Genomic DNA, 70,029 nt, shown 5'->3' with positions numbered 1-70,029 from the left:
CTGCTCCCCACTTTCTGCCCTGCTCCCTTCCTGCAAAGCCTGGGAACTGAGCTCGGCTCTCAGCACTGTGGGCACGGGGCTGCTGGTGATGCCCCCTGGGCTCCTGGGCCCGGCCTGGGGGCCAGCTGTGACGGGCCCTGTGCTGCTGAGCTCTGCCGGGAGCTCAGGCCTCACACGTGCCTCACCCGCGGTTCCTGCGGGCGGGCCGGTGCTGCCGGGCCCTCCGCTCCGGCCGGCCGCGGTGCTTCGCGCTCAGTCGAGCGGTTGGCCCTGTCCAGTCTCCTTTGGTCGTAGGACGGTGGCTTCTCTTTCTGCTGGCTGTTTGTTGGCCAGAGGCCACCCTCCATCCTGGTGTGTGTTTGTCCTAACGTGGCTGCTTTGCCCCGGTCCACGGAGACGGGACTGTGGTCCCACGTGAGGTCATGGGCACCTTCGCTCGTGATGTGTTCCCTTGTTCAGAAGCGAGTCACGGGTCCTGCCCACACTCACGGGGGTCACACACAGGGTGGGCCCCAGGATGTGGGTGGCCCGGGACCGCCCCATGTCTGTCTGCCATGTTAACAAGCAGGGGTCTGAGCCCCGGGTGCCAATGCGCACGCTTCCCAGGGAAGGCGAGTCTAGGCTCCCCTCGCTGGGTTCGCCGAACTGGCCTGGACCTGGCTCCCTCGCCCCGGTGTGGCCCCTCCTCCCTGCCCGGACAAGCCCCCAGCGCCTTCGCCCTTCCCCCTCGCCCCCACCCCCGACCGCCTGGCAGAGGTAGACGGGTCTGCCCCCGACAACAGAGCATCCAAATAGTGGGCAAAGATCGCTAGACCTGCGGGGAGAAATGGCCAAATCCACTGATGGTGTACCTGGGCTCCTGTCAGTAAGGGGCAGGGAACCGATCATAAAGATGGAGCTGAACTCACAGCGCCGTCCACCGACTGCCTGTGACTGACGCCTGCAGACGGCTTCACCCAGCACAGCCGCACACATCCTTCTCAGGCTCACAGCTTTCTGGGCCATAAAATGCACCTTTACAAGCTCAAAAGGCTTGTAATCTTACAAAGCACGCTTTCGGACCACAATGGAATTAACTGGGAAATCTGTAAGAGAGACATGGCTGGAAAACCTCCAACTATCTGCAGAAGAAACAGCACAAAGATCAAAGGAAAGGCTCAAGAGAAGTTGAAAAATATTATGAATTAAATGAAAATGAAACTATGTTACCAAAATGGGTAGGATGCAGCGAAAGCGGTGCTGACGGGGAATTTACGGGGGAGTGGGCGTCCTGGGAAGGGGAGAGGTCCGGAGCTGGTAACTAAGCTCTTACTTCAGGAAGCTAGCAACGGAAGGGCAAATTGACTCCACAGTAAGAAGAAAAAGAGGAACAGAAACGGTAGCCATTAATAAAGTGGGAAACAGAGAAACAATACTGAAGGTCATTGAAGCTAATAGTTGATCCACTGGAAAGAGCAATGAAGTTGACAGACCTCTATCTAGGCCAAAAAAACAGAGAGAGGGGATACACAGTAATACCAGAAAGGTGGGCCTCCACTACGGATCCCCCAGATGCTGAAAGGGCAATAAGGGGCTACCGTGAGCAACTCTGTGCCACCGATTTTATAATATAGGTGAGATGGACCAGTTCCTTCAAGGACACAATCTGCCAAAGCTCATGCAAGAAACAGGCAATCTGAATAGCCCCATACCATTAAAGAAATTGAATTAACAATTAGTAACCTTCCCAAATGGGGCTTTCCAGATGGCGCTAGTGGTAAAGAACCTGCCTACCAGTGCAAGACATGTAAGAAACGTGGGTTCAAACCATGGGTCAGGAAGATCCCCTGGAGGAGGAAATGGCAGCCCACTCCAGTATTCTTGCCTGAAAAATCCCACGGACAGAGGAGCCTGGCGGGCTGCAGTCCTTGGGGTCACAAGAGTCGGACACGGCAGAGAACGAGCACGCACACAGCAACCTTCCTAAACGGAGGGCACCAGACCCAGACGGCTTCACCAGATGTGTACGGGGGCGATTACGCCAGTTTTCTACAAGCTGTTCCAGAAAACAGCGGAGGGACCATCCTGTAACTCATGTGAAGCTCTATCGCTCTGGTGCCAAGACAAAGAGATTAATTACAAGGAAAGGAAATGGTAGGCTAGTATTTCTCATGAATGTAAGATGCAAAAGCCCTCAGCAAAATATGAGCAAATCGAATCCGACAGTGTATAAAAAGAATGAACTGCGACTACGAACAAGTGGGATTTGTTTCAGGTATGCAGGGTTGGCTCAGCATTTAAAAATCAATCAATGTGATCCATCCACAGGCTAGAGAAAAAGTTTCCCAGAATTATATCAATAGATGCAGAAAAAGCATTGGATAAAATATGATACTCCTTCCTGATAACAGTTCTTAGCAAAATAGGGAATGAGTGGAACTTCTTCAGCTTGTACATCCACAAAAAAACTACAGGGAGCATCATACTCAGTGATGAGAAACTAGATGTCTTCCCGTTCATTTTTGATGGGTGGGTGCAGAGACACCTCCTCCAGGTAGCCTTCTGGACTCCTCCCTCCCTCTCCTCAGTGAGGAACCTCCTCTCTGGGGTCCTTGTGCAATCTCAGCCTGCTGTCCACGTGTCTGCTCATCTGCCTGGGCAGAGGAGCTGCATGCAGTAAACGTGTGCTGAAGGCGGACGAAGCAACACAAGGGGGATGAGTAAGTTTTGCAGTGACAACATCCCTCAAGGGGCTTTCGGAGAGAGGAGGTGGATGTGAGTGAGCGGCAGCGTGCAGAATTCTGTCCACGGTGTGGGGTGGGTGCTTGAGGGGGACGTTGACGAGGCACGTGCAGAATCCAGGCCAGAGACTGACAGCCGGTCCTCAGGGCTAATGTCTCCACTCTGTGGGCGACTGTGTGTGACGGGTGGGTGGGTGGAACCGCATCTCAGGGAGTTGGTGATCCTGTGGAGTGAGTCTTCAAAGGTGGCTGATCAGCTACCTGGGAGTATTTGTGGCACACCTGCCAGGTGAGAGGAGGCTTAGGACTGAGCAGGGTCATAATGAGCTCTGGGCACTCTCTGGTGATGTTGAGGGTCATCCACCTATTCCTCTGTTTGTCTATCCACTTAACCATCCACCCAGTGATCCATCCACCTATCTACCCATCCATTCATCAATCTATCCATCCATTCCATTCTATCCATCCATCCATCCATCCTTCTTTCCATCCATCCATCCATCCATCCATCCTTCTTTCCATCCATCCATCCATCCATCCATGCACACACTTATCCATCCATCCATCTATCTACCAACCTACTTATCCATCCATCCATCCACACATCTAAGAAGCTTGATAAACTCCAAGCACATGAAGAAAAGGACACACATCCATCACTTAAAACGAGTGCAAAGAGAACATCCCAGGCGCAGGGAGAACAAAGGTAAGAAGGACAGCTGAGTTATCCTCAGAAATAAGCGAGCAGGACTTGGTGGGTCAACATTATGAAAGTATTGCAATAAGATACTGGAACCAAGAGCTCTTTACATGAAAATATCTTTCAAAATTGAAGACAGAATAAAGACTCCCAGGTGTACGAACCTGAGAGAACTTGTCCCCAGGAGATGCAAAGCAGCCTTGAGGTCTGCTTTTTCTGCTTCTGCGGCAGCTCAGACCAGAATCTTGGTATCCAGCTGGCGGCAGGTGGAGGCCGAGGGGCAGGCTGCCCTGTGCCTGTGCTCCTGGGCATGGAGACCCTCCTGAGCCGCCCAGCGCCTGGCTGATCAGAAGTAGGGCCCCTTCTTGGGGGAGCCAAGCTGGGCAGGGAGGATACTGAGAGGGTCCGCTCTGAGACCCCACCCCACCCTGACACTGGCGGATCCCGAGGCGCAAGCCATGTTGATTGACCCTCTGCCTCCAGGGCGCCCAGGCCCATGGGCCGTGGTCATGTCCCGGGGATCCCCCTGAATACCCAGCTGTCCACCTGAGTACCTAGGCATCCTGGTCGTGTCCTGGGGGTCCCCCTGAACACCCAGCTGTCCACCTGAGTACCTAGGCATCCTGGTCGTGTCCTGGGGGTCCCCCTGAACACCCAGCCGTCCACCCAGGACCCAGCCGTCCACCTGAGTATCTAGGCATCCTGGTCATGTCCTGGGGGTCCCCCTGAACACCCCGCCATCCACCCAGGACCCAGCCGTCCACCTGAGTGCCTAGGCATCCTGGTCGTGTCCCAGGGGTCCCCCTGAACACCCCACCGTCCACCCAGGACCCAGCCGTCCACCTGAGTGCCTAGGCATCCTGGTCGTGTCCCGGGGGTCCCCCTGAACACCCCACCGTCCACCCAGGACCCAGCCGTCCACCTGAGTGCCTAGGCATCCTGGTCGTGTCCCGGGGGTCCAGCCGTCCAGCTGGTCCTCACCTCCATCCAGCGCCTTCGCTGGCTTCGCTGTGCCCTGTGTGCTCCGTGCCTGTGCCCCCCGGATTCTGGGGACGACCTGGGTGCCGGCCAGCCCCCTCTGAGGCGCCGTGTCGAGCCCCTCCCCACCTCAGAGCTGCCCTTGAAGGTTCCGAGGCTACAGCTTCATATGAGGTCTTGGTTTCCATTCTTGCTCTTGGTGCGAAACCCACTGGTCAAGCTGAGGGGCGTTCGAGTCTTGTCCGATTCTCCAAGGAGCTCCTGCCAGCTCATCTATGGGCCCTGTGCTTGTGCCCCATCCACGGGGGGCACTCACGGACCGGAGTGGCAATTCAGGAGGAGGCCCGGCACTTCCTGGGCACCAGCTTTTAGGGCGATTTCCTCCTGGAGCCCTGATCGCCACCCGACCATCAGCATTGCTCCTCGGAAGCCAACGTTACTGTCAGGCTAAAAGCCCAAATGTGCAATGTTCATGTGCAGTAAAAATCATTTATTTTGGCTGTTCCAGGTCTTGGTTGCTGTGCGGCTCTCCTCTAGCTGTGGTGTGAGGGCGGCTCTTGCTGCAGAGCCCGGGTCCCAGGGCACAGGGTCAGCAGCTGTGGAGCGCGGGCTCAGCTGCTCCCCATCGTGTGAAATCTTCCCAGCCCAGGGGTCGAACCCGTGTCCCCCACGTTGGCAGGCAGACTCCACCACTGAGCCACCAGGGGAGCCCCAACATTCACCTTTAAAACAGTCAGAAGAGCCCGGCTCTGGGGTCTTTCCAGATACACGTTTAACCTGCGGATCTTAATCTCCGACGAGGTGGTGAAATTTGCTTCCCTCTGAGTTCACACCCGTCACCCTGATCCATTCCCGGGGTGGCCTCAGCAGGGTCCCCTCGCTCATCCCAAGAAAATGCTTTGAAGGGACTTAAAAGAAGGCGTCTGGCTCCACTGTAAACGAAAGCCCGATAAGGGATCCCGGTCCAGCTTTATAGACAAGCCACTGTCTCGCTTTCTCAGCTCCTGTGCAGCGACCGCAGGTACACGATGGCGCTCTGGGTCCTCGTCTGAAACACACTGCCATTCTGAGTGACCCCGCAGCGATGTGGGTTCCGAGGGAAGCAGGGCGCTCTCCGCTGTGCTTGTAGTTCAGCAGGGCTTGGGGGGGCTCCTCAGGCCCCCTCAGGATGCCACGTGACGCCACGGGGCTCTGAATCCTGCGGCTGGGCCGTGGGGCAGGAGTCCTCTCAGACCTGGACTTGGGGGGCTCGGCAGCCCAGCCCCCCCACTCTGTGCTCCTGGCCCCTCGGGGCCCCTCAGGTATGTGCAGCCCTCAGAAGCTGCCCCCCGCAAGGTCTCACTGTCCAGCTGCTCCTGGGGCCCAGGTCAGCCCGGGACTCCTTGAGGACCGGCCTCCGAGGGCACTCCTGCCCACTTCAGCCTGCCTCCCACGGACACACATTAGTCACCTATTGCATACATGCGTGTAGGCGGTGTGTCAAGAGGGCAGAGCTTCTCTGAGCTCTGGGTGGGACCCCCTGGGCCATTTACTATCTGAGGTGGGTTTCCCAGAACAAACTGTAAAATTGCTCAGGGTCTATTTATAAGGAGGGTTTTCTTAATTGCAGTGCATATGCAGTGAGTTTTATTAATAAAAATAAATTTTGCTTAAAAGCAAGAAAATGCATTAAATAATATTTGGGATCTTGAATTTACGTGAAGTGGCCAATCTAAGAATAAATGTGAGAAGACAGCCAGGGTGAGTCCTGCAGGGAGCACAGGTCTCCCGAGTGGAGGGTGGGGCAGCCCTCTGCCTGGGCCCCTCGCCTCCTCCCCGGGTCCCTCCCGCTCCGTCTGACCTGGTGCCCCCGACCGGGCGTCATGTGCCTGCTCTCCAGGCCCGGGGAGAGGTGCTGTCGCCTCTCACCCTCCCTCATCCTCGCTGGGACCTGCGGCCTTCAGGGGAGGCTGGAAGCGGAGGTGGGTGCTGACGGGGGACCCGCCCACGGAGGAGCCGAGACCGCTCCCTTCCAGCCCTTCGGCCCGGGGGTCCCCTCCCTTCCCTCCCGGGGCTGGGCCTGGGGTCTGTCCCGGGCCCGCCGGGCTCAGGGGGACAGCGGGGAGGCTGAGGGGGCACCGGCTGCAGACTGTGAACTCAGGCCCCACGAGAGCGTGGCAGCCAGCGGCGTTTCCTGCAGCGTCTAAGGCGTCGCGTTCTCCGGCCGCTGCGCTGCGGGGCGGGGGCTCCGGTGCGCCGGTTCCGGGTCCCCAGGGCTGGGCTCTCCTGCGGGTGGCGTCATCCCCGGCACGACCACCAGGTGGCAGACGTGCTCTTTGCTGGCCAGGCCGCTCCGGCTGTCGCCAACCTCCGCTCGTTCCTTCTTTTTTAAATTTGATGCATTTACTAGTTTTCGTTCTCTGGGCCCTCGCCGCTGCATGCGGGCTTTCTCCCGCTGCGGCGAGCGGGCTCTTGGCTCCTGCGCTTCAGCAGTTGTGGCCCCCGGGCGTCGGTGCCCCTTGGCACGGGGGATCATCCGAGATCGGGGCTCAGACCCCTGCCCCCTGCACTGGCAGGCGGATTCTTACCCACTGAGCCGCCAGGGCAGTGCCCGCGACCCGCTCCTGTGAACTCGAAGTCTGGGGGAAAATGTGAAATATACAACAGGAAAAGTTTAAGTAGTAGTTTTGGGCAGAATTGGGATATTCTGCTGGATTTTGCAGTGGTTCGGTTCAGTTCATTTGTTCTTTGCAACCCCATGGACTGCAGCACGCCAGGCCTCGCTGTCCATCACCAGCTCCCGGAGTTTGCTCAAACTCACATCCATTGAGTCGGTGATGCCATCCAACCATCTCATCCTCTGTCATCCCCTTCTCCTCCTGCCCTCAATCTTTCCCAGCATCAGGGTCTTTTCTAATGAGTCAGCTCTTCGCATCAGGTGGCCAAAGTATTGGAGTTTCAGCTTCAACATCAGTCCTTCCAATGAACATCTAGGACTGATTTCCTTTAGGATGGACTGGTTGGATCTCCTTGCAGTCGAAGGGACTCTCAAGAGTCTTCTCCAATACCACAGTTCAAAAGCATCAATTCTTCAGCACTCAGCTTTCTTTATAGTCCAATTCTCACATCCACACATGACTACTGGAAAAACCATAGCCTTGATGAGACAGACCTTTGTTGGCAAAGTAATTTCTCTGCTTTTTAATATGCTGTCTATGTTGGTCATAACTTTTCTTCCAAGGAGCAAGTGTCTTTTAATTTGATGGCTGCAGTCACCATCTGCAGTGATTTTGGAGCCCCCAAAATAAAGTCTGTCACTGTTTCCACTGTTTCCCCATCTATTTGCCATGAAGTGATGCGACCGGATGCCATGATCTTAGTTTTCTGAATGTTGAGCTTTAAGCCAATTTTTTCACTCTCCTCTTTCACTTTCATGAAGAGGCTCTTTAGTTCTTCGCTTTCTGCCATAAGGGTGATGTCATCTGCATATCTGAGGTTATTGATATTTCTCCCAGCAATCTTGATTCCAGCTTGTGCTTCATCCAGCCCAGCATTTCTCATGATGTACTCTGCATATAAGTTAAATAAGCAGGGTGACAATATACAGCCTTGACATACTCCTTTTCCTATTTGGAACCAGTCTGTGGTTCCATGTCCAGTTCTAACTATTGCTTCTTGACCTGCATACAGATTTCTCAGGAGGCAGGTAAGGTGGTCTGGTATCCCATCTCTTGAAGAATTTTCCACAGTTTGTGGTGATCCACACAGTCAAAGGCTTTGGCATAGTCAATAAATCAGAAGTAGATGTTTTTCTGGAACCCTCTTGCTTTTTCGATGATCCAGCAGATGTTGGCAATTTGATCTTTGGTTCCTATGCCTTTTCTAAAACCAGCTTGAACATCTGCAAGTTCATGGTTCATATAGTGTTGAAGCCTAGCTTGAAGAATTTTGAGCATTACTTTGCTAGTGTGTGAGATGAGTGCAATTGTGTGGTAGTTTGAGCATTCTTTGGCATTGCCTTTCTTTGGGATTGGAATGAAAACTGACCTTTTCCAATCCTGTGGCCACTGCTGAGTTTTCCAGATTTGCTGGCATATCGAGTGCAGCACTTTCACAGCATCATCTTTCAGGATTTGAAATAGCTCAACTGGAATTCCATAACCTACACTAGCTTTGTTTGTAGTGATGATTCCTAAGGCCCACTTGACTTCTCATTCCAGGATGTCTGGCTCTAGGTGAGTGATCACACCACTGTGATTATCTGGGTCATGAAGATCTTTTTTGTACAGTTCTTCTGGGTATTCTTGCCACCTCTTCTTAATATCTTCTGCTTCTGTTAGGTCCATACCATTTCTGTCCTTTATCAAGCCCATCTTTGCATGAAATGTTCCCTTGGTATCTCTAATTTTCTTGAAGAGATGTCTAGTCTTTTCCCTTCTATTGTTTTCCTCTATTGCTTTGCATTGATCATTGAGGAAGGCTTTCTTATCTCTCCTTGCTATTCTTTGGAACTCTGCATTCAGATGGGAATATCTTCCCTTTTCTCCTTTGCCTTTCACTTCTCTCCTTTTCACAGCTGTTTGTAAGGCCTCCTCAGACAACTGGAAAAGAGTAGCTCTTCTTGATTAGTAGCACTTGCTACCCCGTGGGCCACTAGAGGGAACCAAGGAAAGAGACAGGTGAGACGGGCACCCCCGGGCAGAGCAAACCTCAAGGCCTGGCCTCAGCATCACCCCTGCCTGGATTTAGTTGCATCACCTGCTGAGTGACTTACAATCCAGCAGGGAAAACAGCAGAGCGTCAGCTGAGCCCAACAGGCTGGGTGTGATGCCTAAGGAGGTGAGCGGCCTGATGGACAGAGAGACAGACAGACGGGGAAGAGACCTGTTAGAGCTAACAGAGAAGTTCAGAAAGGCTGCAGGATACGAGCCAAACACAAAAGGAGGTTGTGTTTGTCTACAGTCGCAGTGAGCAGCCTGAAAATGAAACAGGAAAACGGTTGCACCTGTAATCGTATCAGAATAAAACACTTAGGAATAAACTTAACAAAGGAAGAGCAAAACTTGTACTCTGAAAGCTGTAGAACATTGTTGAAATAAACTAGATGTAAATAAATGCAAAGACGTGTTCATGGGTCAGAAAATTTAATATTATTAAAATGGCAATGTGAAAGTGTTAGTTGCTCAGTTGTGTCTGACTCTTTGCAACCCCACAGACTGTAGCCTGCTAGGCTCCTCTGTCCATGGGATTCTCCAGGCAAGAATACTGAAGTGGGTTGCCGTGCCCTCCAGGGGATCTTCCCAACCCAGGGATCGAACCCTGGTCTCCCGCATTGCAGGTGGATTCTTTACCTGAGTTACCAGCGAAGCCCAAGATGGCAATACCCCAGACTGATCTACAGATTGTTATGCCGACCAAAATCTAAGCTGACTTCTTTGTAGAAACAGGAAAGTCATTCTAAAATTCATATGGACTCTCAAGGAACCCTGAATAGGGTAAAACAATCTTTAAAAAGGAAGAACAAAGTTGGAGGAGTCATATTTCCTTATTTCTAAACTTACTAAAAGCTGCAGTAAAGGAGCCAGCGTGGTACAGCCGTGAGAACAGACACACAGACCAGTGGAGGAGAATAGAAAGCCAGAAAATAGCAATAAAAGCTCCTGTTGGGACTTGCCCGGAGGTCCAGTGGTGGAGAGTTTGCCTCCTAATGCAGGGGACACGGGTTCAGTCCCTAGTCGGGGAAGATCCCACGTGCTGGGGGAACTAAGCCCGTCCAGCACAACTGCTGAGCCTGGCGCCCTGGGGCTGGTGCTCCACAGCGAGACGCCTCCACAAGGAGAGGCCCGCCCCCCGCAGCCCGAGAGCAGCCCCTGCTCACCGCAACCAGAGAAAGCCCTCTCGCAGAGCAAGGACCCAGCACCGACGTTTGACAGGGTGCCAAGACCATTCCTAGGAGGAAAAGGACAATTTTTCAACTAATAGTGTTGGAACAACAGGATAAGCTTATGCAAAAAAATAATTTTGGATTCCTACCTCAGACCACAGGCGAAAATTAAACCAGAGTGAATCAAGGATCCAACTGTAAGAGTTAAAATGAGAAAACTCTTCAAAGTAAATAGGTATAAATCATCATGACCTTGGATTAGGTAATGGTTTCTTAAATATGACACCAATTGCACAAGAAGCAAAGGAAAACACAGATAAGCGGGACTTTACCCAAACTAGAAGATTCGTGGATCAAAGGGCCCCATCAAGAAAATAAACAGACCCAGACAACTAGAGTAAATCTTTACGAATCTTATTCTGATAATGATCTGTGTCCAGAATATGTAAGACTTATATAAGGTATCGATGTTGTTACTAACTCACTAAGTCGTGTCTGACTTTGCATCCCCAGGGACTGCAGCACGCCAGGCTCCCTGTCCTTCACTCTCTCCTGGAATTTGCTCAGACTCATCTCTATTGAGTAGGTGATGCCATCCAACCATCTCATCCTCTGCTCCCCTTCTCCTTGTTATTTTTGAGGTACCATTACAATTCAATAAGAAATGATAACTAATTGAAAAATGAGTAAAGGATCTGAAAGATAATTCTTCAAAGAAGATACGTAAATGGACAGTAAGCATATGAAAAGATGCTCAACATTATTATATTAGTCATCAGGAAAATGCAAATCAAAACCACAAAGAGACACGACCTCACACCCAGGAGGATGGCCAGCACCTAAAGAGCAGAGAGTGACAAGCTCTGCTTTGCTGATCGGGATGACAAATACTGTAGCCACTTCGGAAAACAGTTTTGCACTTTTTCAAACGGTTACCTGCAAAGTTACCAGATGACTCTGAAATTCCACTCCTAGGCATACATCCGAGAGAAGTGCAAACACGCCCACAGAAACTTGTGTGTCAGCATTATTTGTAACAACCAAAAAATGGAAACCATCCAAACGTCTGTCAGAGGATAAATGAGTAAACACAACGCGGTGTGTCCATATAATGGAATATTACTCGACCATGGAAAGTAACGAAATACTGACACATCACAGTATGGATGAACCTTGAAAATGACACGCTCAGTGAAAGAAGCCAGGATCCAAGGACCACGTATTGCACAACTCATTACACGAACCGTCCGGAGTGGACACATCTATGAGAGGCAGAGGTTAGTGGTTGCCAAGAGCAGGGGGTGGGGTTTAGGGTTGATAAAAAGACTCTGGGTTTGAGGTGGCGGTAGTTGCAGAATTCCATAAATATGCTAAAAGGCATTGAATTGTACACTTTAAATGGGTGAGTTGAATAATATGTGCATTATATTTCAATAAAGCCATTAAGTATAAAAATGAGAACTATAATAAAAGCTCCTTTACCTGCACCCCCACCCCCGGAGGCCGAAGTAGAAGGGCACGGATCTGAGGGCATTCAGTGCCTGGGCCCCAGAGATTAAAGGAGGCCTGATGTCCGTGGGCCATGCACGTACGGTTTCTCCTGTGAGCCAAGTTATCATTTTTATGGAGCTGCTTTTCCAATTATGGCCATATTTGTAATTAGTTTGGAAACCATTAAATGTCTTATTACTCTTGTTTTTTTTAAGTCAAAATTCTCTGCTAATTACCAACCATAATTTTAAAGACAGAAGGGCTGGAGCTGGGGGTAGCTGTGCATCTCTCTCTGACTCCTGCACGTACTTAACTGCTGACTTTTCGTTAGCCTGGCGGTGAGGTTGTGCGTATGCATGATCTGGCCATTCTCCTCTCTCCTGGCAGGGATGCTAGCCTCTTGCCCCAGGACAAAGACAGAGCAGACACCCAGGCCCCGTGGGCTGCTGTGCAGGAGGACCAGGCTCTCTGCGTGTCCAGTGCTCACAGGTGAGCCGGCCACCTCATGCCTCTGAGCAAAGTGCATCTTCTTAGGGGTGGTGCCATGATGGGATGGTGGTATGATGGGGTGAAATGCTCTTTCTTTGGTCCATCCCCCACCCATCCACCCACCTACCCATCTCTCCATTCATCCCTTCAACTGTCCTTCCACCCATCCATCCATCCACCCCCTCGCCTCACACATCCATCCATCCAGTCTTCCATCCGCCCATCTACCCATCATCTATCCATCCACCCATCCACCCATCCATCCATCCATCATCCTCTCCTCCACTGTCTGACGACCCATCCATGCATCCACTCATTCCTGCCACATGACTAAGGGCCACTGTGTTCCAGACACCTGGCCAACTGACTTCCATGCAGCCACTTCTTTTCCTACCACAGCACAGTGCTGCCCTCCTGACCATTTTACAGGAGTGGAGACAAGCCCAGAGAAGGTCAGTGACTTACCTGGGGTCACACAGTGAGGAGCTGGTGCAGAAGGGGTTTGGGGCCCGTGTTTGGCGGCTTTCTTCTGTCACGCTGCTGGTCCTCAAGGGTGCGCTCAAGACAAATTCCATGTAGGGTCACGTGCTGATGGGCCCCGAGGGCAGAACCCTGAAGCCAGCAGGAGGGCGAGCAGGCGGGGAGTTCTAGGGGTCCCAGATCCTGCGAAGGTGGGTCTGACTGCGCAGAGAGGCAGGTGGAGGGTGGCTCCACCCCTCCTCCAGCCTTGGGCTCTCATCCGGCCTCTCACTGTCCCTTCACCTGCCTGGGCCCCAAGTGTCTCTGTCCATGGGGGAGGATGGTCCAGCCTCATGCCCACAGGCCACTGGATCCCGGCCCCACGACTGAGGGGATAGGGTTAGGGTTAGGGTTAGGGTTGAGCCCCAGCCCAGGGGGTGATGACTCTCTTCATGGTTCTAGGTTGACATGGAAAATGCCACCTCCAGGAAGTCTTCCTGGGCTGCAGCTGGCGCCAGGAGAGGCAGCCGACATGGTGGGGAGATGGACAGTGTGGATGCAGTTCCTGGGGTGGGAAACACACAGGCAGGGGCCGGAGGGTGAGTGGTGTGACCAGGCACGGTTGTGTCTCAGGCGGCAGATGAGGGCTGTGAGGAGGGACCACTGGGAATGAGGAGGTGGACGACCGAGGGCCTTTGTTCCAAGTAGAGGAGGAGCCCATGGACCCCCGGGGCCCTCGGGGTCCTGTGAGGCGGAGGCGGGTCCTGCTCGGACTGCGGGTCTGGAAGGAGGGGCGGCAGGTGGGTCTCCGGGTGGTGGGTGGGGCCGGGGGCTGAGCTGTGTGGGGACGGGAGCTCTCTCGTGAAGCTGACGCTGGGTGGGCAGGTCTTCCAGGGGCAGTGGCAGGGGAGGAGCTCTCCTTTCCAGCTGCGTGTGACCTGGTGATGCCACCCTGAACCAGCCCAGGAGGGTCCCCGGAGGGTGGGATGAAAGCCCCCAGCTCAAGGTAGAGCCCCGACTCTGGGAGCTTTAAACCCTCCAGGATTTGAGGCAAGTAAATTTGTCAACACGCAGCTTCTTTTCACAAAACAAGAGATTTCCTCTAAATAATATTTGCAGCTAAAAGTGAACTCGATTTTTCAGATCTGTAATTGTGTTCATTCGGAAACCGACTCCCATTTGGCCTCATCCTGTGTTTTATGAAATAAAGACAAAATTGCCAACACATTTCCTTATAGTTCCGTTTGGAAGGGGTTATAAATAGCTGGGCTTGGAGAGCCAATATAGACACACAGCTGCAAACTGTTACTGTCAACAGCGGCAGAACGTTGGCCCCAGGCCCCAGAGGTCCAGGGTGACTTTGGGGCGAGGATACCGTGGCCCACTTGCCTCTCCAGGCAGAGATGCACCCTTCTTTGTGGCCTAACGCGGATGTGTCAGCCAGCTCCTGAAGTTGCAGAGTGGACAGGCAGCTCACTCCTTCACGAAAGCGCCTGGTCTGTTTCTGCACAATTCTGTCGTCCAAAAAGTGTTTTCTTTCCCTGAACTGAAGCCCAGCAAGGCTGTCCAGCGCAGTGGCCCCCTCTTGCCCTTGCCCGCTGCCCTGGGCCCTCGCTGCCAGTTCTCATGGATGCACACGGCTCGTCTTCCCGTGGCCTTGCACTCACGTGGCTGGACTGTCCACCTCCGGCCCCCTGCTTGGGCTTTGTGCAGTGCTGCGCTGTCCCCGCCGGAGCTCAGGTCTCATGGGCGCCTCTCCCGAGTGGGACAGAAGCCAGGACCTTGGGGTTGCTGGCAGTTTGGTGGCTGTGGGTAGACAGCTGTGTCCCGTCAGTTCCTGGGCGGTGCCACACTCCTCAGCCCCTGTGACCCCGAGACTGGGGCTGAGCAGGATCCCCGTCTGTGTGAGGCCCATCGTCCCCACCTGCCCCTGTGGAAGCACCCCTTTTTCCCTGCTGGCATGTCCTCGTGCACCCCGAGTCCATCGCTAAACATTCCCAGCCCTGTGTCACCCGCGAGGGTTTAGAGAGCGACTGTGTGCGACTTCCTGCGGCCCAAGCTGGTCTGGTCAGCACCGCGGACAGCGCCCCTCTCGCTCTCGGCGACCAGACTCAGGTGAGGCGAGGGTCGTCCCACGTGGCCCTACTCGGCCCCCAGGGGCCGGCCCCTCTTAGGACACACCTCCCTCAGCAGTTCAGTCGGAAGTAGACCCTCAACCTGCCCTCTTTCTCGGGTCATCTGTGATGTGATGTCTTCCGGGGTCTCTAGGGGTGAAGGGCCCCGAGGAATGTCCTTAAACTCCACTCATCACCCAACCCACACATGGGGGTCCACACCTGTGCAAGTGTGAGCTCTTGAGATGCCGGAATGCACCGACCCAGCCTGAGGGTGGAGGGCGGTGGCGGGGGGTGGGTGGGTGTGAGGGCTGCTTCCGTGCTCAGCGCTCCCGTGGAGGGGCTGGGGCACAGATGGCTGGGGGTGGAGAGGCTCGGGGGTCTTTCTGCGGCTCCTGCCCTGGACCACTGGGGCACGGTCCATCCGGAGCTCGCTTTAGCAGGGTTGTGTGACCCCGTCTGTGCTCTTCTGGGAGGTGGACCGACGCTGGTCCTGGCTGCTATTGCCCTGGCCTACGTCCTCATTTCTCCGCGGCTTTTTGTTCTGCACTGCTCTGACCCCTCGACCACAGAGCTGGCAAACACGACTGCTCTTGGAGCAGGGGGCCTCCACGACCCCTGTGCTCTGAGCGTGGCTGTGATGGTGTCACTGCTCGGGTCCCAGAGGCTCAGCTCAATCAGCCGGTGTTCAGGCGACCCTGCTGTGGAGGAGAGTCAAAATACACCATATGAGCAGAATGAAGAAAGAAAAAAGAAGCACGTGACCATCTCAATGGATGCAGAAAGTGTTCAACAAAATTCAGCACACTTTCATGGTAAAAACATTCATGATGACCGCCTTGTATGTAAATGTGGGCTACCTGTGTTGTACACCTGAATCTAATACAAAATTGTCTGTCAGTCATACTTCAGTTTAAAAAACATCTGAGGAAAACACTCAGCAAACTAGGAATAGAATTAAACTACCATGACCCAATAATGGCCATATGAAAAGACCCACAGCAGACATCATAATTGATGGAGAAAGAATAAAAATGTTTCCTGTGGGATCAGGAACAAGTCATGATGCTTAATTTCATCACTTCATTTCGACATAGCACAGAAGTGCCAGCCAAAGCGATTGGGGGGAGGAAATAAGAGCCGCCCGAGGAGGAGAGGAAGATGCAAAGTTAACCTCTGTTTGCACGTGACATGATTTTAAATGTAGAAAGCTGCAAAGGCTCCACAAAAGCTCTTTTAAAATTCATAAATTTGGCAAATTTGCAGGATACAAAATCAGCACCCCAAAATCAGCTGCATTTTTGTACACCCATAGTGAACAATCCAAAAGGAAGTTAATAATTCCATTTATGATAGCATCAAAAAGATTAAAATGTTTAGGAATTAACAAGGAGGTGGAAGACTCAGGCACTGAAAGCTACAAATGTTGCTGAGAGAAATGAACAAGGACAGACATAGAAGGACATCCTGTGTCCAAGTCCACGCCTTGGAAGACTGAATAGTATTAAGAGGGCGATACTATCCAAAAGGATCTGCAGATTCAATGCAACTTCTATTAAAATCATAGTGTCATTTTTTTTTTTTTTTTGCTGAAAAAGAGCAATTTATCCTAAATCTCATATGGAATCTGGAGATCTAGACTAGCTAGAACCATCTAGAAAAAGGAGAACAAAGTTGAATTCACACTGTGTTTTCAAAAGCTACTACAAAGCTGCAGTAATCGAGCAGTCTGGCACGATGACCAACGTGCAGACCGATGGACGAGGAAGGACGGCCCGGAAATGCGTGCGCCTGACAAAGACGGCCAGGTGGTTCCCAGCATGGGTGCCAAGACCATTCAATGGGGAAAGGACAATTGTTTTCAACAAGTTATACCAGTAAAGCTGGACGTCATGTGTAAAAGAACGAAGTTGGATCTTTACCTAACACCATATACAAAAATGAACTCAAAACGGTCAAAGGGCTAAACAGAAGAGCTAAAACCATAAACTCTCAGAAGAAAACAAAAGGGAAAACCTTCATGTTAATGGGGTGGCACTGAGTTCTTGGACATGATACCAACAGGCGGCAGAATAAAAAATAGATAAATTAGACTTCACCAAAATTAGTGTTCTTTTGTGCATCAAAGATATATCAATAGAGTGGAAGAAAACCCATGGAATAGGAGAAGATATTTGCAAATTATGTATCAGATGAGGGTCTAATGTCCAGAATAAATAAAGAGTTCTTACAACTCGACAACAGAAAACAAACACCTGATTAAAACAGGGAAAATACTTGAACGGGTATTTTTTCAAGGAAGGTATAAATCACCGATCATTAGGGAAAGGCAAATCAAAGCCACATGGAAAAAAAGAAGAAAAAAACCACATGAGAACCCACCCCACACCCATCACGATGGTGACTGTGCAAAGCAGAAGAGAGTGAGGGCTGGAGGGGGTGCGGGGAACCGGAGCCTCCGCGCACCGCTGCGGGCTTGCAAACGCTGCGGCTGCCGTGAACGGCCGTAGGAGGCTCCTCAAGAATTACGCATGGAGTTACCACGTGGCCCCGCAGTTCCACCTGTGGGGATGTCCCCCCCCCCAAAAGTGGATGCAGGCAAATTCTTTACCATCTGAGCCACCAGGGAAGCCCCAACCCTTTACCATGCGACCCAGCAGTTCCACTTGTGGGACGTCCCCCAAAGAAGTGAAGGCAGGGGCTCGAGCTGCCGTTTATACACCGCGTTCAGCAGTTCCACAGACAGAGCTGGAGCAACCCAAGCGTCCACGGGCAAGTGAGTGGGCAACAAAGTGTGATCCGCACGCACAAGGGACTATTATCCAGCCTTCAAAAGGGAGAGGATTCGGGTCCCTGCTGCAACGTGGATGAACCCAAACAACACTCTGCTCAGCGGAATAAACCAGTTGCAAAAGGACAAGTTTTGTATCACCCCACTTCCGTGAGAGGGGGTCAGAGCCATCGAGACAGAGAGTAGACGGCCAGGGCCGTGGGCTGGGGGAGTGGACAGGGAGTGAGTGTTTAATGGGGACAGTGTCGGTTTGACAGGACGAGAAAGTTCTGGGGGTGACGGTGGTGATGGTTGAGACAGCAACGTGAAGGTACTTAAAGCCACTGATCTTTACACTGAAAAATGGCTAAGATGGTACATTTCATGTTATGTGTATTTTTACCACAATAAAGAAAATGTAATGGAAGGAAAATGTCTGCTGAATTCAAAGACTGAAAGGACCCGGAATGGTCAACACAGAGCCACACGACAGCACAATGCAGCCAAGCCGGGCGGTTTCCACGGGAGCTGGGGACGCGGGCGCAGACGGCCGTTCAGGGTACAGGCGCGGGAGACCAACGGCGCGTGCGCGATCTTCTTCACAACGCTCAGGAGCGGGGCGGAGAGGCGGGAAATTTCCTCAAATCCAGAGCCAGTAAGTAAATGCAGGGCTTCAGAAGTAAAGCCACCCGATCTCGCAGTACTCCAACCTCCTAATGTAGTCTTGCAATTTCTTCTCCCTACCCTGGTTTAGTGGGATCTTTTAGGAACTTTCGAGAAGGAAGAACATATTTTAGCAATTTCTTCACTTTCACTTAAAAAAAATCTATTTAGAGTATGATGTGAAAGTCTTAATGAGGATTGACGTCTGTTGTGTGAAGCCACTTCTGCAGTCAGTTCTGCCCACTTGCCGTCCACTCTTCTGCCAGTGGACATTCGCAGCTGTCGGGGAGCTGTGTTGTGTTCACCAGGGCTTGCACGGCAGGATTTTAAATTTTAATCCTTTCCTTTCATTTTGTGATGCCTTAAGTTTTTATAATGAGCATGTACTATTTTAAAAACCTGGGTAACCTATTTTTAAAAATTAGGGTAACCACTAGAAATTGGATAGATAACTTTCCAGAGGGAGAAATGCAGCAGAGAAAGCTCCATCCAGCAATGGCCAGGAGATGCAGAGTCGGGGAACGTGGAAATAGGACGCATGGGCGGGAGGGTTGGACCACGGCACGTGGGCCCCAAGGTACAGCGGCCGGCTGGATGGTTTCTATTTAAAGACGGAGACTCTCAAATCGAGTACAGACGTGATCCCATCCCCATCACGGTGATAAGGGACAACCTAAAAGATGGCAAAACACAAAAAATAAAACGTATACCAGGCGATCGTCAACTAACAGAGCAAACACACTAAAGTTATTATCAGACAAAATGAAATCCGAGACCAGGGGCAGTGAGCAGGTCGAAAGGGTCTTTTTGTTGCTGTTTTCACAGTGCAATTCGCCGAGAACAGGCAACGGGGAGACCTGGTGACAATGTGCACGAGGATCTCGGCACTAGGTCCCCGCCGAGAACCGTCACCAACAAACGGAAGAGCAGGGATGGGGCTGGGACCCCTCCTCCTGGGCCCCGCCCTCCCAGGACCGCGTGTCAGGTAGGGGGCTGCCGGGGGTCCCAGGAGGAGGGTCTCTGCGGAGACCTGTGGGGTTTCACGAGACTGGCACAACCCTGACACCAGGATCAGTAAAGAAACAAAAGTACACTGAAAACACAGAAGTAAAATCCTAGTAAGTCAAGCCTAGCAGGAAGCTACGGCATTTAGTACTAGTACATCAATGGATGACACTAAAGCAACATATTCAGTGAAAATATAGGAACAAAAATTAGTACTTCATTCAGTAAGACTTTGAGTTTCACTCCTGGTGAAAATGTGCAGGATGAGTTCAGCAGGGAGGCCCTTTAATTCAGAGAGGTGTGTTCCTCCACCTGCGGGACCCTCACGGCCAGACCCCCGGACACAGGACCCCAGGGAGGTCAGGCCAGGACGGAGGGAGCGCCCTGCAGGGCCCCGGAGGACTTCCGGGCAGGTTCCACTTCCCGACGATGGAGTGGGCACTGCCCGCGCCTGCTCTCATCTCTTCTTTACCGCGACCCTGGGATGGAGTTGCTGTTGGTACTCTCTGTTTTATGTTTTGGGCGTGCAGCATCACGATTTGAGGTCTGCACATGCTGCAGCGCCGTCACCCCCCAAGCCCGGTCACCACCCTCTCCATCCGAGCACCCCTCCACCCACGTCCAGCGCCAGGTGGGGGGGCACAGGCCCCAGCAGAGCGGGGGCTTGGTGCCCACCAGCAGCTTCCACATCACTGTGCAGATGTCACCTCAGAAGCCGGTGACATCCTGATGTTCTCGGGGAAAGCAGTCTGGCCCAGGGGCTCGGGGACCTCTGGAATCTAGGGGCCTTCCTTTGGCAACTGCTGGCCTGCAGGAAGGTCTTTCCGGGCATGCAGGAGGTGGGGGGCCGTGTCCGGGGCAGTGAGTGAGGGTGAGCAGGCACTAAAGGGGTGACAGTTAAGTGAGGGCCACCTTCGCAGCCTCAGCAGCCCTGCAAAAGCCCTGAGCAGAAGGGCGCAGGCCTGCGGGAGGTCAGGGAGCCTGCGGTGGCCTGAGGTGGGGGGCCTGGCTGGGGGCCCTCAGACCCCGGGCTCCAAGCCCACAGGCAGGTTCCAAGGAGCACCTCTGACCCTGGTGCTGGGGCCTGGGGGCAGGGATGGGTGCAGGGAGATGTGGGTGCCGGGGACCGGGCGGACAGAGCGCTGGCCGCGGTGACGCAGCTGCAGGTCGCTGGCAGCGGCTCTCGGGGGTCTGCGCTGTGAGCCCCACCTCTGCTCAGAGAGGCTGAGATTTCACACAATCGCCGTTTACCCCTTTGTGACGTGCGGGGTTTCACGCTTGGTGTTGGCACTTGGTGACGTCTTCATCTGGGTGGGTGGCCACCGCAGGGACTTAACAAAAAAAATCAGCTGGGCATGGAATCTTCCAGAAAGGTTAGACTTGCTGAGGCTTCATTTACTTTGTTTTTAATTATAGTAAAAATACACATAGGGCTTACCACGGTAACCATTTCAGGTGCACAGCTCCGCGGCATTAAGTACATTCCTGTTGTTGTTTGACCTTCACCTGCATCACCTTCAGAACTTTTTCATCTTCCCAAACTGGAACTCCGGGTAGAGGGGACCTTCATCAGTTCAGTTCAGTTCAGTTGCTCAGTTGTGTCCGACTCTGCAACCCCATGGACTGCAGCAGGCCAGGCCTCCCCGTCCATCACCAACTCCCGGAGTTTACTCAAACTCATGTCCATTGAGTCGGTGATGCCATCCAACCATCTCATCCTCTGTCGTCCCCTTCTCCTCCCGCCTTCAATCTTTCCCAGCTTCGGGTCTTTTCCAATGAGTTGGTTCTTCGCATCAGGTGGCCAAAGTATTGGAGTTTCAGCTTCAGCATCAGTCCTTCCAATGAATATTCAGGACTGATCTCCTTTAGAATGGACTGGTTGGATCTCCTTGCTGTCCAAGGGACTCTCAAGAGCCTTCTCCAACACCACAGTTCAAAAGCATTCATTCTTCGGTGCTCAGCTTTCTTTATAGTCCAACTCAGGGCCAGGTTCCTCATCTCCTGTTCACATCACACCCCACTCTTCCCAGTTCCTCCAGGTGGAACACGCCCATGCTGTCTGCACGCCCATTTCTTCCCACACCCAACCACATCCAGCCAGCCTAACCACACACAACCAGCCTAACTAGAAACAACCACTCCCAACCACACCCAACTACACCCAACCACTCCTAACAGACTCACCAGCCTAACCACGTCCAGCCGTGTCCTGGTATCCCACCCACAGCACGGGAGGGCTGCATCTAGAACCGCCTCGGTCAGATCCGGGCAGAAGAGGCCCCCAGAGGCTGAGTCCCAGAGTGTCCGCTGCCCTAGAGAGAGGCTGGGGTGGGACCTCCCAGACCTGGGACCTTGCTGCTCGGTCACCCGAGATGCTTCTGGAAGTTAGCAAGGTGGTCGATGATGCCGGGACATACTGTTGCTGCTGGTGCAAAAGTGTCCCCGTGATGTATCCAGGTGGCCTCTTCAACTCATTCTGTTCCTCAAATGGGAAAAACTGCGGGCACTTTTCTGCCTCTTTCCTGGGAAACACCCGACTGAAAGGTGGTGGATATTTGCCTGCCAGTCTGCCGTCTTCTCATTAAAATATTTCCTTCTTGCTTTTGTTTTCAAGCCCACAATGTTAAACACACAAATTAAAAATGTTTATTGACATTTACTATAAAAGCCCTCAACGGTGAAGCTGAAATGAATATTGTGGGTTAATTTAGCATATACTCCTGCAGACGCTCTGAGGAGAGACCCATCTGCAATAATGATTTAAGAGGTGCGGCTGGAAGGACCAGCTAATGAAATCTGATAAGAGGAGAGCGTGAGGCCTGCTGATTGCGTGTGAGCCTGGAAATGAAACTGAAGCGTGCTTACTGATTACCGATCAGAGGGAAGTCACTTACCCTCTACCAGCCGGAGACTGTTTAGGTTTTGCTGGCGGGGTTTACAGGATGCTGCTGCAGACAGATCTAAGGCCGGTGGGGAACGTGGAGTGTCTCCCGTGGGGAGACGTATCAGCGGATAGATTTGCTGGAAGCACAAGGCCCCTGCTCCAAGCAAACAGGATATTTATACAGACAGAGCGAAGAGGACCCGGCGTGTACTTCCCAGCAGCTGTTCCCTGTTCTCGCGCTTTGCCTTGAGGGGCTGGGGGCTCCCTCGGCAGGCATTGCTGTGGGTGCCTCTGTGGTGGGGGCCTGGTGGATGACCCCCACCCCAGCAGCTCATCAGCTGACGCACTGATGCTCTGCGGAGAGGCAGGCCGGGGGGTGGGGGGCAGCCACCGCTGTCCTGATTGTGCCCACGGGGACCGGGGCTCTGGGCTCTGCACCGCAGCCACCGATGGAGCGATGACCCCAGGAAGGGCTCCCAGGGCCCACGGTCTGCCCCGTCGCCTTGCAGCCCCCCAGGGCCTGCAGTCTGCTCCCCCTTTCATCCAGGCTGGGCTCAGGCCTTGCTTAAGTGCAGCGGCTGCACAGCAGTAGCTCTGTGGCAGGGCCAGCCTGCTGGAGGACCAGAGGCTGGTGTCCTGGTCAAGCCTCCCCAGACTAGCCTGCCGCCCGCCAAGCCCCAGACATGGGGCAGGGTCCGCTGAGGACAGCAGGCTGCGAGTTTCCACTCACAGCTGACCCCCACTCACAGCTGACCCCACTCACGGCTGACCCCCACTCACAGCTGACCCCACTCACGGCTGACCCCCACTCACGGCTGACCCCCACTCACAGCTGACCCCCACTCACAGCTGACCCCACTCACGGCTGACCCCACTCACGGCTGACCCCCACTCACAGCTGACCCCACTCACGGCTGACCCCACTCACGGCTGACCCCCACTCACAGCTGACCCCACTCACGGCTGACCCCACTCACGGCTGACCCCACTCACGGCTGACCCCCACTCACGGCTGACCCCACTCACGGCTGACCCCCACTCACGGCTGACCCCACTCACGGCTGACCCCCACTCACAGCTGACCCCACTCACGGCTGACCCCCACTCACGGCTGACCCCACTCACGGCTGACCCCCACTCACGGCTGACCCCACTCACGGCTGACCCCCACTCACGGCTGACCCCCTCTGCCCCACATGGGCAAACCCAGCTGAGACCGGAGCAGCCTGTAGACCCACTGGTTCCTGAGCAGCGAGGTACACTTCAAGCTGCTGAGTTGGGCTGTTTGTTTGCTTTGCAGTGACAGGAAGTGATACGACCCCAGCCCAGGGGACCCTGGTCTGCAGGGTCACACCCGCCAGAGTGCAGCAGAGGAGGAAGGGAAGGGAGAGGGGAGGGCGTCCTGGGACGGGCTGGGCGTGGCTCATACGGCCCGCTGTCTCCGCTGGGCGCCCCGTGGGCTGGGTCTCCGCTGTGTAGACTGAGGGCTCATGATGCATCGGATGCTAGGTGGCACAAGCATCAGCGAGATTCCTGTCAGGTGCTGGCGGCAGGGGGGGAGCCCGAAACTGCAATTTGGAAATTTAATTATGTCTCTGGAAGACATGTATGCTCCTTAGAATGATTTTATTTATTTAAAAAGCCCTCAAAAAAATAGAGCCTATTTTTTTCCCATCTTGTGATTAATTCAAACCAAATAAAAGGCACCAGTGAACCTCACTGACAGCCTACGGGGAGTTTTCATTTGCAATATCTGTAAACCTTGAAATCTCAATTTGTGTCAAATAAGCTCCTACAGGTACAGTCCTGGGTTCCAGGGCTGCGTGTCACATTTTGTTCCGTTTAAGTAAATTACATACTCAGCCGCTGCAGCGTTATTCCAGCTTCTAATGAAATTGCCAATCTGCGGAGCGCCGGGCCTCGTGTCCCCTGGGGGCAGGCTGCTCACGCTGACAGGCGTGCTTGGCCCCCAGAATGAAGTCAGGATGTAAACACAGCTGTAGAGTCGGCCCTCAGCCCCAGGCGACTGGCGCTCCTCAACTCTTTAAGGGGCTCAGCTATTTCTCCCGCTACAGACCAGGTTTGCTTTCCTGCCTCTAGAAGCGAGTGTGGGCCTGTGTGCAATGGCTGGTAGGGAGCAGCCCTGTGGGGATACGAGTGCCCATCAGCGTGCAGGTGCATCCAAGCACGGAGGCTGCTGACCTGCCCGTGTGGACTTGTGCACGCATGTACTTGCGTGCAAGTGTGTGTGGACACATTTGTACATGTGTGAGTATATATGCTTGTGTGGCATGTATGTGTATTTGTGGGTGTATGTGTGCATATGTTAGCTATGTGCATGCATGTATGTGTTATGTTGTATGAAAATGTGTGTGGTATATGTCAGTATGGGCGTCCCTGAGGCTCAGATGGTAAAGAACCCACCTGCCATTGCAGGAGACCCAGGTTTGATCCCTGTGTCGGGAAGATCCCCTGGAGGGGGAAATGGCGACCCACTCCAGTCTTCTTGCCTGGAGAATCCCACGGAGTGAGGAGCCTGGTGGGCTATAGTCCATGGAGTTGCAAAGAGTTGGACGCGACTAAGCAACAAACACACAGACACATATGTCAGTATATATGTCAGTGTCTGTGTCTTAGTGCGTAGATTTAAGAGTGTGTGTGTTTATACGGTAGTATGTGCATGTGTGTGTCTGTGTTTATATGTGTAGGCGTCTATGTGTACATGTGTGCAGGCACCTAATGCACGTGTGTGACCGTGTCTGGGCATCAGGGCTATTATCTCCCACCCACTCCGTGTCCACCGGGGCCCTCATCCCGGCTGGGTCTAGTTTGGAGGTGGTGTTGGCAGTGCCCGTGGTTCTCGGGCCCAGCCATGGGCCACGTCAGAGCGGGGCCCTGCGGAAGCCCACAGTGATGCTCTCGGGGCACTGGGCACCCACCATGTGCCACGCCTGTACCAGCACTCGGGGGACACAAAATCACCCCCACTTTACACTCAAAGGAGCTGACGCTGAGGGAGGGTGCCTGACTCCTAGAAAGCAGGGTGTGGGCAGAGGGATCTGCGGGAGCCCCTGGGGACATGGTGGTGGGGTCATAGGGTCATGTGACTGTGGGGGGGGGTTAATAGGGTCATGTGACTGTGGTGGTGGTGGGGTCATAGGGTCATGTGACAGTTGGGGGGTTGTCATAGGGTCATGTGACTGTGGTGGTGGCATCATAGGGTCATGTGACTGTGGTGGGGGTGGGTGGGGTGTCATAGGGTCATGTGACTGTGGGGGGGTCATGGGGTCATGTGACTGTGGAGGGACATGTTTGAGACCCAGCCTTGCCCAGGTCAGGCCCCCACAGACAGCTTCTGGACCCTCGGGGACCCCCCTCCCTGGCTGAGCGTCCTTAGCCTCCCGTCCTGCGGGAGCCCCGCACACGGGCTTGTCATCCCCCGGCCCCGTGCCCAGCGTGACTCTCTGCTGGTGGCTGAGCCTGTGTCCCGAGGCCCACGGAGCCCCGTCTCTGCCCAGAACTCACCTCTCGGCAGAGGGCCGCAGGGGTGGGTGCCTTGTTCCCCCCGGGGCGGCCTGGAAGACCTGGGAGAGCCGTCCCACCAGCCTCAGCTCTGTCTGCACGGCTCCACGCCCTCGGGTCCCGCCGGAACTTGGCAGTTGGACACCTGATGGCGTCTCTGGGTGACGGCTCTCGGGGGCGGGAGGGGACGTCGGGACCCTGGCCCCCTCCTGGGGCCTGAGAAGCGGGCTTATCCTCGGAAGCGTTGAGAGATGACACCTGCTCCTGACGTGTCTGCATCACAGACGGCCGATCCAAGCAGGCAGAGGTGCTTGCTGAAGCTGACACTGCCGTTCCAACTGTGACCCATTCAGAATGTCTCATTGAGACTGTCTTCCCAACGTCTGTATGGCGGGAAACTGCAGGAGGACGTCGGGGAGAGTGATCCCCGGGAACTCACGCTCTGTGTCAGGGAGCTGGATGCGATAAAGACACAGGTTAGGTGCTGTGCCAGGCTGGTCCCTGGTGTGGACGCCGCGGGGCCTGGAGCCCAGCTTCCATACAGGTCCCGAGGCTGCAGCCCCGCCTGCCTGGGCACCGTGAGGAGGTGTGCCGGAGCACCGCCCTGTCCTGCAGCCGCCAGAGCTGGGGCTGCCCCGGGTGCTCAGCTGAGCTGGGACGCGGCTCTGGGGTGTTGGGGTCGCTGTGCCGAGCGGCCCCCCTTGGGAGAAGACCCTCCCCCACTGTCGAGACGGGGCTGCCCCCCATGAGGATTCTGTCCACGGCCCCTCCTCCCGGCCACTGTGGAGCGCCTCAAGGGCCCCTGACCCAGGACGACCTGTGTGAGCCTCTCCCGGGGATTTAAACAAACACCTTTTATTGAAAGGGCTTCCCGTGGTGGCTCAGATGGTAAAGAGTCTGCCTGCAGTGCGGGAGACCTGGGTTCGATCCCTGGGTCAGGAAGATCCCCTGGAGAAGGAAATGGCAACCCACTCCAGCATTCTTGCCTGGAAAATCCCACGTAAGGAGGAGTCTGGCAGGCTACAGTCTATGGGGTTGCAAAGAGTCAGACACGGCTGAGCGACTTCACTTTACTGAACATTTCAAGCATATTTATAGATATTTAGAAGGGGGGATTGCACACTAAGCTCTCCCGTGTCCCCCCGGCCCTGCCCGTTTCCGTGAATCACCCTCCGCGGGTCCCTCCTCACAGTCTGGTTTCACCAAGTGCCAGCTCCCCGTCTGCCCCCCTCCCCAGCTGGGGAGCTCTACGCTGACCTGACGTCCTTCTGTCCAGGCCTTCAGAGAGTCAGGAGGAAGGGTCAATATGTTCTCTAGTTGAAATACGTGAGCCGTGGACGTCGTCTCACTTCGGAAAGTACAAATGGAAAAGATAAAACCAGTTCTAGCAGGAGCACTTTATTTCACCCGACAGGTCTGAGCTCCCGCCCCAGTGAAATCGCACGGATGAACCAGCTGTCTACCTGCTTCTCGGCACCGAGCCTTCGGCTTCTCTGAGGGTGGGACACACAGCAGGGGGCTTCTCACTGACAGACGTGGTCTTGTGCACTTGTGTTTCACGCGACTTACAGCTGAGAAGGTCAGTTCACACCCACATGTGGTTCCAAATATGCGTCAAGTCTTCCCAGTCACTGAGCTGAGCACAGAAAATCGTTCCCCTTGATATTCACGTCCATATCGACCAAAACTGGCACCTTCTAAAAAAGGAACAATTCTTCTCTGGGGCATGTGAGTTTGAAACCCTGTCTGTCCAAGTTCATTGTTAGTGAGTCTGCTTTGTCCCTTGGCTGCAGCAGCTGTGGTTCCAGGGCTCAGTGACCACTCAGGCCAGTGGCTGCCAGGGGGACAGGGCAGGTCTGGAGCCACCTGCAAGGCTGGGGACCCATGTGTGACCTGGACCCAGAAGGCAGGGCAGGGCGTCCCTGCCTGGCCCCCACCTCAGTGGGTCATCGATGGTGATGCGCATGGACCTGGCCGGCAGGAGTGTCCGCGCCAGAGCTTGGTGAGTGTCCATTACTATTAATATGTGATCAGCAGTATGTGCTCTCCCATCAGAGGAAGAGCCCCTTGGGGCGCCTTGCGTTCAGTAGGCACTTAATGAGCGCTTGCAGATGGGCTGCAGCGTCACTGGCAGTTGCAGATTAACAGGACGGGGGGCCTCATCCGTCCCCACTGGGGTGTGGCCCGGCTGTGGCTCCCTCGGACGGTCACCACAGAGCCCTGCTGTCTGCCCACCGGTCACTCCTCACAGCCTGTCCTGCTGCCCGGAAACCCCACGTGTCCGGCCCTGGGGAGGCAGCTGGGGAGCGGTGTCGGTGAGGCGGGGTGGACGCGGGGGTGCCCAGCGGAACTGGTCCGGGACTGACAAGGGTGAGTGTGTGAGGAGGAGACGGACTGCCTAAGTGGGCGTCTCGGGGGAGCCGTGAGACGGGGTTCTGGTGGGCGTGCCCATGGCCTGGGGCTCACGAGGAACGGGGCGTGGTGACTCTGCGGGGTTCTGGACTCCCTGGGAGGACTGGTGCTGAGGCTGAAGCGTCAGTACTCTGGCACCTGATGAGGAGACCTGACTCATTGGAAAGACCCTGCTGCTGGGAATGGTGGGAGGAGAAGGGGACAACAGAGGATGAGATGGTTGGATGGCATTACCAATGCGGTGGACATGAGTTTGAGTAAACTCCAGGAGTTGATGATGGACAGGGAGGCTGGCGTGCTGTAGTCCATGGGGTTGCAGAGAGTCGGACACGACTGAGCGACTGAACTGATTAAACTCCGAGCTATGAAGACCTGCTCTGCTGGGGGTAGCTGATCCTATCTGTGCTGTGCGGGGCCTTCCCTGGCGGTCCAGTGGTTAAGACTCCATGCTTCCAGTGCAGCGGGCGTGGATTCGATTCCTGACAGGGGAGCTAAGATCTCACATGGCACAGGGCATGGCCAAAAACAAAATAGCCTGGAAAGAATGAAAACAACAGCAGACACTATTTGTGCAGTGAGACGATGTGGTAGGGGCGTGTGGTTCGGTGATGCGGGTGCTGGGAGGTGAAGAGGGTCAGGACTCTGAGTACGGCCCGTGCTGGGAGATAGGGACCTTCAGGGGAGCCCGGCACGACCCATTGACCGACGCCCGGGGTGAGGGGTGGGGGGCTGGGTTCCTGACTCGGGTGGCCTGGGGAGCCCCCTGGGGTTTAGAGCTTCTTGCTCCCCGTCTTCCATCCCGACCAGCCCAGCCCAGCCCACTGGGTCTTGCCTGTCTCTCCAGATCGTGGCTGGTGCCTGTGGTCAGCGTCCTGCCTGGGTGGGAGGAGGCTGTTCCGATGTCCCAGGAGCCTTTCACGTGCTGAGGGAGTCCGGCTGAGCAGCAGCGTGGTAGATCACTCTCAGCCGACTTTCCGACAGGAGGCTGCCTTTGCCTTCCTGGAGTGGACACCGCGTGGCCATGCTGTGTTCTCCCACGTGTTGCTAGGTCTGGCTTGCTAGCGCTTCGTTTTGGAGTTTCCATTTAGGTAAGAATTCCACGAGTAAGAATGGCCTGTGATTTGATTTTTGAAAATAATGTCTTAGTTTCAGGGGTATGCCAGCTTAGACTTGAGTAGGAAGATTTCACCCTTTGTATTCTCTGGAGGAGTTTATATAAGACTCATATCATCTCTTCCGTAAATATTTTGTGGAATTTGTGGGTGCATGGAGGCTGCTGGAATGTTTTCTTTGAGGAAGGGTTTCAATGTGCTTCCTGATGCGGGACCACCTGCGTTCCCCCCTCCTCCTCACGTTGGCTTTGGGGAGTTATCTGGGACATGTTCCACTGCATGTCAGCTTCCAAGTCCATTGGCCTGGAACAAGTCTGTAGCCAGAGCCATGGCCCTGGTACTTGGCCCACGGGGTGCTGGACACATCACGCTTCTCCCCAAGCCCCTGGACCTTAGTCTCTCACCAGCTGCATCTGTTTTGATTCTTTTGGTGGCAGCTGCCAACTCCCAGGTGGGCTCCTGGAGACCCCCCTGAGGGCCAGCTGGGCAGCTCTGGGAGGCCCTGGCCCCGTGGTGCCTGTGAGGAGAAGGCCCCGTGTCTTGCCCACCCCAGACCCTCCTGGACAGCTGCCGTGGAGGCTCAGTCCACTCAGGGTGGATGAGGACACCGTCTGGGCCGAGCTCGGGCCTGGGTCCTGGGGTCCTAGAAGTGGGCACACATGTGGGCCCCTGCCTGTGGGGGGACAGGGGACTAGAAGGACCTTCTTGCCACCTGCTCAGTGAGAAGTGACCTAAAGAGAGGCCTGCCCGCCAGGCGATGGAGGGAGGCTGGAGTCCTCGGGGCAGGAGGGCGGGCGAGCCCTCCGACCCAGCCCACGCCGAGCTCCTGTGTCCAACGTACCATCCAGGTGCGCCGATCTCTGCCCTGAGACGTGGCTCTAGTGTGAGAGCAACGCTTGGCCTTCAAAGAGAAAGATCGTGAGACTAGAGAAGAGACCGCTGTAAACACAGAAGACAAAACTCACATACTGAAACAGCAATAGCAAAGATCACATCTGAAAACACAAGTAGCTCAAATGAGAGGCTGAAAAACAGCCAAGACCCCAGTAGGACAGCGGGCAAAGGCCTCAAGACCCTCTACGGGGAGGGAAGTCCTGACCATGATAAGCCAAGTGAGCCGCCCAGCCCGGCTCCACTGCCCGGAAAAGTGGGCTCTGGGTTCCAGGGTCCCAGACCTGGTCGCTGGGAGAAGGTGTGTCCGCTTCACTTTGTTTTGTGTCCTCAGGACTTTTAGCCCCATCCTCTCCGCCACTTCTGGTTTACTTTCATAGTTGAGATCGTTTTCTCTGAGTTCTTGGTATTTCATGTAAGATCCATCAGATTTATTCTTTGCTGCTAAGTCGCTTCAGTCGTGTCCGACTCTGTGCGACCCCATAGACGGCAGCCCACCAGGCTCCGCCGTCCCTGGGATTCTCCAGGCAAGAACACTGGAGTGGGTTGCCATTTCCTTCTCCAATGCATGAAAGTGAAAAGTGAAAGTGAAGTCGGTCAGTCATGTCCGACTCCCAGCGACTCCATGGACTGCAGCCTACCAGGATCCTCCGTCCATGGGATTTTCCAGCAAGAGTACTGGAGTGGGTTGCCATTGCCTTCTCTCTTTAGGAGTCCTTTATCTTTGGGCCTGGTGCTTGAAGATTTAGCTAAAAGTGGGTTTGTTAAGCAGGTCCTGAAACGTCCAGAGGCCGCTCTGGTTAGAGGTTTGCCCTTCTTAATAGGATTTGTCCCTTTAGCAGAGCCTGATTTCGAGTGCTCAGGGACATGTGCGCATTCATACCGGCACACTAGGGGCCCTGGGTGCTGGGGCTGAGCCACGTCAGGGACCCAGCATGCTGGGAACCCAGCAGGGCGGTGGGCATCTGGGCCTGGGCCGTGGCTGGGGGTGAGTTCTCCAGCGTACTGCTCAACGGGGCCCAGGTGAGGGGAAGTCTTGGGTCTTGTAACACTGACCAATGCAAGTGACTTTTTCTTGGCCTCAATTAAAAATATGTAAAGATATAATATACAAGTGATGTGTGCTTATGTAACAGAATTTGAAAAACACTTAAAAATAGAAAGGATTTAAAAAGTTATTTATGGATCCATCCACAAAAGATAGCTTCTGTTATAATTTTCTGTTTCATCCTGATATTTCCTTCTACGAACATTTTTAAAAACACAGACCTAATTATGTTCTGGAGGCATTGTGCAATGCTTAACATTTTGCCATTAGCTTGGCTGTGCTATTTTACCTTCTACAGGACATTTAGTGTGTACGTGGTTAAATGGATGGATATGTAATTATTCACCTTTTTCCTTATTGCTGATATTGATGTTATTTCTGAGTTTTCATTTCATAAGCGATATTGCAATTGTTATCTTTGAGCCCAAGTTTGTAGTTTGGGACATTTACTTTAAAAAGTGGATTAATGGAAGTCCCTGGTGGTCCAGTGGTTAGGACTCTGTGCTTCCACTGCTGGGGTCTGGGGGTCGATCCCTGGTCTGGGAGCTGAGATCCCACCAGACTCCTGGTGCGGCTGAAATAGAAGTGAATTAAGCGGCACACACGTGTTTGATCGGTGCCGTCGGAGCACCTGTCTTGCTCGCGGCAGGTGGGCGGCATCCCCCTGGCACCTCCCCAGCAGCTCCCGGCACCTGCCAGGCGGGACCCACCGCCTGCTCCCAGGTGCCTCCCGGTGGGTGGGGTGGCTGGGTCACCGCCCGGGGGCGAGGCAGGCTCGCCTCCGCCCCCCCGCCCCCCACCTTTCCTGTGCTCTTTCTGAGCCGAGAACTGACATTCCTATCTTCTATTTTCTCTTATTTCCCCTGGAGCGTCTTCATGGTCTTGGGCCACCTGCCTCTGAAGGCCTGGAGAGGGTGCTGTGGTGAGGACCCCTGAGGCTGCTGCTCACCGGGAGCCCCCGCCAGAGGTGCAGGGAGCAGGCGAAGCCCCTTTCCTGAGCTTTCCAGCCCCGCCCTCCACCCACCAGAGCATCCTCTGTCAAAATCAGCAACTTGGAATCTGCTTGTTGCTTGAAATTAGGGCATAGTGTTCTTAGATTCACTTGAAAAAACTGAAAATGTGACCATGGGGGAAATACAGCTGTGTGGGAACCACGGCCGAGCGGGAACCACAGCCGCGTGGGAAAAAAACAGCCGCGTGGGAACCACGGCCGCGCAGGAACCACGGCCGCGTGGGAAAAAAACAGCCGCGTGGGAACCATGGCCGCGCAGGAACCACGGCCGCCCAGGAACCACGGCCGCGCAGGAACCATGGCCATGCGGGAACCACGGCCGCGCGGGAACCACGGCCGCGCAGGAACCACGGCTGCGTGGGAAACACCGCAGCAAAGAATGGAATGAATGGAGGGTCCTGGGGGCAGGGGTCGGCATCCAGATGGCTCCACGGGCCTCTGCCGGCCCTTCGGGTGGACGCCTGGGCTTCACCTGGACTTGTCATCGGGGGAAAGAAGCCCCTCACTCTCTCTTTCCTCAAAGGCCCGCTGCCCTCCGCTGGGCAGGCAGCCCTGTGCCCCGAGGGCTCTGACTCCCACCTTGAGGCTTGACTCTGGGCTCTGGGCAGAGCCGCCCCACTGTGCAGGGGCCTGGGGGCCCTACACCTGCCCCTGCGCCAGGACAGAGAGTGGGTGGCCCCTCTGCTGCCCTTAGCCACCCCGGCGCCTGGCCGGCCTCCGGAGGCAGGCAGCGGCTGCAGGCTCAGGAGGGGCTGTTGACCCTGGAGGAGACGCAGGCCCGCCGCGAGGGTGGTGCAGGGTCAGGGGCTTCGTGGGAGGACCTCGCCTCTTTGCAGCGCTCCCTGCCGCCCCAGAGCTGGAGCAGACTGCCGGCCGCCGGGCAGGGAGGCCGGCCGTTCCTGCTGACTGCTCTCCCTCGATCCCCCTCCAGCCTCAGGAGCCGCCGGTGACGGGCAGGGCGGTGGGCACAGGCTGTGAAGATCAGGACAGAGATGCTGCCCGGAGCCGTGGCCGAGCCCACCCGCGGCAGCGTCCCTGGCATCACGGCTGAGGGAGGGGTGTCCAGGCTGCGGGCAGGGAGGGCGGGGGTTCAGGGGACTCCGTGGAGGCCACTCCGCCTCCCGGGGCTCGGGCCAGTGGCCAGTCTCTCCCGGGGCTGACTGTGAGCCTGGGCTCCTGTTCCTTCAGCCCCAGCGGGAGGGCGCCCCCCAGGTGGGGGCCAGGCCCTCCCCAGGACCACCTGAGACCCTGTGGCCCATCTGGCCACTCCCGGAAGGGTGGGCCGGGCCTGTCCATCGTGCATGGCGGTCCCGCTGGCCTGGAGGCTGTATGCGGGTGTGGCAACAGGACGGGCTCCCCAGTGGGTGAGCAGGGGCTGGAGGGCGCGGCCAGTCTCGGGTCCCCGGGAGGGCGGGGCCCCAAGGAAGCCCGGGGGTGGGCGGGCTCTGCAGGTCTCTGTCCCCGCCTCCGTGTAACCCCGTCGCCCAGGGGTCCCCACTGATGGTGCTTCCAGGGCAAGCCCCCAGTGGACACGGTGGGGCCTGACCCTCCGTGTGCCGCTCAGGGCGTGCTGGGCTCTACCCGGGGCTGGGCGCTGCGGGCACTTTTGTCTCGGGCTTTGGGACAGGGCTCTGGCCGGGCGTGGGGCGGGGCTCTGGCCGGGCGTGGGGCGGAGGCAGGGGCCGGGCGTGGGGCGGGGCACACACGCCACGGGACTAAGCCCCGGTGTCCAGCTGCGACAGAGGAGCCGTGAGCAGCTCCAGGGGCTGGTTCAGGGCAGGGGCGTCCATGGGCTGCAGTGGGGGTGTTGGAGGGAGGGGGAGAGGAGGCCCCAGGCCAGAGCCCAGGGGGGCGCAGGGGCCTCGTTGAGGGTCTTCTGGGGGGGTGATCAGATGCCCCATCTCCATCAGGGGCCCCGTGACCCCGCTGGACCCAGCGCGGTGAGCGTGGCCCTGGGCTTGGCAGCCCAGGGGTCAGTGCAGTGAGCTTGGGGCGGCAGGGAGCTGGTGGTACTGGAGGTCCGCTTTGTCTGCACGTGTGGAGTTGGGTAGACGGACAGCGAGCGTGGCCTGTGAGAACTCAGCTCTAACTGGTGAACGGGCCCCAGAAGCTGCCCCCAACGCTGTGCTGGGCAGGGGCCACAACAGGCCTGTGGGCCGTGTGCTTCCCTGACTGCAGGTCCCCTCGCGGGGATGGACCGGGAGGACGAACGCCTCACTTACTGGCCAAGGGGACCCCCTAGAGAGGAGGGAGGCCCCTGAGTCATGCTGGGGATGTGGTCCCAGCAAAGGGATGTCGCCCACAACTGAGCCTCTCCTCTGTTCCCGCCCTGCAGCAGCCGGCGTCCACTTTCAGCTCCATGGATGCGCTGTCCAGGTGTCCAGGTGCCTTGTCCCCTGAGCTCGGTGCCCAGCAGCGGGTGGGGCTCACCCGCCTGTGGGGATGGCGGCTTCCAGGGGGGAGACTGGGAGTGGGGAGGAGGGGAGGCTGGCCTGCGGTGCCCAGGTTCCGGCCCACATGGCCCCCACCCGCTCTCAGGTGAAGGCCCGGTGGGTGCCTGCTCGGGGCCCCAAAGGGACCGTCTCTGGGACTCGAGCCCTGCGGGACCCCAGGGATGTCCACCTTCCAAACACGTGCCCACAGAGGCCCCACCTGCAGCCGGGGCCCCGGCCTCCCTCAGGGCGGCCCCGTGGGTCCTCCTCAGGACTTCAGAGGCTAAAATTAGATCCCCCACCCCCAGCCTCGTCTCCCGGGGTGGGGAGGCTTTCTAAAAAATACAGTGCTTTCGGTAAGTAATTAACATGTAGGTTAAAAATTGTGTCTAGTTATACTCAGAACAGAAATCACAGTTCTCCATAGGAATACATTTGGTGCATAAACCAAGTAACCCAGCACACGGCTGGAACAGGGCATGCGTGTCTTGACAAGGAGCCTGGGATCCCAGGGTGAGGAGGGAGTGTCCCAGTTATTGGGGCCGTGATGACATCGTTTCAGTGAGAAGTTGTGACAGCACCGTGGGTGCCGGCTCGTGACTCATAAAGGATCTCCACCTCTCGAGCCGTCGTGGGGTTGGGTTATGTGATGCGCGTCTTCCTCGGGGAGAATTCAGATGAGCAGCTGACAGCTCCAGGCCCCGCAGAGGAGCTGGCGGAGGGGCTGGCTGCCGCGGGACCGGGCTGACCCAGCTGCTTGGAGGCCGCGGGGGCGGCGTGGGCGTCCCAGTGGTCACTCACACCCTTCTCCAACCACTGTTTTGGGCTCCTGGACCCCAGACCACACTTCCTGTGACCCCCCCCCCAGCTGCAGAGCGCAGGCCCTGGCCCGGCCTCCAGGGCTCGATGGGCCATTGTGTCCAGCTCAGCCCTCCAGCCCACTCCCCCTGCAGGCCTCTTGCACTGGCCCCGAGGGCGGGCCTGGAGCGTGGCCCAGGACGCTGGCCCCTGGCCTTCCCGTGGGCCCCCAGCTCGCTGAGGACAGGGCGCTCAGCATCGCCTGGTGTGCCATCGGGTGGGATTTTATGTGCCTGTTTCATAAGAAAGCAAGACCCAGCTCTCTGGAGGCTGGAGAAGGATGAGAAGTGGCCACCCCTTCCCGGCCCCTCTCCCCCCTGGGGGCCGCCCAGACAGAGCACCCCTGGCCGGTCACAGATAGACCAGAGGCCCCAGGGCCCAGGAGGACAGGGAGGAGGCTGGCCAGGCCACTTGACCTGGAGGTCAGCCCCTTAGGCGGGTTCCCCGGGGAAGGGTGTGGGGGAGACGGGCTTCACGTTTTCTAGTTTCAGTTTGTAGCAGTGGAAGCCATTCTTCAAAGAAAGGGAACAGTAAAACGGTGAGAAACCCCAAACGTCTTGCCCTTGATGGGGGTGGGGCCCAGGCAGAAGGGGCCACAGAGCTTTGCTTGGCCCCCTGCCCGCCCTGCCGGCGGTCTCCCCCACACTGCTTGCGGCCGCTGTGACATCTCCAGGGCCGCAGCCCCGTCAGCTCCCTGGACACCCCACCAGGAAACGCCACTGACCTCCAGGGGCAGGGCGGGGGGAGGGAGGGGGGCTCCTCCAGGAGCACAGCGGGGGCTCCTGGCGCCATGGAATGTGCACGCGTGTTTCCAGATTGTGTTCCGTCACGGCGTGGGGGCGTCTTGTGGAGATTGTTCCACAGGCTTCGCTCGGCCTGCGCTGCGGGTGACCCCTGGCCTGGGCTCCCACTCTGGGTGCCTGGGTGATCTCGCCCCTCCCTGGGCCCACAGGGTATCTGGCCAGGACCTTCCCCTGCCCAGCACCTCTGCCCCGAGCTCAGGGCTGGGGGAGAAGGGTGGGACAGGGAGCAGCTGTTCCAGCCCTGGTCACCGTCCTCAGGACTCGGGACTCCCTGGGGGGCGCTCTCTGAAGGTCACTCATCACCTGGGGCTCCCTGCCCTGTGGATGGGCATCGTCACCCCTGATTCCTGGAGACTTCGACCCCAGGGAGCCTCTGCTGCCCACCTTGACCATGGGTTGAGGTCCTGGCCAGGGTGGCCAAGAGCTGGGTCTGAGGGAGAAGGTTGGCTTCTAGACCGTGGTGTGGACGGAAAGCCCCGATGTGGACGCAGGGTCTGGGGCCTCTCCTGCAATTTGGGGTGGCATTAGCATCTCAGAGCCTTCCCTCTGGCTTTTCAAAAGCACCTCTTTCTGCCTGGGAGGGCTAACTCTTCTGTTATCATTTCTGGCCTTTAATCGTGTTCCTTCATGAAACAGCCTCCTGACCGCAGCCTGAGGCTGGCCTGCTGGTGCTGGGCTATTGCTCCTGAGCTCTCTTGGGGGGAGGGGGAGGGGGATGAGGAGGCTTGGGGAGTGGGATCCGGGGAGCGCGTCTGAGCTGTCTGGTTGGGATGCCCAGGGCCCGCGCTGGGACTCCTGGAGGAGGGAGCCTCGGAGAGGAAGGGCGTTCTGCCCCCGGGTCTGGGCGGTCGTGGGTGAGGGCAGAGCTGCCCAGGTCTGGGCCCAGGGCCCTTGGGAGGCGCCACGGGGACAGAGCAGGGTCCTGGGAGGCTGGTCCTGGCTTTGGGCAGACACTTCTGGCTTCATGATCCCAACCCGCTGGGACCTGACCTAGGTGACCCCAGGCTTCAGGAGTCGGCACCTCCTCCTGACTGCCTTTGGGTGACCTTGAGCTGTGGGAGGGTGAGGACGGGTCTCAAGGTGGCTGCATCCAGCCCTCTGTGTGCCCAGAGCTTTGCCCCTGCCAGTGCATCCCCGTCACCCCAGGGGTGCCCCAGGACCCTCACTAAGCAGCACTGGGGCCTCGGCCCCCTGGACACCAGGCGCCCCCCAGTATGGACGTCAGAAGCAGTGAGGTATCCCGGGTGTGAGTCCTGCTCCTCGGGATCCTCCTGCTGAGTCACTGCAGCCAGTGGCCACACGGGCTGCTGACCACTCCTGGGTGAATGGCCTGGGCCCAGCATGATCCAAGGGCGAGACTGCAGTCAGGACTCTGCAGGCTCCAAGCTGGAGGCCTCACAGGCACATATAAATACATGTACACCCATGTTCACAGGACATACATGTTCATAGGTACACATGCACACAACACATGCAGTCACACCAGTGTGCTCCACTGTGCACACATACATACGTGTGCACGAGGCACACCTCAAATACACAGACATGCAGACACACACTGACACATGTGCACAAACATGTAGGCTCATGTATGGACTAATACACGTGCACACACATGCACACACACGCACACACACATACACACACGCACACACGTGCGCACACACACACACACCCCTGAGCCTCTCTCTGCTCCTCACAGGGGCTCCTGTCGCAGCTCTGTGAAGGCTAAGGAGACGGGGGCCAGGTGGATGTCACGTCCTGGGTGGGTCCCTGACCTGGTCCTGCTGACCCCTCCCAGGGGCCTGTCCCTTCACCTGAGTGTGGCCCCAGGGGACAAGGAGGCCAGAGACAGCTCAAGTGAGTGGCTGGGCCCTGGTAGACGGGCTCAGCCACCTGGCATGTCCTGCTCTCCAGCCCATCATCTGCCTGCCACCCAGGACCCCCCGGGACTCCACCGGCACGCCCTGGCACCCCTGGGAACCACCGTGTTTCGTATTCCATATTTCAGCAGGAATATGGAAATTTCATCATTTCCACGAAGAAAGGAGGTTGACTTTCCGCAGCTTCTGGAGAAACTTCTAATTGAGTCTGTGGTCCGTGCTTCCCACAGATGCCCACTCAGACACTCTCCCCTCTTTTTAGCAACTTTCCTGTTGTTTGTGGGAGGAGAACTAGAGGCTCATCTATTCAGGCTTCACAGAGGAGCCCCGACCCTACAGCTGGGGATCCGCCCCAGCAGCTCCCAATTAGGCCCAAGAGGCTGCCGTGGAAGAGCCCGGTGGAGGTGAACTTGGAAGGAGAGATGAAGGCCCAGCCCCTGAGGGCAGCCCTGGAGCTGATGGACTATGCACCCCAAAGACAAGAGATGGTAGAGCATTCTAAGAGCTCCTGAGAAGTGGGTCGTTTAGCAAACACAAGGAGAGAAAATAACACGCGAACAATAAGGCAAGAACAGGAATCTATGAATGAAGGAGGTATGCAGATTGTAAACAAATGAAAAGGAAGCAGATGTAATGTGCAGAAATGAAAATAGTCTTTTAATGTGAGAAATAAACAGGTTAAATGGCCGATACACACAGCTGATGAGAAAATTAGTGAATTTAACGGTCGACCTGAGAAAGTCACTTTCTCACAAAGAGAAGACTCGTGGGGAAGGGCAGTGGGATGAGAAAGTCCAGCCCCTTTGCTGAGATTCCAGAGGAGGGAAAAGAGGGGGACAGTGGGCGGTGTCTGGACAGACGCTAGACAAAGGTCTCCCCAGGGTAAAGCAAGCATCCTCTGCACCTTGAGTGAGTGAAAGCAAATACGCACCTCAGTCATGTTGACATGAAATGGTAGAACATTAGAGACATGTGTGCACACACATCCACATACATCCGCATACATACACACATATGCACACACATCCACACCCACCCACCCACACACACACATATGCACACGCATCCACATACATCCACACCACCCACATACACACATATGCACATGCATCCACAAACATCCACACCCACCCACATACATACACACATATGCACACACATCCACACACATCCACACCCACCCACATACATACACACATATGCACACACATCCACACACATCCACACCCACCCACATACATACACACATATGCACACGCATCCACATACATCCACACCCACCCACATACATACACACATATGCACACACATCCACATACATCCACACCCACCCCCACACACACATATGCGCACACATGCACACACATCCACATACATATACACACATGCACACACATCCACACCCACCCACACACACATATGCGCACACATCCACACACATCCACATACATACACACATATGCACATACATCCACACCCACCCACATACATACACACATATGCACATACATCCACACCCACCCACATACATACACACATATGCACACGCATCCACACCCACCCACATACATACACACATATGCACATGCATCCACATACATCCACACCCACCCACACACACACACACATGCGCACACAGCCACACACAGCCACATACATACACACATATGCACACACATCCACACCCACCCACATACATACACACATATGCACACACATCCACACCCACCCACATACATACACACATATGCACACACATCCACACCCACCCACATACATACACACATATGCACACACATCCACACCCACATCCATCCACCCACACATACAGACACACACACACACACCCATCCATATCTATCCATACATACACCCACATACATACACACAAAAAACATGCATGCACATCCACACAGGTGGGGATCCACCACACACACAGACACAGACACACACACCCATCTACACACAGCCATGAAATAAAAAGATGCCTATTCCCTGGAAGAAAAGCTATGAGAAACGTAGACAATGTATTAAAAAGCAGAGACATTACTTTGCTTACAAATGTCCATATAGTCAAACTACGGTTTTTCCTGTAGTCATGTATGGATGTGAGAGTTGGACCATTAAGAAGGCTGTGCATGGAAGAATTGATGCTTTTGAACCTGTGGTGCTGGAGAAGACTCTTGAGAGTCCCTTGGACAGCAAAGAGACAACATCAGTCAATCTTACAGGAAGTCAACCCTGAATATTCATTGGAAGGACTGATGCTGAAGCTGAAGCTCCAATACTTTGGCCACCTGATCCAAAGAGCCAACTCATTGGAAAAGACCCTGATGTTGGGAAAGATTGAGGGCAGGAGGAGAAGGGGGTGACAGAGGATGAGATGGTTGGATGGCATCACCGACTCAATGGACATGAATTTGAGCAAACTCTGGGAGGCAGTGGAGGACAGGGAAGCCTGGTGTGCTGCAGTCCATGGGGTTGGCTGCAAAGAGTTGGACAAGACTGAGTGGTTGAACAACAGTCCATCCACACCCATCCATGCAAACATCCACACATACAGATACATACATACACAAAGCAAATTCAGAAACGTACACACACACACACACACACACACACACAAATACATAAAAATATACTTCACCAGAGAGTAAAAATGTTACTGTCCAAAGAAAGAGAGATAATTGGAGATACTTCCATCAGCAGTAGTGACAGCTGAGGGCAGTGAGCTACCGTCTATGTGCTGATGTAAAGTCACGGTCAGTTCAGACTCTATGCCCCGCTAAAATACTCAAACTGATAGTCTGAGGCCAAGACCAGGAATTTGCTTTCACTGGAGGAACTCAATAGGGTGTATTTCAGAATGAAATGCCAGAAAAGGTTGTGATCAGTCTGGCATTGTGATCAAACTGGCAAACCTGACATTAAGTTTGAATGACAGTGGAGTATAAGGAGGTGGTTGATTCAAGGGTTTATCCCAGTTCTGGATGTCCACACCTGGCAGTGTGGCTAATAACGCCCTGAATATAATCTGACTACAAGCAACTATAAATGCTGGATGCAATCTGTGTGAAAGTTCTTTTCATCACATCACCGAACGATCAGGGAAGTAAGGAGGCCTCCTCTGGAGGAGGCCATGGCAACCCATGCTAGTATTCTTGCCTGGAGAATCCCCATGGACAGAGGAGCCTGGCAGGCCACAGTCCATGGTGTTGCAAAGAGTTGTGATGTAGTATCTGTGTGATGTAATATATGTGTGATATAATATATGCGTGATGTAATATGTGTGTGATTTCTATTAATAAAAGAGATGGCCTTGCCCCTCAGTGGGGAAAGGAGGTGTTCAGTAATTGATGCTGGAGAAATTGGCTAAAATCTTGAAAAAAAGAGTAAAGGGGCTTTTACCTCACTCTATACATAAAAATCAGTTCCAAAGGGATTAAGCACTTAATGGTAATATAAATGTTTGTGACACTTTTATAAGACAATATAGGAGAACATACTATGACTGTTGACTAAGTAGTAGTTTCTTAAAACCGCAGAAGTGAAACACAAAGCAAAAGACTGACAAATTCTGCTCCATTAAAATTCATCAACAATGGCATAAACAAATGGACACAGAAGCCACCAACTGGGAGCAGATATTTTCAGTGCATTCAGCTGACAAAGGATTAGTGTCCAGAATGTGTAACTAACTCTTCCAAATCAGTAAGAAACAAGTAACAAGATAAAAATGAGTGAAGGATTTGAGCCTGGAAGAGAAATAGGTCTGCCCAGTGGAGAAGCTCCCAGTGTTCAGCTGAAAGCAAATTAAAACTGTAATTAAAAATGCTTCCCACACCTGTCCACAGTCTGATACCATGGAGCCCTGGTGAGGCAGCAGGAGGCTGGACTGGGGGTGTAAACTGTGGGGGGATTTTCGAGAGAGACTCAGTGAAAAGGAGCAGGATTGAGATGCGGATCCACGTAAGTGACATCCACGTGGGCGAGTGTGCCCGTGAAGTGGACAGCTGAGGGCACCGCACCTGTCCACGTGCACCCACACCTTGACACCCTGGGCACCCGTAGGAAGGCTGAGATGGGGGCAGGTGTTGGAATCTTCCTCACGGCGATGTTTGTAACTTGGCAAACTACCTGGCGTGGTGGAGTGAAGAAGCCAGGTGTGACAGACTCAGAGAGTGGGGGACACACAGCCGTGGGAGCAGGTGAACCGCCAGGAGCGTGGCTCTCTGGGACTCCACAGGAGGGGAGACGGCTTTGGAGACAGCATCGCAGCGGAATGCCAGCACGCGTCCAGAGACTCCCTCGGGCTTCCCTGCAGATGTGGGGAAAGGACTTGAAATTCCAGACAGCAGGAATCACAGAACTCAGGGTGATGCTTCACCCAGGGGTGGGTTTGAAGAAGGTCACTCAGGGGGCTTCAGAAATTCTGTTTTTTTTCAGCCTGGGTGGTAGATAATCCAAGGTTCATTGATGGTTAATACTTGTATCTTATATATAGTCGAAACAGTCTTCTTATCTACTGAGTAATAAAGGAAGGACACCCACCAAAGTCCCACGTCCCTTGTATCAGTCAGCCTCTGCTGCGTAACAAATGGGTCCAGCTTCCCAGCTTCAAGTGGCTCATGCTACACGGTGCCTGCAGACCTAGTGGGTACCACTGACAGGCACTGGCCTTTACAACCTTCGGGCTGGGGCATCCCCTGGGGCCTGTGTGCGCTGGACTCAGCTTTAGCTTTGCAGCCTGGGGGGCCCTTCCTTCCTCAGCGTGGCCTCCTCCCACTGTGTGGCCTGCGTGGTGGGGACCCTGCTCGGTTCCCTGGGGTCTGTCAGTGCAGCTCTGTCTGTCTCCGTTTCTGAGAGTCTATCTCTTACTCTCTGTCTCTCTATCTCTCTGTCTCTGCCTCATCCTCAGACCCCAGGGACGGAGAGCTGACTGTCTCTGTCCCCCAGGGGTGATCAGTGCCCACTTGGAAGACCCTCTCGGACCGTTTAAAGCAGAGGAGAAATCTTTCCGTGGGTTCCTAAGGGCCAGCTGCTGTCCTGTTTGAGGGAAGAAATATTGATTGCTAATATCTGCAATAATGAACCCCAGCAAATGACACAAATTACTTCGCAGACGGCGACTTGACAAATGTCATCTCCAGAGGAGTCCGCAGAAACATCATTTGCCAAACACGTATTAAACATTCTCCCGAGACAGATTTAAAATAACTTTGGGGGTGAAAGTCTGAATTGTACAGACATAAAAGTGACAGCACGTGCTAGCTGGAATTATATATTTGTGAACTAATTCTCGCATAAAATTAGAGTTTGAGGACTTGACGGCGAAGCTGGCCATTTTCATTGTTAGCAATTATCTTGCAACCAGTAAGAATCTATACCCCCAAACCTCATTTAAATCTTTCCCACAATGCGCTGCGTAAGGAAAAGCAGCCCCTATGGAAGCAACTGGGGAAGCTTCTCTTTCTCAGGTGTGGGGCTGCCTGTAACACTGAGAGTTTGCGGACAGCCCTGGGTGGGCGGTGCGGGGGATGTGCATTTAATTCACGAGGAACACGGGGCAGCCTGGCCCTCTCTGGGCACGTCTGTGGCTGGACCGTGCGTACGAGGTCACCCACTGGTCTGATTTCATGGCCCAAAGATGGGAGACCTTTCTGTTTAGACCTCCGGGGGGCAGGAAGAGAGGGGAGAGATTTGGGGTCTTCAGGTGTGAATCTCAGGGTTCACGCAGGGCTGGGCAGGACACTGACGGCGCTTTGCCCTGACCTCTGTGCTTGCTCTATCCCAACAGCCCCTGTTGACGTGCGGCTGGGCAGCTGGGGACCGGAGGAGGGCACTGACTCGGAGGCCACAGGGCAGGTCTGGGTGGGCTCCAGCAGACTCCCTCGTCTCTCCGTCCACACCCCCAGGTCTGGGTGGGCTCCGGCAGACTCCCTCGTCTCTCCGTCCACACCCCCAGGTCTGGGTGGGCTCCGGCAGACTCCCTCGTCTCTCCGTCCACACCCCCAGGTCCACGGGTCACTTCCTCACCTTGATGGCTGCGAGGGGTGCCCAACCACGTCCCGCCTGCCTCGCTAATCTATGCCAAGGTCCTGGACAGGAGCCGGGGTCCAGGCGCCCCAGGCGCCACCCACGGCTGACCCCCTCCAGATGCACACCCTGCAGCCCTCGGTGCCCTGTTCTCAGAAGGACCCTGGGAAGGGTGAGCTGACCTGAGGTCTGCACTGGGTCGTGGCCCCTGGGAGACCCCCAGGGCGCTGGGGGCAGCTAACCAGAGGGGCTTCGTGGCTGTCTCACTGAGGGGGCTGTGAGGAGTCCTCAGTGCTCTTGGCCCTGGAAGGGCTGCGGGTGGGTTCTGCCCCCTCCTGGCCCCTCTGAGGGTCTCAGTAAGAGCTGGAGCCCTCACGCCTCTCTGGCATAGACTACTTTGCCCAATTTTATTAAAAAAGCTATAATCCTGTGAGTACTTAGGGATCCAGACCGTGGTTCTGTCTCAGAGCATCCATGTTTTTCACAGCCTGCAACCAGGCCTGGTGGCTACTCCAGACCCTCACCAGGCAGCCCCGTGACCTGCAGTGACGTCTCCTTCTCGGGTCATCACCCTCTGGATGGGTCTCACTGGGAACCCTCCCGTTTCCTCCTTGGGTCATCACCCTCTGGATCGGTCTCACTGGGAACCCTCCCAGCAGCTGGCTGAGATCTGGGGCTTTGGGACACAGATTTTATCTCCTGGCTAAGCCTTCTCACCCCGTGACATTTTCACTCTGTTTTACAGACTTCATACCAGCTTCATCTCTGTCTAATCTCCCTGAAATGGCTCTGGCTCATCACCGAAAAGCCTCCCGGGGGAAGGGCTGTGCGCTCACCGTCAAGCTCGGAGCCCGCCCCCCGTGCCTTGCGGGCACCCATGGGATGGAGGGTCTGCATCAGAAGAGGGCTCTGCCCTGCGCTTGTGTGGCTGCGGGGCCGTCCTCATGGGGGGTGGACACTCACCGGTTTCTGCCTGGCCGTGCGTGGCAGCGTGGTGGGTAGGTGCCCGGCTTGGGGCCAGTCTGTCTGGGTCCAGATCTCAGCCTCACCAGTTACTGCTGTGTCATCTTGGGGAATTTCCTCGACCTCTCTGTCTTCCCATCTCTAAAGCGGGGCTGAAAACTCAGGCTTGGTGTGAAGATGAGCAAGTTAGACACAAGTGAGTGCGTGAAAAACCGAGGGACTGTGAATAGGGTCAAAGGGGTGTGTCAGCATTGCCCTCCGGGTGTGACTGTTGCATCAAGCACCTCTGCTACCTGGTACCATGGGAGGAGCTGGGTGAAGGGGGCAGGGAGCTCTTTATGACCCTTTACCACTACTTTTGTGGTTGTTCAGTTGCTAAGTCGTGTCCGACTCTTAGTGACCCCGTGAACTGAAGCAAGCCGGGCTCCTCTGTCCTTTACAACCTCCCAGAGTTAGCTCATATCTATGTCTATTGATGCAGTGATGCCATCCAATATCTCATTCTAACCTATAAGTATTTCAAAATAAAAAGTTAAGCAAGAAAACCCAACCTTGACGGCTTGACTGGTGAGGTCCACCAAATTTTCAAGCAATAGTTGGTGCCAATCTCACACAGGTTGTCAGAAAATATAGAAAGAGCCACAACTGTCCTGCTCATTTTGTATGGGTCATGGGATCTGGAGTAAATTACAAACAGATTAAGTTAGCAAAAGGATAGAGATTTCTAAGCCCATTTCACTGATGAGTATAAATAAAAAAAAATCCTAAATAAAATAGGAACTCACCTAAACTGACAGATAATACAGCATAATCCCTCATTAGGGAGCTGAGATAACCAGGAATGCAAGGACCGGTCGCATCAGATCGGCAGCCACAAAGGGCCACGTGCAGGCGGTCACACGCTTGCCTCAGTGTGTAGCTACCGCCTGTAATGGGGTTCTGCACGGAGTCACATACTTTGCTCGCAGATGTTGTGGATTTAATCGCCTTCCCCAGGACAGTGTTGGCAGAGTGAAAGAGGGGGCACATGTCGCGTTTCTTTTGGGGGGAGGGGCCGATCTCATGTATTTTCTTGGAAGCTTGGATGCCCTAAACCCCACCTGCTGCTCAGAGGGAACCTGGCGCTTTTATTCTCTGTTGTGCGGGTCTCGGGTCTCGTCCGAGAAAAGACGGCCTGGCGTTTACAGTCTCGCTGCGATTTTCTGATTTTCTGCGGACCACCTGTTCCGATTTCGCGGAGGGAGCTGCGGTCACACAGGCGGACTCAGACCACAGCGTGCGGCCCGCCGGCGGCCCGAGGTGTCGCGGAGAAGGGGCTGATCCAGGCCGGGGTGGGGCGCGGGCCTAGGACGGCCTTCAGGTTCGTCCACGCGGATGCCTGGCCCGGCTCGCCCGGCTGCCTCTGCGGGTCGGTGAGGATGCTGTGCATTTGGATCGTGAACATCAGGCCGGCGAAGAGGAAGCCGTTCAGCGCCACCATGAAGAAGAAGAGCAGCGAGGCCTGCAGGCGCACGGGGGTGCGCAGGTCCCACTCGCCGCGCGCGGAGGAGCGCGGCCAGCGCCGTGTAGAGCGTGAAGAGCACGAAGAACTTGCGGTTGTCCTCGCCCACGCAGTTGTTGACCCACGGGCAGTGGTGGTGCGCCCTGCGGACGCAGCGCCGGCACACGCCGCAGTGGTGCGCGCCCGGCAGCCAGACGGCGCCGCAGAGTGGGCAGCGGGCCGCAAGGCCGGGCGCGGGCGGGGCGCCCACCGGCAGGGCGCCGGGGTCGGTGAGCATGGTCCGCGCGTGGGAGGCCAGGGCCAGGAAGGCCAGCAGGTGGAAGAGCGAGCCGTGCACCGCGCCGTAGGCCGGCCGCCGAGCCGGGAGCAGCCAGGCGCTCAGCAGCAGCGCGCCCTCGCTCAGCGTCAGCGCCCACGTGGCCGAGGCGCACACGATGCCCAGGGCGTCGGGCACAAACCACAGGCAAGGTGCGGGCGGCTCGGCGCCCGGGCTCCGTGGGGCCAGGCCGGCTGGTCCCCGAGTGCCTGTGCCTCCGCCCTCGCCTCCCGGGCTCCGCCTGGCTTGGCCCGGGACTCCCCTCCTCCCCGCCTCAGTGTTCTAGAATGTGCCCTCAGATGGGGGCTTTGTGAACACAGAAAGGTGCCCTCCCTTCACCTGGAAAAGCCCCTTCCCCGCGTTGACTTTTTTGTTTGGGGTGAACGGGGGCGTTGGACCTTGGAGGAGGCCGAGCTGGGGCCTGGGGGCATGAGCCCGGTATTGCACGTGGCCCTTTTAAGGTCCTTGCAGGAAATGTGGGCGAGGAGGAAACACCCGTGTGTGCGGGCGCCCACACATGTGTGTTTCCGGGGCGACACCTCTCTGCACACTAGCTCACTGATGCTCACAGCTCTGTCAGCACAAAGGTTTACCCCCTGGTTTGCAGATGAGAAGCTGAGCTGGGGAGCAGATGAGCAGCCTGGGAGCGGCGGGCCAGGATTCCAGCTGCCAGCGGTCCCAGCTGGCTCCCGCTGCCCCCAGAGGGGCTGGGCAGAGTTGATCAGGTCAGCCCTCCGCCCTGTCTACCTCCCACGGTCAGGATGCCCACGCTGGGTGCTCAGCCTCTGGGGAACAAGAGGTTAAGGATGAGTTTGGATTGAACCAATGGCCAGCATTCAGGAAGGTCAGCTCTGGACTCTTGGTCTAAGAAGTAGGTCCTGAGAAAAGACAGCAGCCCAGAGGCCAGCGTGGCCGTCCCCCAAATGCCCACAGCATGCCGAGAGTGAGGAAGGCGGTGGGTCTGAGCTGAAAGGAGGCTGCCGGTGAAGGGCGTGCCCGCCTGGCTGCATTGATGAGAGTATAGCACGCGGGGTGCAGGGGGACACGGCTGGGGAGCATCGCCATGAGCAGCGCTCCAGTGTGAGGGGCTTTTGGGGCAGAGCTGCTCAGGGGCGCCAGCCGCGGGGTTTGCAAGCGGCCAGAAGGGGGGGCAGCCAGTGGCCGGCTCTGGTGCAGACACAGGTGGGGCGGGGCTGGAGCCCGGGGCAGGGTGCAGAGAGGGGGTCAGCGCCGCAGAGGAGGACGCTGCTGGTGATGCGGGGCATCCTGGGGTGAGTGGACACTCTGTCTCGAGAGGAATTCTGGTGCTTTCCGGGTGCCCTGCGGACCCCCTGGTGTCAGATGATGACGAGGTGGGTGGGACGACTGTGGTCTCACTCAACCGCGGGGGCTCTGAGGTCGCTGTCCTGCTCATCTGACGGTCACCGTGCTGACCCAAGAGGCCCCGGAGCCCACGCTGTCACACCTGACGCCCAGGTGTCAGAGAGCCGCCGGGCAGGGGAGGGTTGCGCCTCGCCTGGACGGCTCAGCCTCGCTTGCCGGGAGGGCCTGATGTGCCTGTTTGTTTATTCTGTCTTAAAATAATTACCAGACTTCACAAGGGTGGTTTTCGGTTCACAGCAGAACCGAACAGAAGGTACAGAGATGCCTCGTCTCCGCCCCCCCGCCGCCGCACACAGGGCCTCCCCACCAGAAGGGACGTTTGTCACGACTGGTGCACCCACACCTCCATGCTGTCCGTTGTCTCCCAGAGCCCATGGTTTAGGTCGCGGTTCCCTCGTGGTGGTGGACATTCCGTGGGTTTGGGCGAGTGTGCAGTGATGGGGATCCCCCATGATAGCCTCGGGCAGAGAAGTCCTAGTGCACTAGAAACCCTTTGGGGCCCTTGCCCCAAGCCTGGCGGTCCTGGTCTTTCACCGCCTCCGTAGTTTTGCTTCTCCAGAAAATGCTCCAGTGGGAACCATCAGCGTGTAGACTGGTCAGATGAGCTTCTTTTACCCACTGGCATGCCGTTAAGTTTCCTGTGTCTTTTGACGGCTTGATGTCTGCCGTGTTTTTTAACTGAAAACCAGATGCTGAAAACAGAACTAGGTGTGAGCAATCATGGCAGGTGATGCGGGGAAGAGAGAACACAGGACTCTAGGAGAAGCCGGGAAGGTCAGGCCCCTGCCTGGAAGGTCAGCTCTGGGTGGAGAAGAGCCAGGAGGGCAGGGAGGGGAATAGGGAGGGGGGGCGGCTCAGCGAGGCCGGGGGAGCAGAGCCCCCTCGGAGCCGCAGGACGGCCTGGGGTGTAACCAAAGGGGACCCCGTGGCGTCTCCTTTCTAGATAGACCCCCGCCCATGTGCTCCACCTACCTTCTGTCCGCAGAAAAATTTTAGTCCCAGAATAAATTCAGTCAGAGAAGTGAGAAAAGGCAGGAAGGAAATCCGTCAAGCAAAACGAAAAGTAATATTTTAGCTATCAAGCGAAGTCAAGGGCCTTAGTCCCTCTTGAAGGGCTGCAGATGGCGCACAAGCCGAGGGCCTGTGCAGACGCCCGGCTGCCTGGGGGCCGCGGGCCTGGTCAGCTGGAGCGGCAGGTGTCCCTGAAGAAAGGAAACCCGAGACCCAGGGTCTCTGAGGGCCGGGGGCTGGGGGCAGCCTGGGGAGGGGAGGACCACAGGCCTGTCCATTTGTCCCGCTGGCCCCCGGGATGGAGGTCCCGTGCTGTAGCTGTGGCGCAGGCTCCGTCTGCTCACGGCCTCCGTACTCAGCGTGGCGCTGAGTGTTTAGTTACTTGTGAGCGGGCTTGGACTGCGGCCTGTTTCTCGTCTCTCTGTCAGGTTTGGGAATGAGAGCCGTCCCAGCCTCGGATGCTCTGGGCCGTGTTTCCTGTTTTCCCAGCTGGGGAACGGCTCCTGCTTGTGGTCGAATATTTGCAAGCTCTCCTCAGTGAGGCTCTGGGCTCACAGCCATTGCCGAGGTGGGTTTGGATCGTTTTTCTGCCTGGCTTCCTGCCCGGTCCGGCTCTCTGCGTGTGGAGCCTCTTCTGGGAGATGGCACTTGGTTCCCCGGGAGTCCCTTTCCTGGGATCAGCACGCTGGCTGCCTGTTCTGTTGTGATGAAATGTTTTAGCGATGTCAGGAGCTCTGTTTTCTTCTCCATTGGTTTTCGGAGGTTTATCTACTTTCTTGTGTTTTTTTTCCGCCCCCAAAGAACTGGCGATTTTTCAAAGATCTTGAGATAAAGTTCTAGTTGTCCACGTCCCCATGAGCGCCTCCTTCCTGCTCCTCTGTTCTCCTGGTGACTCTGGGAGTTTTGATTCAAATCCTCCATTTCCCTTTCTGCTTGTTTAATCTGAAGCCTGGGGCGTCTCTCTGAATGGACGGTGGCCATGCTGTTTGCATTTCCACTCACTAAACTCTTCTTGTTGTAATTTTCAGAGAACTTACTGTTTGGAATATTGATTTCCTTTTTAAACGCAGAATTATTCATGTATGTGTTCTAAATTGCATATGGTTGGACTTTTTCCTTAAACCTTATTCATTTTTGTGACGTTTCCTGGTGTTAATTGTACTGTCGAGAGATAATAAGACTTGCAGTTTCTCTCTGTAGCAATTTATTGTGGTTTTTATTCTGGGATCTTATTTACGATCAACATTTGCAAACCCTTCATGAATTTTGGAGGAAAAGCGTGTGCTCTGTCTGAACGGCATATTTATTAAATCAACCTTATTAATCATATTATTCATTTTCCCCTACAATCGCATCTATTTCTGTCTGTTTCAATGTTTGAAGATTGAATTGTAGGTTAGATTCTTTCACCCTAATTGCTTTTCTGTCAAACCTGGAAATATTTTTATTCGTCTTGGTCTCATATAAAAATTTCAGTGCCTTGTTCTTAGGCTCATCCAAGTTCACTGTAGTGGTTTCGTTACTCGGGGTGTAACTTCTGTCCATGTAAAATGATTTTTGCTTCATCTACTGCGTTTGCTCTGGCTGTTGGCGGGAACCCCACCCCGCTCACGTCCTGGTCCCTCAGTCAGTGTCCCTCTGCCTTTGTCAGCAGAACTCGTGTGGACTTTGTGTGGGACCTGACGTGTTCCTAGGTCACTTAGTGGTGCAAGAAATACTTTAAAATTCAACGGCTCAGCGAGCCGCCCCTACGAGTCCTTGTTTTGTCCTGAGACTGAAGGGATCTCATCAGCACGATTCTTCCAGGCGTCGCGTCTGTTTCCTGGGTCGGCTTCTCTGTGCGACTGTGACCCGTGCGTGGCCTGGTGCGGAGGGAACAGAAGGCGTTGTTCCGAGTGGACGCCCCCCCGCCCCCTTACCCAGAGAACGCTGATGGAGCCCGAGCTCGGTCCCCGGGTGTGGAGAGGGCAGTCAGGGGCCCGACGGGCAAGACCCCCGCTTTCCTCACGTCCTGACCCCGGTCCCCTGAGGCAGGAGTGATGCGGGCCCTTGCCCAAGGACGTTGCCCCCCTTCAGCTTCTCGGGGCGGGGGGAGCCCCAGCCGGAGCCGTGCCATGCTCACCGATGTCCGGGGCATGCTGCTGCCCAGCCCCATCACGTCCGCTGCTCTCAGAGCGTCCAGCCTGCACGTGGCTTTTGGGTCCAGAGAGAGGCGGTGGCTTGGATTCCCAGACGGCCCTGGTGTCGCTGATGGGCCGGGGGCTCCCGCCCCCACGCCGCTGCTGCCGAGTCTGCAAACAGGCTTCGGAGAGCCACCCGCCGTGGGGCTGACTCCCTCCACCAGACGGGCGCTGCGCTTCCCACCCGCACGAGCTCAGCTTAGTGGGGAGGGCGTAAGAACACACACGTCCAGCTCTGCTCGGGGTCACGTCTGGAACGGGTGGTGTGTTGATGAGGACGCGTGTTCACCAGAAGTTGCTTCTAAATAATTTCTCTGAAATGAAGATGCACAGGCATTAGATCTGCGGGCGGGCCCCAGGCTTGTGAGTATCGTGTGTGAACACGTGAAGGATCCACGCGTAAGACGCAGGTGGGGACCTGGTCTGGCGTCCGGCGTATCTGAAGGGTGATGGCCCCTGGTGAGGGCCCCTCCCCGGGAACCAGCCGGGGTGGCGGGGGGTGTGAGCAGACAGGGGCCGCTGGCTTCCGGGGGGCTGCTGAGCCTCCTGGGGGGGCTGAAGGGGAAGGGCAGGTCCTGAGCGGGTGAACAGGCCCAGGGCGACCTCGATGCACCCCAGCTCCCGACGCCTGCTTCTCCTTCCCTGGGGGGCCCTCTGCCCAGCTGGAGACTCAGCTCCCACCTGCCCCGCCCCGGGCAGCCCTCAGCCCCCAGAGGACGGCGCTGGTGGGCAAGCCCCCGCTCCCTCGGGCCCTGGGCGCTCGGCACCCAGCAGGTCAGGCGTGGGCTCGTCACGGGGCCCGGCTTCTCCCTGCGTCTGCTGTGGACAGACGGGTGTGCCTCTGCGTCACCACGCAGGGGGACACGCCTGGAGGCTTCTGCGAGGTTGAGAGTGAGGGCCAGGCTCCCCGGGGGTCTGGGCGTCGACGTCGGGACGTGGGTGGAGACCCCTCTGAGTTGATCATCCCGGCCCCAGGGATGTGAGAGGAGAAGGAGCGTCCTTGTGGATAAAACTTCTCATGCCTTCAAGGTTAGTCCCTCAGGACAGATTTCCAAGAGTGAAATTTATTTGAAAATTTATAAAATCTATTGTCAAAGTGTTTTCTGGAAGGGCCTCCCACTTGGCACACCCAGGCAGGTGTGAGACAGTGCCGGCTCCACTCACCAGGCCAACAGCAGAGTCTTGATTCGAACTGGGCAGAAATCACATCGATGCCCTTGTCTGCTTACCCTGAGCTGCAGAGAAGGTGAAGTGGGAAGACTTCAGAAGAGACACTCGCGTCCAGGATCCTGGTCTGGGGTGGTGCGCAAGGGCGGGAGAAACGCGGGTTTCACCGCCGGAGGGGCCCCGCGGCCCTCACAGCTCACACTCACGTGTATGGAGGCTGCTTCCTCCTGTTAGGAGTCCCCCCCGAGTCTCATCCGCTCTGTGTGTCTCTTTTGCAGGCTCATCCTGGAGGGTTTGGATGACAGTCGTGTTTGTTAACTGTCAGTTTACAAGCAGACGCACGGAAATCGTATGCGTACATTGTCGTCGTTCACTCTCTCGGTCGTGTCTGACTCCTTGCGACCCCGTGGACTACCGCTTGCCAGGCTCCTCTGTCCATGGGACTCTCCAGGCAAGAACACTGGAGTGGGTTGCCACTTCCTTCTCCAGGGGGTCTTCCTGGAGCCAGGATTGAACGCATGTCTCCTGCATTGGCAGGCGGATTCTTTACCACTGAGCCACCTGGGAAGCCCATACATATGTCAGAGCATTAAAGTTTCAGGTTATAAAGAAATTAGTGTTTCAAACAAAGCAAGCCCCCGCCTTCTCCTGGCAGCCCCCTCTCTCAGAGCTTAGACGTCCCCGAGGTGCCCCCACACAGCCTCTCGTTTATAAGCGTTTCCTGATTGTTCCAGAGACGTGTGTGCGCTGTCTGCCACTCCTGCGCTCCCCGTGTTTCCGCATCACTTTGACTCCGCCTGGTGTTTGCCTGACCTGTCACTTCTGCCGGATCTGTCATGGCCAGGCTGGGCCTGGAGGAGCCGCGACCGAGGCTGCCTGGGACCCACTGTCCTAGGGTGCCTGCGGGAGGACGTGGCCCTGCTCCCTGGAAGCTTCCCAGAGCAAATCGCCACAAACTGGGGGCTCAAAACAAGAGAAACTCGTTCCCTGGCAGAGTGGAGGAGTCCAAGGTCAAGGCGTCCCCGGGGAGGGTCCCTCCGGAGGGTCCCTCCCGCCCCTCCTGCCCCTCCAGCCTCTGGGCTTTGCCTGCAGTCCTGGGGGCTCCTGCCTCTGCCCAGGTTCTGCCTCCGTCTTCACCTGGCTCCTCCTCCCTTTTCTCTTATGAGGACCCGTGTCCCTGGACCCAGAGTGCCCTCATCTCGAGATCCTCAGCTCATTACATCTGCAAAGATCTTGTTTCCAAATAAGGCCGAGTCGCAAGGTTCGGGGTGAACGTGCATGCGGGGGCCCTCTTTGGTCCCCGCAGTCCTTGCCCCAGCCGGCTGGGCTCTGTCTCTGTGCCTCTGGAGGGTGTGGGGGATGAGCCCTCGTAGCCTTCTCGCGCCCTGCGTCCATCCCGTGTCCACCAGCAGCGTCTGAGCCAGGGCGGCCCCTCTACTGGGAGCTCAGGGTGCAGGGACCAAGCCGGTGCTCGGGCGGCCGGACACGGTCTTGTCCTGTGAAGGTCCCCGCAGGGGTCCCGTGTCCTGTGATGGCCGAGTGTCCCATGGTGGCTCGCTGCGCGGGGCAGGTGGGGGCCCCGCGTGGACCCGGCCCCTTCCCCTCACTTTGTCTTCATTGAGAACAGCCATGAGCGGTAGCCAGGCCCGTCCACGCCGCCAGGCTGCACGTCAGCTGGTGAGTCATGGCTCATCTGTCTCCTCACTGCTTCACAGTTAATTTACCCAAAGTCTCCAAAGGACCGACCGGGCCCAGACTGAAGGGGCCGCTCCAGCCCCATCGCGTCCTCCTTGGAGACCCCGGGCTCCCCAGAAAAGCGCCTTTGTGCCTCAGCGTCTTCAGCGGCCTCAACAGGGGTGGCCCCTCAAGGCCTCCCTGTGCCCGTGAAGCTGCTCCTTGGGTGGGGGGGGTTGCTGCTCCCCGGGGGTCACCTCTCCAGGGTCTGGAGGACGCTCGCTTCCCTAGGCTGGTAGGGCACGGCCCTCCCAGCCATTTCTGCCCCAAACAACTGTCATCTTGGCCTTGGCCACAGAAGAGCCTCTGACCAGGCAGGTGTGGCTCACGGGGCCCTTTGCTGCTTGAATTAGTTGCAGGCGTGACAATTGAATTAGTTGCAGTTGTGACAAGCTGGCATTCTGGGATCTGTGACCCTGTTGTGTGTGCGTGTGGCATGTATGATATGGGCCGGGGCGTCTGCCTGGGGCTTCCTCCCCGAGAGGGTGGGGAGAGGCCGGGGCCACGGGTCTTGCTTCTGGAGGAGACCCTGCTCCTGGAGGACTCGCTGCAAACGTGCGCCCAAAAGTGTGTGTCTCTACACCACACATGCACACACGGGCACACACGGGAACACACAGACAGGCATGCATGCTGCGTGCACACACACCTGTGTGCAACACACAGATGCACATGAGCACATAGATGTGAACACCCAGACGTGTACAGGGACACGGACACAACGCACAGGCATGCACACACAAACAAACACCTGTGTGCAACACAGATGCACATGAGCACACAGACGCAAGCACACACAGACGTGTACAGGGACACGGACACAGTGCACACATGGGCACACACATGCACACACGCCTGTGCAACACACAGATGCACATGAGCACACAGACGCAGGAGTGGATCACCCAGCCCCCTAGGCTGAGGGCTCGTCTCCCTGCTCCCCCAAACGCATCCGCCACCGTCCAGCCCTCAGACTGTCAGGGAAATGAAGCTTCAAGCACAGCTCACCGGGTGCCGGGCTGGGTGGGGGGCTGGGGGGCTGCTGCCCCAGGAGGATCGGTCCTGCCCTGGTGCCTGCCGGCCGCCCCTTCCCACCCACTGCTTAGCTCTTTCTCCGGGACCCTGGCTGCTGAGTCTGGGGTGATAGAAACCTCAGTCCCCTCTGCGGGATGCTTGCCCTGACCCTCACCCTTGGGGGCTTTTTCTGGGGCTCTGGACAGTGGTCCCCAGGCTGCTGGCGACTGTGCAGTCTGGCCCCTCCCTGCCCTGGGCTGCCCCAACGGGCAGGCACACAGGAGGGCGTGGGCACCCCCTCTGCACCCTTCTTGAGGGTGGCAGGTGGTTGGCGAGGTGGGGGGGTCTGTGACCGAGAAGGGGCTGGACTCTGGGGACCCCCGTTCCGGTGGGGTCTCTGCCGTCCCCTTGGGGCAGTGCCTCAGCCCCAAGCCCTCTGCTGCTGCTGGGCTGTGAGGTCGTGAGGCCGGAAGCCGGGGTCAAGTGCTCACTGGTTCCCATGGTCTCCTTAGGGCGAGTGGCCTGCGCATTGGAAGAGCGCGACTCCAGTGTCTCGGAGGCAGGACACTGTGGGATCCGAATCTGCATCCACGATGCGGCCACATTTCTGGATCTCTTCCCTCCTGATTGCTGATTTTAACAGAGTGTTCACACCCCACAGGGACGCGGGTGCTGTATTTCCTGACTGTGGAGCAGGGTGTTACAGAAAGAGCTGCCTGCCTGGGCCCGCGTTCTTTCTGGATCACTGCTCCCTCATCACCCACGCTAACAGCCCTGCATTGACAGTCAAGTTCAATGCAGCACTGTGTAATCAGACGTGGCAGCTGTCGGGTGGCTGGGCCCGGGGGCAGTGTGCAGCCCAAAATGATCCGATCCACCCAAAACATCTTAATGTTTTAGATTAAGTGGGCATGCTAGCCAAACATGCCCAGATGGCAAACCCAGGCTCTCCTGTGACCAAAAGGGACTTTCTCTGAGACCAGAAGAGGGAGAGGCTGCCCCGCCGGCCCCACAGACAGACAGATGGTTTGGGGCCACCAGCAAACTCTTGAAACCGTAAGCCAGTTCTCTGATGCAAGGGGGAGGGACTCATGGCAGATGAGACCTTGACCTCTACCGGGTTATCAGTCATCAAGTGAGAGATCTCTGCGTATAATGGATGGGGGTGTTATTTGGGGAGTGTAGGGATGGCCGAGGGGGTCAGCGGAGGGGACCAGCATGCCACCTGCTCTCAGCCCGGCTTCTGAGCCCTGAGAACTGTGTCCGTGCCAGACTGAGTGAGTCTGAAGGGGCAAGAGCCCATCCATCAGGATGCCACCCTCCTGGGGCTCAGCCTGGGGGACACGGGGCATTACCTGGGGTCAGGAACTGCCTGCACCTTGACCTGGGGAGGCCTCTGAGTTTGCACACAGCTCTGGCAGTTCTTATGATCATCCCCGTAACTTTCATGACTTGTTTGATTTTACCGAAGTGGGATTCACGTAACACGACCATTTTAAAGTGAACGGTTTGGGGGTGTTTAGCACATTCATGGTGTCTTGGGACCACCACCTTTGTAGAGTTCTGAAACATTTCATCACTGCCAGGGTTACTCCCTACCCGTGAAGCTCTGACGCCCCCTCAGAGCTCCCCCAGCCCCTGGAAGCACAACCCACTTTCTGTCTCAGTGGGTTTGCCTGTCCTGACATTTCCCATAAATGGATTCACACAGTATCTGCCCTTTGCATGCAGCATCCTTCACTGAGCAGACTGTCTGCAGGGTTCACAGTGCTGTAGCGAGTGAGAGGCTGCATCCCTTCCTAAGGCCGGATGGTCAGTCCATGCACTTTATGGACAGACCACTTGTGTGTCCTCAGCTGAGGACCCCGGGGCTGTCCCCACCGTCTGGTGTGTGTGTGAGTGTGCATGTGTGTGAGTCTGTTCCACGTCTCTTGGGTAAAACTGAGGAGTGGAATCGCTGAGTTGTGTGGCATTTCTATGTCTACGTTTTGGAAGAATGGCCAGACCACTCTCTAATCTCTTATTTTATTTTTCTTTTTTAAAAAATTTCAATTAGTTAATTTACTTGGCAGCATCAGGTCTTAGTTGTGGGACGTGAACTGACAGCATGTGGGATCTAGTTTCCTAATCAGGGACCAAACTTGGGCCCCCTGCATTGGGAGGGCGCAGTCTTCACCACTGGGTCACCAGGGACGTCCTTCTTATCACATTTCTAATTTCCCTTTGCTTGCTCTTTGCTTTGACAGCTTAAAAAAAATGGGAACAGCATTTCAGCAAAGCAGAAGAAACAAGTCACAACTTCAGTGTGAATTAAATGCGACACATTGAAAACACACCCTAACCACTTCTAATTTTCCCCGTGTCTTTACTTCTGCATACGGTATTTATTGGAAATCGTGATACTGTGGCTTTGACTTGGCTTTGTCCTAACAAGATTTCTTGTTCAGAATCTCCTAGGGACTTCGGTCCTCACTCTCCTTTTTGTTTTCCTCACAAACGATGAGACAGCAGGTGGGTTTTAACAACAAAGCAGTGGGAAACCACATGCACATTTAATGTTTAATTTCAATCTACGGGCCGTGAACAAAGTTAATAACCGAAGTGTTCGCAGTGTCTGAAGCCTTGTCCTCCATCTTGGCCGCAGAAAGAGGGGTCCTCCTCTGATCCCTGGGAACGCGGTTGGGGTCGTGCTGTTGGGACCCCCTCCGCGGGCGCTGCCCCCAGCTTTGTCCTCGTGCTGGCTGCCTGCTTCCCGCCACCCAGAGCTCAGCCCTCGACGCTGGGGGTTGCAGGGCCCTGGAGGCTGCCCCGAGGCCCAGAAGGGGAGTCTGCTGGATGGGCGCCTGGACACTGACCCCTGGGCCTGTCAGCCTGGGCGGCTGTGTTGCCTTCTGCGCTCCCTGCAGGCGGCGGTCCAGGAAGACGGGGCCCTGATGCCTCCTCTTCCCAGACGCCTTTTCCCAAGGTTGACCCTCTGTACCCTCCGCCTGCGCTGCGGGCTTCCCAATGTCTTTACGTGGTTTCGGTCTTTTTACAGCGTTATGACTGCTCCTCTGAGAAGGGTCCTGCGTCCACGTTACCTCCTGCCGTTATTTGCAGTGGTTCCAACGTTTTGTTTGATTTTGGTGGGGCAAGTCCTTTCCTATGAATCTTCTTAAAAGTATCCTTAATTATTTTAATATACGTATATTTATTTTTTCAGATTCAAACCCACTCCTTCAGAGTGAAGACATTAAGGTCGACCTAACTAGCTCCAGGAGTTTGCTTTTGCAGCAAGCTCAGGGATTTCCCTCCAAATCCTGTGAAAGCTGCTGGGTCTCCAAGGACCAGGCCTTCTTTCCGAGGAGGGGAGCTGCTTGTCTCCAAAGCAGCTCAGCAGGGGAAGGACTATTTGCGCTGGGTTTTGTTTAATTTGCCCCGAGCCAGCGCACTGAGTCCCTCTGCCATCACATTATCTAAGACAGCTCCAGAGATCCTCATTCTAGGATCAGTTCCATCCCGGAGTGACATCCACTTAACACCCAGGGCCCCGTGCTTTTAGCTGAATAAAGGTCAGGCCATCCACCGTCTGGGTGGCTGCCCATCATCGCCACGGACGAGAGGCCACCCGGGAAAGGTTAATGGATGCAAAACTCCGGACTTACCTCCGCAAGCAGGTACCCATGCCTTTCAGGAGACATTTCCATTTTTACTCCGTTTATTGGGTGGGTATTTATGCTTTTCACTTTTAACCACTCCATTTAGGGCGTTCGCTCGGGAAACACCGTCTTGTAGGGGATCGAGGCCGTCCTTTGCCAGAATTCTCCGCTCTGATGATCTGTAGATGTATGAACCCCGTGCCCAGTGGAAGTGAAGACGATAAACTAATAGATCACAGCCCTGCTTCAGTCACTTCTCGGGAACCACGTGTGTTATAATTAACCCTTGTCAGTGGGACGGGGAGGGGCTACAGGGACCCTCCTGGCACCTCTCCTGGGAGTGAGGGGGCTTCTTTGGCTGTACCTGGGCCAGGACCCGGCCTAACCTGTCTGCTAAGTCAGAAGTCCCGAGGGAGTCGTCGGTGGTCCAGGGCCGTGGACAGCTGGGGCTGAGAGCAGCTGCTGTGCCCCTGAGCTGCTGAGGGTGAGGGGGTCTCTGGGGAGGGAGGGGGTTCGGGCTGCAGGGTGGGCTCGGAGGGGAATGTCGCCGTGTCCGGACTGTGGGGAGGCCAGCCTCGCGCTGGCGGGTGTGCCCTTGGCCTCTAGGCCCGAGCGCACTTCGGGGCAGCCTACTCCCCCACCGTGGGGGCCGGCCTGACTGCCTGGCTGTTGGCAGGAGCCCCGCCTACTCCAGAATGCCGGGTGCCAGACCTCGGGCCCTGAGCCCCTTTGGGGTGACAGGAGGGGGCGTCTTCTGAGACCCTCCAGGACGGAGACTGGAGAGGGCTTTGCAGGCCCAAGTTCCCAGCCTGGAAAATGGCTGTGGCCTTCAGCTGGTCAGTGGCCATTCCTGGCATGGGGGTCTTCCAGGACCACTGGATGCAGCAGTCTGGGCTGGGCCCTGGGCAAGCGTCTGGGGTGCATGCCTGGGTGTGCAGGGCGGGCCAAGGGAGCCAGCAGGCACCGGAAGAGGCCGCTGATCTGGCTGGGCGGGCCCTGGGGCCGGGTGCACACTTGTGCTGGCGACCCTGCAGCTGCGCCACTGCCGGCTGAGGACGAGGGGACGGGCCAGCAGGCGCCGCACTGTGTCCTCCTCCGTCTTCTCTGGGAACCAAGTGGAATCATTTCCATGTCTCCAGTTTTTTAAAGAAAACCTAGATTAATTACTGGTTTTACTGGATATTGAATAAATATCAAACAGATGTTAGCAGCATGTGGAGACAAACAGCTCTTGTGTAGAAAATAAATTTATTCTCATTATCGAGGTGTCTATTTGGGTTTCATAAACTCTCGAAGCGGATGAGGCTGAAATGCATGGTGAGTCTGCAGCTCCTCTGGAGCCTGGCATGGCCGCGCCCTCTGCAGACGGTGACCACGGCCTTGGTTCTCTCCACCTGCAGGCGCGCGTCTCTCTAGTCCACCTGCGGGCGCCGTTCCAGGCGGCGCTGGGCTCAGAAGTTCCGCAGACTCGCTCGGGCTGCAGGCCCTCGTCCAGGGTTCTGCCCCGTCGTCCGGGGCCGTGGGGGTGTTTCTGCATTTGCCTGTGACCGCGTGTCCTCAGGAGGGCTGCGAGAGGCCCCTCCGCAGGTGCGGGGTCCTTCCCAGGGTCTGCTCCGGAGCTGACCCCCTTGTCTGGAGCGACGGTCACCTGTGCTTCCTTCCCCTGCGCTGGCCTCTCACTCGTGACTGTCTGTGATAAGATGCCTCATTTTCATGGTTTAGTCCTGTTTCCCAGCCGTGCGCTGATCTTCGTGGCTGTTCTCTCATTCTTGTGGGTTTCCCGGGAGCCTGGCGGTGTCAGCGCACGCGGCCCGTCATCGTAATTCACCTCCTTCTTCCCATTTTAACCCTCTGATTCCCCCCCAGACAGCTCAACAGGGCGATGGCTTCAGTGGGGGCGGCACAGCCCCCCAACCACCAGGCTCCTGGGGGGGTCCCTGAGGAGGAGTCGGCTGCCCCTCGTCCCCTGGAGAGCGCCTGTCTCGGCAGCAACGTCCACAGAGAGGGGGCCATGATTCTTCTCCTTATACCTTCGGGACTGATGACTTTTAGAAACAGTTTTACTTATTTCATTGTTACTTTTGGCTGCGCCGGGTCGTCAGTGCTGCTGGGGCTTTTCCCTAGTAGCTGCCCGCAGGCTTCTCATCGCAGCGGCTCCTGTACGTGTGCAGCGCGGGCTCTGCGGCAAGCGGGCTTCGTAGTTGCAACACGTGGGCTGAGAGGGTTCGGCTCCTGGGCTCAGGATCACGGGCTCAGGAGTTGTGGTGCCCGGGCATGGCTGTGCTGCGGAAGTGGGATCTTGCAGATCAGGGATCAAACCCCTCGTATCCTGCACTGGCAGGTGGGTTCTTTACCCCTGGGCCACTAGGGGAGCACATGGGTTGATGAATTAGAAAACTTTTTAATACAATTTTTAAAGGTGACACTTCATTTATGGTTATTACAAAATACTGGCTATATTCCCCATGTTGCGTAATACATCCTTGTAGCCTGTCTCACACCCAATATTTTCTACCTCCCATGTCTGTTCACTAGGGGCCAGGTTTGCAGGAGCCTGGCTGTGGGGAGACAGGAGCCTGGGAGCCTGGCCTGAGGCTGGCAGGGGGCTCCGTTCTCAGGGTCTCCTGTCCGGTTTTTCCAGGTCCTAGAACGGAGCCTGGCAAGGTGCTGACTGACCCATCAGTGGACCCCGGGCACCCGGGGTGCCTCAGCAGGGCCCCAGGCCCCTGCCCCTCCAGGAGGGATCCAGATTGTCAGCTTAGCAGCCTGCCTAAGCTGTTCCTTTTCCTCCAGGTTGCTGGGTGGAGCCTCCCTGTCCGACCGAGGTCTCTGAGAGGGCCCTGGACCACATGTGGGGCGCTGCCCCCCTGGACAGTGCCCTCCCTGGTCCATCACACCCGCCCTGGTCCAGAGCATCCTCCAGGAAGGTGCTTCCTTCAGTTCTGCCCCTTCTCTCATCAGTCAGAGCACGTGCAGCCTTCTTGGTCAATAGGGTTGGGTTGAAGGTGTCGGGGATGAATAAATGGGGATTTAGTGTATAATCAATAGTGCATTTCGAATGAGGGGATAGACTGGATTGTTTAATACATGGTTCGGGTCCATTGGACCTGTGATTAGAGAATAAAAGTCAAGTCGCAGGTCTTGGCCCAAACCACCTGGAAGAAGCGTGCTTTCTGGAGCTGGCCAGGTGGGGTCTTGCTCCCCAGAGGAGGAGGGAGAATTTGTGGGGTGTGAAGTGGGGGCCTTCCTGAGCAGGACATGGTTCCGGAGTCAGGGCAAAAGGAACAGACATGCATATGTGGATGTAAAGCAAACAACCGAAGGTCTGTGAAAACTGCGTCATACCCAACATGGAAAGGAGCTGAGGGCCAAGAAGATTTGCAGAACATCCAGTGAAGGGCAAGCCTCTGTAGTTACTGAAGCCAGCCTGCCAGTTTCCAAGATAGTCGGTAATGACAGCCTGATAGAAATATGGAAAAGGGGTAAGATTAGATAAACAGAACGAGAAATGGGACAAGCATCCTCCACTGGGCAGAGGTCTGATCCGAGTGGAGACACACGGTATCACATGGGAGGCCCGGTCTCACACCGTGAGGCGTCTGCACAGGATGCAGGGCAGGGCAGGGGCGTGGGGCCTGCTCGGCATGGCCACCCCGGGGGCTGATGCGGGGCTGGGAACACGTGGGCTCCGGGTTTCTGGTTTTAAGCTCGGGATAGTGTGAACCCAGCTCGGGGAGGGGGGCTCCTCCCTGGGGACGGGCTCCCTGCTGCCCCCGAGGCCTCTGCCCGCCTCCTGGTTCCAGCTCGAAGCCTGAGCCTTCTGGCCCAGAGGCCCCTCTTGTTCTGCGTCTCTGAGCTTGAATCCTGCCCCCTGCTTTCCTGCTGTCTCTCTTCGCCTCCATCAGCCCTGTGTCCAGAGTGGGCACCAGAGGGGGTGGCACCGGGGGGGCTCCAAGTGCCAGCCCTCCGCCCCGCACCCACCACCCTCTGCTCCCCTGGGTGGTTGCCACAAGGCCAGCATCATGGGCCCCGAGGACAAGTCCAGGCTGGATGAGAGAGCACTGTTCGATGTGGTGGGGGCGGGTGCTGGGAGTCAGGGGGCAGCTGAGGGTGGTGCTGGGGCTGGGTGTGGAGACAAGGACCAGGGCTCCAGGGAAGGCACGAGGCCCAGCGGAAGGTGGGGGAGGCGGGAGAGACCCAGCCCTGGAGCTGCGCGGTCGTGTGCCTGCGGCCATGCTTCTTGCCTGAGTCACAGGACCAGGGCTCCAGGCTTGGCCAGGTGGTCAAAGGTGGGGTCACTGGCAGAGGGATCCCCGAGCCCTGCAGACCAGATGCCCCAGGAGAGCCGGGGAAGAGGAGCTGGACGTCTCGGAGGCCTGGGCGCCTGCGGAGCCCAGGAGTGGGGTCTGCTAGGGCCAGGGGGCAGGAGGCAGTGAGGGGAAGGCCTGCAGCCGGCCAGGGGGCCCACCAGCTTTGTGACCCTCTGAAATTCCTGGCTCTGAGCCCCGCTGGCCTCAGCGTGGGGGGTGAGGGGCAGGTGGGCGAAGCCCCCGTGAGTGTTGGCGATGGCAGGCTGGAGACAGAACACAGACCCTGTAAATCCAATGATCTCAAACGTCACCTGCAAAAACCCAATTACGGAGCAGATTAACTCCGAGTTACAGATGCGACTGAATAAGTGAGGTGCGCTTGGCTCACGCACGGCCCTGCTGGACGGCGGCCGAGCTCGGGTGCCACGGCCCGGGGGACGCGTGGCCAAGGGCGTCCTCGGCCAGGGCGGGGTGACCCGCAGGCCTACCCCGCACCCTCGGCCACTCAGGAGCTTCGCCGACGCTCGTTGGAGACTTCCCACCGCAGCGCGCGCTGTGGGGCAACCCGGAGGCGAGCGGGACCCGATGCCCGGCGGCCAGCGGCCTCGGCTGGCCGCTCCCCACGGCTCTGCCGCCGCTGCTCTCTTGTTTACAAGTCCACCAGGGGTCCTCTGAGGGCGGACTGCCCAGCCTCCAAGAGTGGGGCGTGGCTTATTCTGGGCACAGATGGGCCCCTGAGAGGAGGCGGAGCCCAGGGAGGCCGAGAGGAGAGAGCCGCCTGCTCAGGGGGTGGCCTTGGGAGCACCTGTCCAGCCGTCTTCCTTGCCCGAAAGCTGAGTGTGGGGGACTAAAAACAAGATAAACAAATACGTGCTGGTGCCTCCGGGAAGTGCCAAGACCCTCCTCTGGTCCCCCAGCCCTGTGGCAGGATCTCAGCCACAGAAAGGAGCCTGGCTAGCGCGGTGCAGGCCAGGGGGACTTTCTGGAGGAGGAAAGGTTCGGGTGATCAGGGAGAGCAGAGAACAGAGAGGGAGGGGGAAGCAGCCTCGGGGGAGGCAGAGGAGACTGGGCAGGGGCGAGCTTGGGGCCCCGGAGTAGGGCCTGGGGTAGGAGGTGTGTCCGAGAGGCCCCTGTGCCCAGGAAGCGTGGTCTCCTCGAGGCAGGCTGAGGAGGGACCTTGGGGCTGGGAGGAGGTCAAAGCCGGTCTTGTCTAGTGACCCTGAGACAGCAGTCAGCACACCCTTTTCGCTGTGGGGGAGGGAAGACGGGGTGACAGTGATAATCGTTTATTAACTTTTTGGCATCTCACATGTGGGATCTTAGTTCCCTAACCAGGGTAGAAGCCGTAACCCCTCCTCTGGACGTGCGGAGTCTTAACCGCTGGGCCACTAGGGAAGTCCCCTCAGAACAACATCTTCTTATTTTAATCAACTTCTGATCTTTCTGAACTTTCCGTTTCCCGCAGAGCTGAGAGGACTCTGTCCCTGGAGTTGGCTCGGAGATTCTACAACAGATGGGACGTGCTGCGAGGCGGGCTATCTCAGGTGGAGCCTTGGTTTTCCTGTCGCAGAGACTGCGTCCCCACCCTGGTTCTTTCTGTCCCCAAATCCATTGCGAAACGCGTCAGTAGAACTTTGAAAGTTCCAAGAAGGGACGGCTGTGACACAGGAAGTCAACCAAGTCACTCCGTGGGCGGAACCTCGTGTTGAAAAGCTGTGATCACATTCGAGGGTCTAAACCCGATCCAGTAGTGAGGTTCTGACGGTCCTGCGGCCTGTGTGCCCAAGGGGAAGTCTCTAGAGCTGTGCACCGAGCTGGGTCCTGTTAGACCCTTGTTCTGGCTGAAGGGTGCTGAGGACAGGGCGTCAGGCACGAATATCTGGAGAACGGGCTTGGGACCAGGGCACGGGAGGGTCGCCACCACTCGGGTGTGGGCGGTCCACTCGGACACACGCACAGGAGAGACCTCGGGGCGTCTGCTGCTCCCCGGGTCCCCAGGGTGTCTGCTGCCCCTGCCTCAGCTCTCCTGCCTCAGTTTCTTCACCTGTAAATTGGGGACCGTCAGGATTCATCTGAGGCGGTTTTGAGGTTCCAGTAGGAAATGAGTGTAAAACTCTTGCACGGAGGCTGATGCGTGAGCAGTGTGCTGGCCGGGAGCCGTCCACACTTTGCACGCAACACAAGAGCGTTACGGGCCAGAACTGAGCAAATGACTTTCTGTCAAAACTTGAAACACTCTTTTACTCTTGGTTACCACATATAAGGAAAGAAAAAGCAGTTCAATTTACAGTAATTCATTTAAAACGCTGGCCACCTTGAGAATTGAATTAGTTTCTGTTCTAATAAACTCACCAAGCCCAGTCTGCCTGGGGCAGCCAGTCCCACCAGCCCAACCCCATGACCTGGGCACCGGGCCCCTTCGGGGAGCCGTGGTCCCCTCTCTCTGCTGCCATCGGCTCCCAGGGTTGTGTCTGTGGTTCTTGCGTGTCGGGAGGTCTCTGAGTCCCTCCGAGGTGGAGGGTTCTGTGGGCACCATCCCTCTGGACCTGAGCTGCTCACCACACTCCTCCCTCCCGGCCTGGTCGCCCCGCTCCCCACACCCCTTCCTCCCAGCCGGTCGCCCCGCTCCCCACACCCCTCCCTCCCGGCCGGGTCGCCCCGCTCGCCACACCCCTTCCTCCTGGCCGAGTCGCCCCGCTGGCCACACCCCTTCCTCCGGCCGGGTCGCCCCGCTCCCCACACCCCTTCCTCCCGGCCGGGCCGCCGTGCTCGCCCCCGTGGCTGCACGTGCGGCGTCTCCCCAGCTGCTGCGCGCACATCCTCTCGGTCGGCCGCCTCCTCCGTGACTCCGTGTGCAATGACTTGGTCCTCACTTCACTTTCAGCACCTGCGTTGCCCTCTCTCTGCTGCACTCCCGTGCTCGTGGCTGATTCCTCTTCTGACCGTCAGACACAACCACACGCTTTGCTGTCTGGGACCAGCCAGGGTCGGGCTTTGCAGGGAGTGATGCGGGCGGGCCGCATCCCCGTGCATGTCTGTCGCTCGCGGGGCTGGCGGGCGGCGGCCAGCCTGAGCCTCGAGCCCCGAGTCAGGGTCCGTGCTCCGGATGGCGGGACCCGACCTGGACCCGACCTGCGCTGTGCGCGTCACTGCTGTTGCTTCCCTCTCCCACCCCCGCTTTGCTTTTCATTAACGATGAAACCCAGAGGCGGTCCCAGCCCCGAGGAACTTCTCAGAGCCTTGAAACCCTAAATAGCTTCCGACTCCCCGCAGGAGGCCACGTCGGTGTTCCTGTCGCTCAGCTGCCCAGACGTGTGGCGGGAGGCTGGGGCGCTCCGTAGGCCCCTGGTCACCACCTGCACGCTCTCTGTGCTGACGAGGTCCTTTGGGAAGATGTGACCTTTGGCCCCTGAACTTCCTGGGATCCTGCCAGCTGGGCGGTTCACCCCTCACGGTGCAGAGGAGGTTCTTCTGAGACCACCCCCCTGGAGCCCTTGTCCACCGCTGGCGGGACACGGGGCACCCAGCTTCTGTCCAGATTTTGCTGGTGGGCTGGCGGGTTCCTGTCTCACCAAGGAATTGTGTCCTTAAAGAAAAGGTTCTCAGCGTGGCCCCTCTGATGAAGTCTGTGGCTGCAGGAAGCCAGTCGTGGGGCGGGGCAGCCTGCACGTGGGGGCACCCACAAACCTGTCCTGGGCCCCCCTCCCCTTCCCTCCTCCTGAAGGAGGGCATCTGCCTTCCCTGCCCCCTCCCGCTGCAGCCCCATTGCTCCCTAAACCCTGAGCTGAGTGGATTCCCCAGACAGCCCAGGGCCCCATCTGATTTCGCTGGGCACACAGCTCAATTTGAGCAAAGCCATCGGCGAGGAATTCATACTTTCCCCGTAAAGCAGCGGCCCTGGCAGATGTCAATACGGTGGGATGGAGGTGCCATTCAGACTCCAGGTCTATTTAGATGAAAATGTCTAATCAGAGAAACACTGGGGGCTTACATGAGAAGGACCGCACAATTCCAAAACAATTTATCTTGGAAATTAACTCTGAGGAAAAGTTTACCCAGGGGGCTGGAGCTTTAAGTTTTGTTTTCAATTTATTACAACCCCAAAGCCTCATTTCCCGCCAGCGCCAGGGGCTAGCACAGCTCTGGGGTCAGAACAGCTCCGGGCAGAACCTCCGACTCTGGCTGCTCCGTGTGGGCCCCCTTCCTGCACGTCCCAGGCTCTGCCGTTCCCGAGTCCCCTATCACCAGTTTGTGGCTCTCAACCCTGGGAGCTCGCCCTCTGGGTCCCCGTGCGCCTCCAGGCTTGTCCTCCGTCTCTCCCTGCCTGGAGCCTCCGCCCGCCCCATCCTACCCGTCCCGTCCCCCTGCACCGGCCACATCCGTGCCCCATCCTTGCGGAGGCTCTCGGGACAGACTGCGACCTTCAGGCCTTCACCCGGCCCGGAGCTCGGCCAGTGGCTGCATAGCCTGGGGCAGTTCAGGGGACCTTGAGAGGCTGGTTCTGGAGCTAGGCTGCTGCTGGAGAGCTGTGTGGCCTTGGGCAAGTTGCTGCCGCTCTCTGTGCTGATTAGAGATCAGAGGTGATGGGAACAGTCTGCCCTCCTGCTGCAGGAGGACGGGGTGCTCACGTTCAGCGCAGACTGTTTGGAACATGGAGACACGGGGGGCGCACATCTACAGACCCCCAGCCAGACGTCCAGGCCGGGGGCGGGGAGGGGGCAGAGGTCCAGAGGGGGGCGCGGTCCCGGAGCCTGCTCACCTCGGGGTGGGGGCTGGGGACACCCTGTCCCAGGTGGTGAGGAGACCCCGCAGAGCTTCCGGAAGCTGGGCAGGGGTCCAGGTGGCCTGGGCGCCCCCCACTCCTGCAGGTCCAGTGAGATATGAGCTCGGCCTGTGAGCCTAGAGCCACTCTGGCTGGGAACCGTGTTTCCTGATAAACAGGGAAATGAAGAAATTTTCAAACCACTAGAGATTCAAATAAATTCTCAGTAGGTAATAAATGGAACCATTAGGGAAATTGAAAGTGAATTTGCTCCCTGAGACCAGTGTCACCTGCTTTAACCTCTGACTGTTTATTTTCCCCATTTCCGGGTATCTGAGCCCCTGGTGCCCGGGCAGGGGTCAGGCCACAGGGTTGGGGGACCCCTGCGGGGGCGTGCCAGGAAGGGAAGCCGCTGGGGTCCTGCAGGGACACACCCTGGGCTCACGGACACTGTGAAACGGGTCGGGGCTCCTGCCTGGACGGGGCGTCTCTTGTGTCCAGGGGTCTGTTGGGAGCTCCTCTCCCCTGCTCTGAGCATTCACTGCAGGCAGAGCCCCTGAAGGGCAGGAGCCACGGAGCACAGGCCCGGGTCTGGGTGGACACACTCAGCCGTCAGCTTTCCTCTTGGGGCCAGTCAGTTTGAGGGTCTCCGAGGGGCCCAGCCCCTTGAGGGGTGTGGATGCAGAAGCTGTCAGGCAGAAAGTGGGTGGGCCCTGGAGTTGACCTGGAATGATGGGGCCCTGGGGGCGGGGCAACCACAGGGGGCTAGACCACAGACGGGGGTCTCCATGGTGGGGTGGGGGCTTCCGGGGCTCAGGCGTGTCCTCTGGGACAGCGGATGGGGGTCTGGCCCCCCGACACCCTCTGCTTTCTGTGAGGACAGCGAGTGGGTGGCGGGTCCTGCCCTGCGTCCACTTCCCACGCCCCAGGTCAGACTGTTGCCAGGAAGCTCGGTGTTGCTTGATCGCAGGGCACTTTCGGGGGTGGGGGCAGGATGTGGGGAGCCTGTACCTTCCGGACCGACCTCCGCCTCGCTGACTTGTAAGGGGACTCAGGGGGCTCTGCTCATGGTCCTCATGTGTGAGTGGGAGCTGTGCCCGCAGCCCCCCAGCTGGCACCCCCTGCGGGAGCCCCCAGCTGCGGCAGGTCAGCGGTGGTCCACGTTTGCTGGTCTGGGCGCGCGGCGGGCCGAGGGCGTTACAGCTGAGATGGCGGAGCCAGGGTGGCTCCCCTCTCTGACTGGAAGCAGCCACACGTGGGGGTCCTGGGGCTTTGGGGGCACCTCTGGGCTGTAAGCCCCCAGGCCAGTCGGGAGCTCCCCTCTGAGCCTGAAATCGGCCGTCAGCCGAGCCGCTCTTCAGACAGTTAAAACCACGTTCTGCTAGATGAAAGCTCTTATTCAAAGTTTCCTCCTTGCAGATGACTGCGGTTTCCTGACGGAGGCAGCCCCCTGCCCTGCTGCGTGGCAGAGGCTCTGGCTCCCGGCCGCGGGGCGGCATGGCCTGCAGGTGGCGCTGTGTCCCCGCATTGCCTGCGGAGCCGCCCTGACTCCTCTTGCCCAGTGATCGGCAGAACCTGCTGTTGATCCAGGGCTCGGGGTCCTGAGCTAAAGCCGAGGGACAGGGCATCTCTGCCTTGCGACGTGACTGCGTCTGTGGCCGGCGCCCTGGGTGATGCTGGACCCGCTGTCTCTCAACCACGGTCCTTCGCCCTCATCCCAGCAGGGAAGACCCTCCTGGCCTCGGCACGGGGGCGGCAGCTGAGGCTGTGCCCTGCCGGTCCCGAGGGGCCACCAGCCCGGACGCGTCTGCGGGAACCGGAGCTGCTCCTGCACGAGGGCACGGAAGGTGCTGGAGGTCAGCGGGCCTCCCAGGTGGACGGATGCCCCCAGCCCACGGCCCCACC

General features: G+C 56.8%; 4 long non-coding RNA genes across 4 annotated transcripts; 3 read left to right on the top strand and 1 right to left on the bottom strand.

Moving 5' to 3' along the window:
• Positions 1-2,231: 2,231 nt before the first annotated feature.
• On the bottom strand, positions 2,232-4,899 carry LOC145544883 (uncharacterized). Its single transcript, XR_014081686.1, has 3 exons — positions 4,402-4,899; positions 3,585-3,799; positions 2,232-3,002 (listed from the first exon to the last, which is right to left on the bottom strand). It is a non-coding gene; the product is annotated as an uncharacterized LOC145544883 (long non-coding RNA).
• A 31,007-nt stretch (positions 4,900-35,906) lies between these two features.
• On the top strand, positions 35,907-42,658 carry LOC145545833 (uncharacterized). The gene is made up of 2 exons (XR_014082237.1): positions 35,907-35,961; positions 40,206-42,658. It is a non-coding gene; the product is annotated as an uncharacterized LOC145545833 (long non-coding RNA).
• A 4,576-nt stretch (positions 42,659-47,234) lies between these two features.
• Positions 47,235-53,910, top strand: LOC145545831 (uncharacterized). The gene is made up of 4 exons (XR_014082235.1): positions 47,235-51,862; positions 52,597-52,745; positions 52,945-53,117; positions 53,401-53,910. It is a non-coding gene; the product is annotated as an uncharacterized LOC145545831 (long non-coding RNA).
• Positions 53,911-57,468: 3,558 nt separating this feature from the next.
• LOC145545832 (uncharacterized) lies at positions 57,469-59,290 on the top strand. Its single transcript, XR_014082236.1, has 2 exons — positions 57,469-59,070; positions 59,159-59,290. It is a non-coding gene; the product is annotated as an uncharacterized LOC145545832 (long non-coding RNA).
• Positions 59,291-70,029: the final 10,739 nt, after the last annotated feature.

Source organism: Giraffa tippelskirchi, chromosome 4, assembly GCF_054371585.1.
Source record: "Giraffa tippelskirchi isolate mGirTip1 chromosome 4, T2T-mGirTip1v1.2.pri, whole genome shotgun sequence".
Classification (NCBI taxonomy): domain Eukaryota; kingdom Metazoa; phylum Chordata; class Mammalia; order Artiodactyla; family Giraffidae; genus Giraffa; species Giraffa tippelskirchi.
Note: the sequence above shows the minus strand (reverse complement) of the source record. Positions and strands in the feature narration are given on the sequence as shown.